At 38.1% G+C, this 67,770-nt stretch overlaps 1 protein-coding gene across 5 annotated transcripts; it reads right to left on the bottom strand.

Annotated features, from left to right (window-relative positions):
- Window positions 1-17,266: 17,266 nt before the first annotated feature.
- On the bottom strand, window positions 17,267-58,105 carry CTSC (cathepsin C). Of its 5 annotated transcripts, XM_011984896.1 has the most exons (7): window positions 57,819-58,105; window positions 54,941-55,086; window positions 32,651-32,817; window positions 29,428-29,583; window positions 24,168-24,283; window positions 19,789-19,920; window positions 17,267-18,186 (listed from the first exon to the last, which is right to left on the bottom strand). In XM_011984896.1, the coding sequence occupies exons 1-7, from the start codon at window positions 57,988-57,990 to the stop codon at window positions 17,684-17,686; spliced, it is 1,392 nt and encodes a 463-aa protein (XP_011840286.1). In that variant the 5' UTR covers window positions 57,991-58,105; the 3' UTR covers window positions 17,267-17,683. The 5 variants fall into 5 exon arrangements, with proteins under 5 accessions (XP_011840286.1, XP_011840290.1, XP_011840288.1 ...); XM_011984897.1 differs by lacking the exons at window positions 17,267-18,186; window positions 19,789-19,920; window positions 24,168-24,283; window positions 29,428-29,583; window positions 32,651-32,817 and adding exons at window positions 46,104-46,462; window positions 47,938-48,025; window positions 48,121-48,205 and having other exon boundaries at window positions 57,819-58,085; XM_011984900.1 differs by lacking the exons at window positions 17,267-18,186; window positions 19,789-19,920; window positions 24,168-24,283; window positions 29,428-29,583 and adding an exon at window positions 48,121-48,205 and having other exon boundaries at window positions 32,744-32,817; window positions 57,819-58,085.
- Window positions 58,106-67,770: the final 9,665 nt, after the last annotated feature.

Below are 67,770 nucleotides of genomic sequence, written 5' to 3'. Positions count from 1 at the left end.
CCCTTCCCTTCCCTTCCCTTCCCTTCCCATCCCATCCCTTCTCTCTGTCTACCCCTGCTACCCTCTCCACAGATTGACATCCTATATTTAAATTACTCAGGTTCATACAAAGGGACTACTCTCTCTATTGAATTGAACCGATAACACCTATTGAATAAGAATATGATTATGATGCTGATGGGAACATGAAGTACCTACTTTGGATGCCTGAAAACAGGGATAATAATGCCTATCCAATAGGATTGTTATATAAATTGGACAAAATCATATATGGAGATATCCAACAGAGTTATTGACACATAGGAAATTACAAATCAAGTAAAGACCCAACTATAAAGGGCTTGCATCCTGCGTCAATGATGAAATGATTTAGCATTCATTAAACACTTACTGTGTGCCAGGCACTTTTTGAATGGCTTTAGGTAAATTATCTCCTTTAATACTCTTAACAAGTGTATGTGGTATGTGCTATCATTTTCCTCAGTTTTCAGAACCCAGAATCTGAAATACAGATGGGTTAGTATGAAGTAGAACCTTGAAGCTAGCCAACCTGACTCAAGGGTTAGTGCTCTTAACTTCTATGTTACACTTTCTCAGGTTGAATTTTAACTTAAAGACAATAGTAGTCTCTTAAAAGTTTAAACTAATGCAGCCTTAGAAATAATTTTAGACAGACCTGGTTTTCATAAAGATCACTCAGATGATAAAATAGGGAATACTTTGTGGTATAAAGGTTATCATCTCTCAGTATTGCTAGTGAAATTAGGAGCAAAAATAATCATGTGCCAAGCAACTGGATATATACGTGACTCAGAATAACTCAGATAAGTATATAACAGCCCTGAAACCATTTGATGATTTTAAAGGGTTCAGACCAAAGTTAACCTACATGCTATTATTTTCAGAAAGCATAATTCTCCCTTTTTTCTTTTATGAGACAAAATCTAGCTTAATGGCAGGACTAAGGACTTTTGAGTTACTGACAGCATACCAAGCCTTGGGATAAAACAGCCTCCAGCTCATAAAGAGATCAGTCAGATATTCAGTATTTGCACGATCAGATTGCAAGGGATACATAAGGTCTGAGTTTAAATATCTCCAAAGCACAGGCATTCAAAAAAAGTAACCATGTGCTGCAAATTCTACATTCTAACAATTGCAACTGGAAGAAAGCCTAATCAAAAAAAAGAAAAAAAATGTTTCATCTTTATTCCAGCACAGTGCCAGTTTCCATTTGCAAGTTGATGACGAAAACTTAAATTTTTTTGTGGCGACTGGCCTTCACTTCTCAATTTCTCTTCTCTCTCTCTCACTCTTCTAAACACACACACAGACACACATATATACATATACATGTACATATACACATAAATATGTAGACACAAATATATATATACACATACATACTCATGCATTCTTTAGTGATCAAAGAAATTTTACTCTGATATGTTGTGTTTAAATAAATTCAGCTCCTGACAACATGGATATTCTTTTGAACACTTTTAAATAACTCATGTTCTCTTTGATTCCTTGTATTATTTAGTAATTTAATTTTATGTTCTGCATTTCTTCAAAGCCTCAGAGCCTGCCTCTGTAAGTAATACATTCAAAACAATAAGAAAGAGCCTGTTATTTTCTAATAGAAGTACCATTTAATCCAGCAATTCCACTACTAGCTATCTACCCAAAGGAAAACAAATCCTGGCTGGGCACGGTAGCTCACTCCTGTAGTCCCAGCACTTTGGGAGGCCAAGGTGGAGGATTGCTTAAGCCAGGAGTTCAAGACCAGCCTGGGCAACACAGTGAGACACTGTATCAACAAAAAATAAAAAAATTATCCAGGTGTGGTGGCATGGGCTTGTAGTCCCATGTACTCAGGCAGCTGAGATGGGAGAATCATTTGAGCCTGGGAGTTTGAGGCTGCAGATACGGTCATGCCATTGCACTCCAGCGTATGTGATAGTGAGCCCCTGACTCAGAGAGAGACAGAGAGAGAGAGAGAAAGAGAGAGAGAGAGAGAGAATTTACTTAATGGGTAATGGGTACAATGTACATAATTTGGGTCATGGATACAGTAAAATCCCAGACTTCACCACTGTGCAGTATATCTATGTAACAAAATTGCAGTTGTACCCTTTAATTTATATAAATAATCTCATTACTGGGTATATACCCAAAGGAATATAAATTGTTCTATTATAAAGAAACATACATACATATGTTCACTGCAGCACTATTCACAACATCAAAGATATGGAATCAACCTCAATTGCCATCAATGATAAAACAGATAAAGTAAATGTGGTACATATGCACCATGTTCTTGCTTATAAGTGGAAGATAAATGATGAGAACACATGGACACATAGAGGGGAACAACACTTGCTGGGGCCTAATGGAAGGTGGAGGGAAGAGGAGCAGGAAAAATAACTAATAGGTACTAGGCTTAATACTTGGGTGATGAAATAATCTGTACAACAAACCCCATGATACAAGTTTACCCACGTAACAAACCTGCACATGCACCCCTGCACTTAAAAGTTAGAAAAAAAAAAAAAATAGTAAAAAAAAATGTATACACATTACAAAAAAAGTCACCCATCTAATAATACTTCGCTGTAGGAATCAGTTAGCTTTCCCCTTTTTGACGTATCTATATCCCTGTATATAATATGTTATGCTTCCCTTTCTCTGCTTTTGCCATGCTTTATTTGCTCCTACTTCCTACTTTTCATTGAAAAGCATTCATGTATTTTTCTGTGTGTTTATTATGAACTTAATGCAATGAAACAACTAAAATAAAATTAATTAAATTCATCATAGTTTATAATGTCATTAGAAGAGTATGACACAGAAACAGAAAATAAATGATTTGGCAAGCGTAGTTTATCCTACAGAAATTAGGGTGAGAAAGTCTGACAAGGATGAAGGTGAGATTTGGACAGTGCTTTGAAGATACCAGTAGCTTCCTAACTGATCTCACTGTTTCCAATCTTGCTCTTCCTCTTACAATTTCCTTACCAACAGATAATAACATAATGAAAGCAAAGATCTGATCATAATATTTCTCTGCACAAATTCCTTCTCCCCACTGATTACATCCTCACCAGCATTTATTATTAAAATTCAATGTACATAGAAATAAACCCAGATGCAAAGCTGCAGACTTTCTTCCTTCCTAGAACCTTGAATATCCTCCTAGTTTGTATTCTAGTTCCCCCACAGACCCCTGCCCCATTTTCCTGGGTCTAGATACCATGCTCAGCTATTACTTTGCTGGATCATGATACACTATGCCCACCTACCTCACCCAGGCACTAACTCACTGGAAATCTTTAGCCAAAATTTAGAATCATGTTACTGCCCCTATTTGTGCCCCCAGAGACTTCTGCAGCTATGTTCTATCAACTTAGAAGATGCCCCCTTTATGTTCCTGGATCATATTACTATATTTCCCTGGAATCCATAAATTGAACTTTTACTTCCTTTTATTCTTACATCTGAAGTGGTAGATTGCTTCATATGGGTAGATTTAGAATACTGTGTTTCATTTGACTCTTCCATTTTACTTTCTCCAAGAAAAAGAATGGAAGATAATAGAAAGCAATATGTACAAGACTGAATTAAGACAGAATTATTATCAAATTGAAAGACAGTGAGTTATGTTATTGGCTTTCAACATATATCAGAGAGACCATGCCTCCTTGTCTAATAATGAAGACTCCATTTGGAGGTCCCAGAACACTAAATGATATGAAGCTATGGGTTAGGGGATGTTCAATTTACAGAGGCATGGGATCCTGGTTAACAAAAATTTTCTAGAAAGAAAAGAACATGAGTAAAGCTAATTTAGGGCACCACAATACATTTATTGACATATTTGTAAACTACTAAGACCACCCTGTTTTATAATGGACCAGTCATAGGTAGAATAATTACCTCTAAGAAGAATATAAAAGTACTAATGCTAAAGAAAGTAGAAATAATTAAGTCATTATTGGCTAAGAGTGTTATATAATTTGCAGGTGCATTTAAAGGAAGAATTACTAACTCAAGGCCTACTACATTGCATTTTAGAAAATCTACATTGAAAATAATGTGACATAATAGAAAGAGAATAGGTAAATGTCTATAGCCATGGGCTCGAATACTGATTCTTCCAAATAGCCTGAGCAAGGATCTTGGTCTACTGAACCTCAGTTTTTGTATCTGTAAAATGGGCTTTTAAAATCTGTTCTATTCATAGGTTGTTTTGAAGATCAATATAAGTAATATACTGCCATTCAAAAGGCAATTATTTTATCTATTGTCATGGCTATTTAGACAGGCACAGTGTCTCAATATCAGGTTAATATAATGTCTTATTTTTAACACGTAAATGGCCATTAAGTGTTTTAAATCCTTCTTTAACTAAACAGGAGATTTGAAGATCAGCTTTGAGTCCAGAGATTTGGGTAGAGGCCAAAATAATTCAGCTGCCAGCTACGAAGTACCACAGCAAGTGCCAAAAATGCTACTCATTTTTGAATGAGAAAAATGTCTCTGCCAAACCAAATCTTAAGGGTTTTTATAGTTCTTTCCCATATGTTCCTATAAAAAGGTCATTTTTTTACATCTCATTCTTGAATGGAGCTGTCAGAATAACAAATTTCAACGGTTTTCCAAGCCTCAAAAATTGATCCAGTTAAAATGAATTTGAGGATGGGAAGCATTTTACTTGTGCTTTGAAGTCATGACAGCACAGATTGAAATACACACAAAGGACTGACCTCTAGTTTGTACTTGGTCCATCCAGGTCTGCTTCTGGAGAGGCAGCTCCCAGACAAACATTCCAGAACTCACAGCACCACCTTCTGGGGATAGTATTTGGGGCAATATTTGAAATATTTGATAACCAGTCATGTTACAACTGACTAGAAAATATCATTTTCACTCTTATTTATACCTACTCCATGGCCAGATTAGAAAAACGAAGAGAAATTTTGTTAAAGCAGGCCACACAATCTCTAAATTCCAGATGGCTAGAATTTCATGTGGTCTGGGGAGGAATTAGTGCTCTGAACTCATTGTGCAGGTCCCTGTCTCTACCAGGAGGAAGGGGCATCATTTTCCCATTCCTATATTGGCACTCTGTGACTTAGCAGAAGCCCTTGGAGATTGAAATATTACAATAAATAAGTCTGAGTTTCTCAGAACTGCCATGAAACTTCTAATATGTGAAAATGTCTGGAAAGTTATACAATGGAATTGAAATATCTTCAAGGGATACAGCCTTCCAAATAGATAATGTTCAAAGAATAATTGATATTGGTTACTGAAAACTAATACAACTGTTTTGAGTTTATATCCCTCATATCTGAGATTCCACATTAAACCACGTATATAAGGATTTTGCATATTACTCAAATACAAATCTAGATCCCTCACAACTCTGTCACTCAACTTCACATATTCTTACCAGCTAAGAAAGATTTTCCTGAGTTTAAATTTTTGTAGCCTGTATTGTGGAAATCACAGATTTATTGAATGTGCATTTTCAGAATCACTATCCATATCCATCTTGAAATATTTCTGAACTATAGGAAACTAGATGAGCATTTTAAGCAGGAGTGTGGCATTGTCACCACTGGTGTGGTGAGGACTGGAAGACAGCAAGACTGGGAGTAGGAAGGTATGTTAGGAAGCCATAGCAATGACATAGGTTATAGATCATGATAGGTTAAGACAGACATGTGGAGAGACAGATGTAATAGGTATTTAGAAATTAGAATTAATAGGAGCTCATGATTAACTGAATGTTGGAGTAAGGAAGAATAACTGTCATAGTTCTCTGATTTTGAAAAGTTGGTGAATGGAGATGCCATTAACTAAAAAGATGGAAATGAGCTGTCTTTGGGAATAGAAAAATGATGTATTCAGACTTGTGCATGTTGCATTTACTAATAGGACTTGTGTCTTGATTTATAGGTAGAGAATGAGATACAGGATTTAGAATTACAACAGGCAGCCTTTATGAGAACCCCCAATGATCTTACCTCCTGGTACATTCAGGGCTTCATGTAACACTATCTCCTTCAGTAATGTGCTTCTGACCAATAGAATATGGAAACATTGAGGAGATGTCTCTTTCATGATTAGGCTACAAGAGATTATGAATCCTGTCTTGTGAGTACACTCTCTCTGTTGCTTTCATAGCTTGCACATTTTAATGAAGCAAACTGCTGTGTTATAGAGGCCCACATGGCAAGGTCCTGAGATCGGCATCTGGTCAACAGACACCAAGAAACTCTCAACATAAAATAATAAAAGAATTCAAAATCTGTTTTAAGAGAGTTTATTCAAGCACAAAGGTTAAAGACTGCAGTCCAGGAAACACTTCCAACTTGCCTTGGGAGTGCTCTGGAGAACAAAAGAGATGCTCAAGTTTTTAAAGAAAAAAAAGATGAATCAGGAGAAGGAACAATTACAAAAATTTTTTGTCAGGAATTCTCATTGGTTCACAGAAATAGCATTAGTTAGCAATTGGCTATACATTGTGGAACTATAGGTTGTATGGCATTTTATGGCTACTTGGGGTCAGTTAGTCTAGAGCCTGCAAAGCAAGTGGCTTCAAGAGATAGTGATATACCCCTATAGGGGTAGTGAGATGTGACTGTTGCCACATGTTAAATGCTTTTCTGGGCCTGATAATTCAAGGGAGCTCACATTCCTAGAGGAAAAGTTTAAGGAGGACCAGGAGGCTGAAAAGAATACTGCAAAGGAATAGAGATCTGAAATCTGGGAATTGCAAGGTTAAAGAAGGTGTGACCAAATAAATACCAACTGCTGAAAGACTGAAAACTGTTTTCAGCAACAAGGTGGATTTCATCTTGATGCGAACAATTTCAAATAAGTGACCTGGCAGAAGAAAGGTTTCAATAGACTGAGGAGAAAACACAAAGTAAGAAGGTAAAAGAAATTTCGTTGAAGACACTTAAATGTGAAGAAAAGTGTAATGTGATATTTACAGTAGGTGAAAAGTTGGTAGCTGATATGGTTTGACTCTGCTTCCCCACCCAAATCTCACCTTGAATTGTAATAATCCCCGCGTGTCAAGGGTGGGACCAAGTGGAGATAATTGAATCATGGGGGCAGTTTCCCCCATATTGTTCTCATGATAGTGACTTCTCATGACATCTGATGGCTTTATAAGGGGCTTCCCCCTTTGCTCTGCACTCATTCTCTTCTGCCATCCTGTGAAGAGTTGCCTTACGCCATGGTTCTAAGTTTCCTGAAGCCTCCTCAGCCATATGGAATGGTGTCAATTATACCTCTTTTCTTTAAAAATTACCCCATCTCGGGTATTTTTGCACACCAGCATGAGAACAGGCTACTATAGTGGCTTTTTGGAGGAGAGACTTGAGCTTATTTATGTGATAAGGCCTCCTTGGTCATGCAAATTTTTATTACATTTTCTGTTATTTATAGCATAGCTATTTTTCATAAGAAAAACAATAAAAGAAATAAGTATGTTTAACCATTCATAATCCTCTTGCCCTTTTGAAGGCACTAATATATCCATTTGCATTTTTCATTACAAAACACAGCATCCTTTTTCCCACATATAACATAAATACTTCTTAATGTTGTTATGTTAGTGCCATAGTTGTTTTTAATGTTGTATAATATATTGTCAAGTTTGTGTACTATAAATGATCTATTTTCTATTTGTTGGGCCTCTAGGTTGTTTCCAACTTTTTGTAACTGTAAATGATGCTGTGATTAATTGTGCAAAGTTGCTCCAAAACAAAAACAGAGAAACTTCCCATAAGAGTGTTTCCTGGATGCTTGCCAAAGTCAGTACTCTTCATGCCAAAGGGCTCTGAACTGACTTCAATAAAAGTTCATGCAAATACTGCTGGGACTATTCCTTTTTTTATTTTTTATTATCCAAAACTTCAAAAGCCCAGCAGATGGGTAGATCAAATATACAGAAAGAGATCACTGAATGCCCAGATTGACTTTAAACTTTCTGTGAAACCAAATGTATTCCTGAACTTATTCTGAGTTGGTGTTTTTCTACCAACATCATGAAGTACATTAAATACAGCAGAGAGGGTCTCAATAATATTTATTTATTTATTTATTTATTTATTTATTTTTTATACAGGAGGGAATGTTGTTGTCCTTAATACCTCCCTTGATATCGCACTTGCAAGCAAAATAATCCACTCTCCCTTGGAGGGCTGAGTGTGCTGCCAAAAAATAAAAACTAAAAAATCTTCCATTTGAGCTTATAGCATTTGTTGCAAATCTGCTAAACATTATGTTTGCCAAATTCTTCCTAAAAATTGCTATCACATTTCTGGGAAGATACTTGCTGAAAAGAAAAGCTTGTACTGCTTTAGCAGTGGTCAGCTGAAATTCAACCTGTTCAAAGTAGAGCTTGTCATCCATTGCCCACCACCTCTCTCCTGACTTAAATTATATGAGGCCACCCTTCTTTTATTTATCCTAGTTTAAGACGCTGAAGGTGTCTTCTTATTTCTCAGGATTTGTGCAATTATGATAGTTTCTTACAAAAAGATAAGGAAGAACAAAAGAGACCAGGACCTAAAAAATCAAGACTCCTGGGAAAAGCACAGGAAGACTATCCTGAGGGAAGTATAGCTAAGAGCTATGGCACTAGAACAAAGAGACCTGGATTCAAATCTCAAGAAAATGGATGAGTTCCTTAGCTTGTCTTATTCCTTATGTGTAAAACAAAATCTATACCAGGAATTCAATGAGATGTTGCATGCAAAGAGCTTACCATATCACCTAGCACAAAGTAAGATCTTGATAAATGGCAGCTATCATTATTATTACCAATAAAGGCAAAAGTAATTGGGTCAAAAATAAAGTATACACTTGGTGAAGCTGCTGCAGGGGACAGTCAAGGTAAAGAGGCAGCAGTCAGGTTCAAGGGGAGGGGCAGGGGGAAGATAATGCTTGCTCTTGGGTATAGCAGGAGCACAATGTTGGGGAATCCGGGTGCTGCACAAAATGCCCAATTAGACAACAGGTAGTGAGCATCAAAAAAAGTCTCTCCATTGGCAGAAGGAATCTGGTTCCCAGGTGGGATTTTACTCGTCACAGTCTTGTCTCTAGAGACAATGATACCATGAGTAAGACTACATCTCAACCCCAGAGAAACAGACAAAGAGCTGGGGACTGAGAGAGCCACTAAGGCTCAGGGAACAAATGGAGAGTTCAGTTTCCCAACAGGGTCTGACCCCGAGTGAGATTACGGCTCAAAGCTGAGTTATCTAACTGGTCTAGCCACCTGAATCTCACCTGCCAAGACTTTTCAATGGTTCCTCCCAGCCTATAATTGAAAGAAAAATTTAAATAGTAACAATATCGGCATTTTGGAATGGCTACTGGCTAGGGGAAGAGGCACCCATACACACAAAAGTTTACTGCCAGTACTTGGGATTATACATTTTCATGAGACTGCTGGAATTTTATGCAAATACGGAATGAAAAAGTGCACTTTTCTGGGGAAAGGATCCATAGTTTTCATCAGTTTCAAAGCGGCTCATGACCCCGCAGGCATGAAGGACCAATGCTTTAAGTAAAGATGTTACAATCTACCTCTTTCCTTCTTACCCTTATTTTGATGAACTGTTTGGTGAGTTGAATGGTCTCATCTTCTATGGCAGAATTTCCCCCACATGCTTGGGCCTTCAATTATCACAATAACTTCCCATTTGCTCCCCTCACTTTTTCTTATAAGGGTTTATCACAATTTCTGGTTCATTAAGACATTCCATTCTTACAAATTATGGCTACGTATTTAATACATTTTATACCTTTTAGAGTCATGTCAGTCAGTTCTGTTGAGTGGGGATTACTGCAGAATGGGGTCAATCTGTTACCTTGAAATTGAAGCGAAATGTCTTAATCTTCTCTCATTGCTTCTATCTTCCCACAGTCTCTTGGCCTCCCATGCCTTTTACTATGCCTCTTGCTTTTCCAAAGGTCAGCTCAAGTTCCAAATCCTCTTTGGAAGATTCTGGGATTACTTCAACCCTCAGAATTCTTTCCCTCTTCCAAAGTGTGTAACATTCATTTGGTGTTGGGAAAGTATATAAAAGAATTAGCATGTTGTAGACAGGACTTTTTCAACCTCAGGACTATTGACACTTTGGGCTGCTTAATTCTTCAAGTGGAGGTTTGTTCTGTGCACTGTAGAATATTTAGCTGTATATCTGGCCTCTACCAACTAGGTGCAGTAGTACACTCCCATCCTTGCCCAATTATGACAACCCCAAATGTCTACCAACATTAGGGGCAAAATTACCCTCTAGTTGAGAACCAGTGTTGAAGAGTGATCCACATGTATCAGGTAATATACTAGATTCTATTTTTAGTTTTTATTTCATGGGTATATCCTGCTTTCCAACCTTTATCTTCCCTTTAATTCATTTCACTCACTTATTTTTAATTTATTTTGCATTGCATCTTAACCTTCACAAAGCACTTTAAATCTTTTTTTAAAACAAGGCAAGTTATGTATAAACACTCATTGCTTCTTTTAAACCTTGGCACAACCCTTGAAAAAAGATAGTAGCATTGCTGTTTAACAGGCAAAGACACTGATTACTAGAAATTTCTGTTCAATAACTGAACAAAGTCCAAATAACAAACATTGGTGGAGCAAAGACTCAATATCAGGATTTTCTGGTTCCAAAGACCATGATATTTTTGTGCCACAATGCTATTTTTAAAAATTGATACACATTTGTGCATATTTATGGGGGTACATATGGCATTTTGATACATGCATAAAATGTGTAATAATGAAATCAGGGTATTTAGCATATACATAACCTATAACATTTATCATTTCTGTGTGTTGGGAACATTTCATATCTTCTCTCCTAGTTGTTTTGAAATACACAATATATTATTATTAACTATAGTTAGCCTACTGTGCTATCAAACACAAGAACTTATTCCTTTGAACTGAATGCTTGTACCCATTAACCAACATCTCTTTATCCTCTTCTCCCAATACCCTCCCAGCCTCTGTTAACCATTATTCTACTCTCTACTTTCATGGAATCCACTGTTTTACCTCCCACATATGAGTGAGAACATGCAATATTTGTTTTTCTGTGCCTGGCTTACTTCACTTAATATAATGACCACAGGTTCCATCAATGTGGCCGTAAATTGCAGGATTTCATTCTATTTTATGGCCCAATAGGAATCCATAGTGTGTACATATACCTTATTTTCTTTATTCATCCATTGATGGACAGTTGACTAAATTCCATATCTTGACTATTGTGAATAGTGCTTCAATAAACATGGGAATGCAGATATCCTTTTGATATACTGATCTCTTTTTCTTTGGATAAATACCCATTGGTAGAATTTCTGGATCATGTGGTAGTTCTATTTTTAGTTTTTTGAGAAACCTCCATATTGTTTTCCATAATAGCTGTGCTAATTTACATTACCACCAAGAGTGTGTAAGAGTTTCCTCTTCTCCACATTTTCACAAGTGTCTTTTCACTTTTTGTCTTTTTTTATAATAGCCGTTCTAACTGGAATGATGTCTCATTGTGATTTTCATTTCCCTAATCATTAGTGATGTTGAACATTTCTTCGTGTATCTGGTAGCCATTTGTATGTCTTCTTTTGAGAAACGTCTGTTCAGATCCTTTGCTCACATTTTAATGAGATTGTTTGGGTTTTTTGTATGTTTGTTTTTGTTTTTTGATGGTGAGTTGTCTGAGCTCCTTTTATATTCCAGATATTAGTCCCTTGTTGAATGAATCATTTGCAAATATTTTCTCACATTCTACGGGTTGTCTCTTCCCTTTGTTGGTTGCTACCTTTGCTGTGCAGAAGCTTTGTAGTTTACTATAGCTCCATTTGTATACTGTTTGTTTTTGTGTGCCTATGCTTTTGAAATATTAGCCATAAAATCTTCGCCTAAGCTAAAGTTCTTGGGCATTTCCTATGTTTTCTTCTAGTATTTGTATAGCTTCAGGTCTTACATTTAAGTCTTTAATTCATGTTGGGTTTTTGTATACGGTGAGTCATAAGGATCTAGTTTCATTCTCCTTCACATAGATATCCAGTTTCCCCAGCACCATTTATTGAAGAGAGTGTTCTTTTCCTAGTGTATGTTTTTGGTACCTTTGTCAGTTGGCTGAAAATATATGAATTTATTTCTGGGTTCTCTAGTGGCACAATGCTATTTTGTTTACTTTCTTTCCATAGGCTTATCCTTTTCACCCAACTGAATTTTAGCCTGCCAAACTAGGATTGCATCTGCCATCTCTTGAGAATAGTGCCCATTTCTTACAGTGGCATAGAAATAGTCAATCTAAAGGAAAAGCAGACTTTTAGTTCTTCAGAAGCCCCCAAAAAGAGAGAATGAGGTTTAAAAATCTGATACTGAAAGAACTTTTCTGTCATTTATCTCAAACTATAGTGAAACTATTCAATACTTTTGAAGGTCCAGAAAATAGATTACAGAAAAAAAATCATCTCAATGATTACTTTAATGCACAACCCTTAGCTTTATGGCATTTCCCTCATTTCCTGGGGGGAAAGCTATTTCTTTAACTTATTTCTTTCAATTGATTGCTAGGATTTCAATCTCTTTAAGACCTTTTGCATTAGAGGAAGAAAATGTCTGCTATTTTTTTCTCAACTTGAGGAGTCTGAAGTTTATCATATTCTTTCCGCATTTAACCACCTACAGACTTGAATTTCAAGAAGACAAATTGTCTTTAAGAACATAAAGTTCAAAATCAAAGTATTACATCAGCATCACATCCTCAAAGTTGGAAAAGAAGAGGTTAAATTTCTTCTACTAACTCTTAAAAGAAGTTTAAAAAAGGGGATATTGAAAAATGGACTTCTCAAAGGAAAAAGGAAAACACACACACACAAAAGGCATATGTTGCATTTTCTTCCTGAGTTAGTTTATATCCTGAAATTCTAGTTTGTTATTACTAGGACATAGAATGGCATGACCAGAAAGTCTGCTGAAGTTCCGATTATTTTATGTCCCAGGCAATTTCACGCAAATTTGTACTTTTAATCGGAACTAAAATTCAATGAGGTCAATACTTTACAGTTAATATTTCATGAGGCCCAGTGACTCACCCACTACCAACACACAATTTTAAGTCCATGTGCTTCCCATCAAAGAAGATTCTGATATATCTAAAGCTCCCCAAACTTGGCCAGGAAGATTCTACTTAGCTTTAAACCAAAAATAAACCTTAATTAGAGTTAAGAGATATAAATACATTAACATCACTATATTTAGAAGAAAACTGTTATATTAAACCTTCCAAACCACCACACGTGGATTGGCACTTAGAGTACCTGCCCCAAAGAAATGAGAATGAGATTTCTGGGAGGTGGTACAAACGTTGGAAATTATTTTAAAGAACAAGGTGAGGTTATTGGTCTCACAACATTTAAGAATGGATACATTATTTTGCCATTTTTCTTAATTGGAAGGCAGCAGGTACAATAGAAAGTTCTGGACATATTGGAGCATAGATTTATCTTTATTAGCTGGAAGTTCAGGCATGTTACCTCTCAAGGCCCATTTTTAGCAACAGAGGTAGACTAGATAACCTTCCAGCATTAATGTGATGTAAATCTGTTATGCTTACTTTATCTTCATGCTTTTAGAACCTGAATATGAAAATCAAATTATGACTTTACATTACCTTCAGTCTTTTTCTTTTTTTTTTTTTTCACTTTCATAAAAAATTATATTTATCTACCTTATGTCTGATATATGCTGTTAAGGTTTTGTACTATTTTTTCTGAAAACATTTTTTCCTTAATATAGGATTTCTATAACATTGCACTATTATTTGTTTATTTTTATATTTTCTTTTTTTCTTTTTTTAAATTTTTTACTTATTTATTTATTTATTATTATTATACTTTAGGTACGAGAATACCTTCAGTCTTTTTCACTTCAAAATTGCAATGTCTTTTCCCTGGCTGGGTCCTGTTACTCACTCCTGTGGTAGTCTCTCAAACTCCATCACCTCTCAGACTTGTTCTCTTCCCGCAGGCAGCAACACAAGAATGGTAGGGGTGAGGGATGTAAAAATTGTATAGTAAAAATGAAATTTAAACCATATGCCTAATTCATAAAGCTTTTTGCTTTTCTCTGTGGGTTTCCTTGTGCTAGTGTTCCTCTGTGGGTTATTTTCTCCCTTAAAAAAACAAAACAAAAAACAAACAAAAAACCCTCATAAGCCTTTCTCTATCCTCTCGTTGTAGAGCTTATTTATAGAATACATCTTAGCTGCTTCCTCATAGCAAAATATTATTTTACAATTTGAGTTCAGAAAAATACTAATATTTATTTACTCCTTACCACATGCCAAGCACTGTTCTACATACTTTGCATATATATAAAGCATTTAACCCTCAGAGAACTCTATGAAGTATGTATATATATTCCTTACTATCCAAATCTATTCAGTTCCTGAGTTCTGTGAGCAAGTTTGTATGATCAGGGAAACTGCATTATCTTTAATTATCTTTAGCACCTCCATTTGGAATGACGAAGGGCCTGAGCTTAGATAGCAAGTAATGCTATTAAAAATGCAAATACAAATACATTTAGTTCCTTTGTTGCAATAGCAACGGTTTAGAGAGGACAACTTCATTAGCCAGGTATGGTGGCATGCACCTGTAGTCCCAGGGACATGGGAGGCTGAGGTGGGAGGATGGCTTGAGCCCAAGAGGTTGAGGCTGCAGTGAGCATGAATCAAAAAAAAAAAAAGTCAAAAATTCAGTGAGAGATATCGATGCGATTTTCTCTATTTTTACAGAAAAGAAAAGAAAAAAAAGAAGGAAGGAAGGAAGGAGAAGGAAGGAAGGGAAAGGAAAGGAAGCAGGAAGGAAGGAAAGGAAGAAGGAAGAAAGGAAGGAAAGAAAGAAGAAAAGAGCAGGTAGGATAAGGAAACTGCCTAAGGTTTCATGGCTAATAAGATACACAGCCAGAACACTTATCCAGGCACTGTGGCTCCAGAATCAATATTATACTTGTGTCAGACTGCCTGGCTAAATATTATTTTTCTTCTTTGTGACCTGTGGCATCATCCATGTAGATAATCCTTGTAGATTTTCTGGGAATGTCTTTGGGGAGGTTAGCCAGAGTTCCCATCTCATTTTTTTTTCTAGAGCTCCATTTGTTAAAAGACTCTGAGTAAGTGTTCTATTAAGCATCGATATAAAAAGTTCTAGATACTGACACCAACTGCTTTTTGTACAGCTTAACAGTCTAATTGCATGGTTTGTGAAACCCTAATGTTCCATTTAGTCACTGTATTTGATGAAATCTGCAACATGGATGATATAAACGATCTTTCTGTCGTAGAGAAACAGGAAAAGCAGACTTCGACAGAAGATAAATCCAAGTTGAAATGTAGTCTATCTTAAGTTCTTATTCTGGGCTATCCCTCTCATAATCTCTGAAAACTTAGGGTCTCTTCAAATCATTGCTTGTCCTCAAGTAAACATGTTGTATGATCTGACTTCCATGACAGTTAGGTTCACACCAATATTTAGCCATTTAATATTTCCTAAAGTATTTAATGAATGACGCCAGCAATGAATTTATTTACTTAAGAGCCAGTCAGGGCCCTCATAAAATAGCGCAAAATCACAGGCACTCTACAACATGTTGAGTTGTTCCTATGTGTCAGCCGACTGCTGTCCAACTGGAAAACTAGAGAATAAATTCATGCTTACATGTTAAATAGAATTGTGTTTGTTAAACTGACAGATGAACTTCATGAATTTTAGTGAAAAAAAAATATTTATGCTTGATTTAAAAATCTGTTTATATGTTCACATAGCAGTGAGGCTGGGCACAAAATAGGATGGAAATTACATTCAATCAGTAACAATAAAAAGAAAGTGTATCTCATCTCCTTGGAAGCCTTCCAATGATTCCGACCCTGGCTGTGCCTTCCAGTGCTGTTTCTGTGCCACCATGTGGTGAAAAGATCAAAGGTATGTGGCAGCATGCCAGGAGGTCCAGGAAGCCAAACTTTAAATGGTGCATACTCCTGGAGCCCTACTGGAGTTCAAGGAGGGTAAAAACATCATTGTAGTGAATTTTAATGCAGAAAATATGTGGGTTTCGCACAAAACTCTGAAACTCAGAATGTTAAGGTGAAATTTCCAAGTATGCAGCTAGTATCCCTGGTGATTGCAGATACTCTGGTGGGAAATGCTGAGATTGAGTGCTTGAAGGTGCTCAAGGGAACTTGGTTTCGAAGATTTAGGTTTTAAGCATGACTCCATCACTTGCCAGCTATGTGACCTTAGATACATCATTTGCCCTGTAAGTTGAGTCTCTGTGCAAAGAGGTTAAATTACATGATCTTTATGGTCCTTTCCAGCTTGATAAGGCTGTGGTCCATGTTCATGTTTCAGAGCTCTGACTGCCTTATTCTCCTGTCACATAATTTCTAAGAGAAGGCATATGTTACTTAGCATAGAGGTTTCATATCCACTGTGAAATATCTCTGGGAGATTCCAAAAATCTATTTAAATCTAAGCTGCTAGTATTTCACTCATTAAGCTATTATTGCTCACCTACTGAAAACTAGCCAATACTCCCAAATATAAGATACACACCATAGAATAATTTCACCAATATCCAGATTTTTCCAAAACTCTTATTTTTTTTCTCTGAGGTCTCTGACTCATCAAATATCCAAGGATAATCTTAGGATTCACTAGGCATTATCTGAGTATATCCCCTGTCATAAAGGTTCATACTTTTGTTTTTGTTTTTGTTTTTTTTTTTTTTTTTGAGACGGAGTCTTGCTCTGTGGCCCAGGTTGGAGTGCAGTGGCCGATCTCAGCTCACTGCAAGCTCCGCCTCCCGGGTTCACGCCGTTCTCCTGCCTCAGCCTCCCGAGTAGCTGGGACTACAGGCGCCCACCACCTCACCCGGCTAGTTTTTTGTATTTTTTAGTAGAGACAGGGTTTCACGGTTTCACCGTGTTAGCCAGGATGGTCTCGATCTCCTGACCTTGTGATCCACCCGTTTCGGCCTCCCAAAGTGCTGGGATTACAGGCTTGAGTCACTGCGCCCGGCCCCCATACTTTTGTTTTTAATCGAAATATCTTCAAACGTTTTTTCTTCTTAAGTGCTTACATAGGTAACATAAGTGAATCTTACTGAGTCAATGATAAAAATTCACTGAAGTAAACATAAACTCTATAATGCAGTTATTTTTTAAACTTTATTTTAAAAATATGAGCATTTATTTTGAAAGTTTTGATAATTATTGACATTATTTTCTTGTGATTGGTACAATTAAAAAATAAGTCTATATTTTCACATTGATTTTAAAAAAATACAGCATCTGTTTGAATTACAAATGATTAAACAAACTCTATTACTTCATAGCTGACCCTCTTCCAGAATATTCCCACTTAACTGAATACTTAGAAAAAAGTGGCCAGTGGGTGATTGAAAGGTATATTAAGATTGAGGGCAGTTTTAATTCTAAAGACAAAAATCTTCATAGGAATCTATTTGTAAGCTTCTGAAATTGCTGCTGAAAGTCTCCAGTCTGTGAATATATCAATTCCCTTTTACAACTGATGCAGATCATTATGAAATACTGGGAGACATACCCTACAATTTAGGAATTGGTGTGGCTGCCACTGCTATGCTCTCAATTGCACACTCATCCGTTCCTCTGCGGATCCGGAAGTAGCCATCTTCACCCCAGCTGGTGCCCCAGCTGTTTTTAACAATCCAGTAATCCATCCCAGAGGCTGAGTCAGTGCCATAGCCCACAAGCAGAACAGCATGATTAGTCAGCTCAAAGGGGTTGAAAGGGTCTCTTAGACCAGTGTGGTGGTAGATTCCATTTTGGTAGTGGAGGAAGTCATCATAGACTTCAAAAGCAACCGACAAGGGCCCATGATAGACCAACTCAAGCTTCATCAGGGCTTCATTGCAGCCTCCATAGAAACCTCCCACATAGTGGTACTCAGAGGAATAATAACGAAAGCAGTCTTCCTTCATTTTGCATGGAGAATCAGTGCCTGTGTAAGGGAAGCAAGCTTCTTCCACCAGCCCAAAATCCTGGGCGTACTTTCCTGCAATGAGGTATGGGAAGCCGCCTTCACAGCCTGAAGATGAACAACACACATAGTTACCCCTTAGTAGAAAAAGGATTATCCCATTTTCTATTTTTTTCTTTTTTGCTCCATTATTCTTTGCATGTTACCCCGAAAGTTGTTCTTAGCTTAAGTGTCACTTCATTCATCCATCCATTTTCCAGCTAGCTAACTATCCTTTCATCCCCCTTCTACTTAACAGATATCTACTTAGCACCTAACATGGGTGTAGCAATGGCAAAGTGGTTAAGTGGGGAGGCTGTGAAGCCTACATAGGTTTAAAGCCAAAGCTGTGTGAAGAGTATAACTTTTCTGTAGCTCTGCTTACTTACCTGTAAAATCTAGATGGTAGTAGTACTTTCCTCATAGGGTTAAATTAGTTACTTCATGTAAAAATAGCAAAAGTTATGTATTATGGTCACTGCTAAGCAGCCAGACCCCACACCTCCGCTCTTTCTCAAGCAAGTCTTTTCCCTGACAACCTCTGGCTGAAATGTCTTTCCTACCTTCCTCCTGTAGTCCTGACCCTATTATATATATCCATAACTCTGTACTTTTTCTTCACTGTTCTTCACACTGTTATAATTATTTAATCTCTATCTCTCACCTAACTGTAAGCTTCATGAGGATAAAGACTGTCTTATATACTATAGCCCCTATAGCCTACAAGTCACAACTAGTATTACGTATTTTAGAAAGAATGAAAGGCTCACTGGCAAATAATCACTCATCAGCAGTTTCAGTGGTGAGCTGGGAAATTCCTAGTGGCCAAATCTGGGCTTGACAGCATAAATCTTTAAAATGGTAATGTTTCTCCCTCAATCAATTATAGCTGTGTTTTTGACATACATCACATACAGCCTGATCTGAAAGCCTAAGTACAGATTTTTTTTTTTTTTTTTTTTTTTTCCATAACAGGGCCTCACTCCAATTGCCCAGGCTGGAGTGCAGTGGCATGATATCAGCTCACTGCAGCCTTGACCTCCCGGGCTCAAGTGATTCTCAAGCGCACGCCACCAAGCCCAGCTAATTTTTTGTATTTTTAATACAGATGGGGTTTTGCCATGTTGCCCAGGCTGGTCTCAAACTCCAGGACTCAAGAGATTCACCCATCTCAGTCTCCCAAAGTGCTGGGGTTATAGGCATGAGCCACTGCGCCCAGCCCTAAGTACAGAATTTTAAAATTCTCCCAGAGAGAAACCAGTGTTAGCACGGTTTTTTAAAAAGTTGGGTTTTAGAGACGATAATTAGAAGTGAAACTCCAATGCTAAAAGCTGTGAGACCTTCAAATTATTAGAAAAATTTCTTTGTTCCTGTTCCCTGTCCATAAATAGGGATTATACTTACTACTTCTCAGAGTTTTGACCATTGTTAGGCAATATATGTAAGAGGCAGAGCTTACTCAATATATAGTAACTATTGACATTTTGGTAGATGCTACAGTGAATTCCATGAGAAACCATCCATTAATAAGCTATAGGGCCAGACTTGCACCCAGGTTTTCTGACTATAGACACTGTGCTCTCTACTGCACCATCCTTTTGCCTTTGCCAACAACAGCCAGCTCCACACAGGTAAATAGCTCATAAACGGTGTCTGAAATGCAACACTTACCTTGAGCATACTGGCTGCAAGACACGACCTCCTGAGGACTCAGGATTGGGGTCTGAGAATTGTTGGTTAGTATACGGATTCTCGCTTCTAGCATACCCACAGAAGCAAATGAGTAGCAGCTGCCACAGGATGCTGGAGATGGAAAAAAGATACATAATCCAGGAGCCATCTAAAGCCTCACAGAAAATCATACAGAAACCTTAGTGAATCACATACATTAATGTTTATACTGAATGTTGTTATTTATAAGAATCAGCACAATAAGAAGACTCAACTAACAAGCATTGTTGAGCTTATGAAGGCAATCATTAAGATTTCATCCTTTTTCATCAAAAGGCAAACATTAGTACATGGGATTTTCTTTGAGAATATTTTAGAAACTAAAAAATCCCCTCATAATTTCTGAGAAGCTTTTGGCAATATTCTTGATAATGATGAAAGGATTTATGTCTGCAACATTAAAAGCCATCAGGTTGGGAGAAAACTGTGGAGGAATACATGTGAGCTGAGCTTTCAAATACCTCTAATGCAATGAGATGAAGGTTTATGTTCCTCCAAAATCATGTTAAAACCCCAATCCCCAAAGTGATGGTCTTAGGAGGTGGGGCCTTTGGGATTAGTGACCTAATACAAAAAGCTCCAGAGAGAACTCTCATCCCTTCTACCACGTGAAGTTATAGACAGAAGTCAGTCTGAGCCCTGTTTCCTTTTAACTACTGCCATTTCTGATGTTCCCTAAAATTCTCCCCCTAAAAATCTCAGATTGACCATATTATACACTGTTTTCCTACTGAGAGATTATCTAAATTATGAAGATTAGAAAAGCCCTTGGAAGAAGGCCCTGTGAATTCATCTAGTGTACAATCTGCTCACTTGATAACATGTAAAGGTGGCTCAGAAAGAAGCAATGAGCTGTCCAAAGACACACAGCTAATAGATAGCAGGGACAAGTGCCTTACTGTCTCCTAAGGCAGGATTAGTGTCCTTTTCAATTTATGGGTCCATGTCTACTTTAACCAATGTTCAGATTTTCTCTCCCTGTGTCGTAGTCACTAGACAGAGCAAAATTAGCTTATATCTTTTGTTTTCAAAACCATGCAGATGATACTATCTATAGGACCCATCCTTTAAATGATAGAATGTCAACATTGTACATTGCACACTGAACATATAACTATGTTCAGCAGTACCTTCCAACAGTGAAGAACACACTGAACTAGGAGTGAGGATTCTTGTTTTATTTTGTTTTTTTTTTCCTGCTTTCTTGTTTTGCCCCTCATTAGTTGTGCAATACTGGACAACTTACAAATACACCTTGGCACCTCATGAAAGGAAACCAATGTCAAAGAAATAACACATCCCAGGAGAGTCTGGAAAGGGTCCCTTTCTGACCGTCCAGCTTTCTCGGCCCATAGCAGCCATGGAAATAATCTCTCTCAGTACTGGTCATTAAATTCGCATTATCTAACCATCGATCACTGTGGGAGGGACAGGCCACAAGTGCATTCAAGGGCTCCGAATGTGTTCTATTTACAGAGTAATCACAGGAACAAGGGAAAAAGATAACCTTCATCAGGCCCCTGACTTGTAAGAATGTGTCAGCTACCAAGGGAATTAATGCCTCATTTCAACAGCCAAGGCCAGTCTGATTCTAAAAGAACCATTTATCTCTTAAGAATACTGCAATGCAATAAAGAATAAGAAGTGATTCTAGCCCAGCCAGAGCTCTGCAGTAATCAAATTTCTACAATCTCAAATAGATAGTGTTATTTTCATATGGTATAACTATATTCAGCAGTACCTTCCACCAGTGAAGAACATGCTGCACTAGGAGTCAGGAGTCAGGATTCTTTTTTTTTTTTTTTCCCCTCTTCTCTTATTTTGCCTCTCATTGGTTGTGCAACACTGTGCGCTTGACCTTTTGACACTGTTTTTTTTTTTTTAATCTTTTGTGTAAAATGAATTGGGTGGAGCAGTTTAAGGTCTCTGCCTTCCTGCTCAAATAGTATAAACAGCATTTTGAAACAAGACTTAAATGGACTAGACTTCATGCATTATGAAAACACTGTATTTCCTAGTTAATGTGACCCAGGAGAGACACTTCCCTTCTCTCTTAAAAATATAAAAATAAATAAAAACAGTATAGCTGGGAGAAGAACAAAGAAAGCCCATTCTGCCCTATTTCTAAGCTTCTCTCCCCTCTCATACCTCAAAGTATTAATAAATCTAGCTATAAGGCTTGTTCTTAAATCTGTTTCCAAGTGTAAAGGTAAGACCTCATTTGTCCTCCCACTATTTCTTTTTTCTTTAATTTCAATTTGCTCTCTGACTAGAGAAAAGCTGTGAATTCCCTTAATTGCAGCTAATTCTGAAATCTGGGTTATACAGAACACTGGTATTGGCAAAGTTGGTGGGAATTTTCAAGTAGCCCAATTAGCAGGAAGAGAAAATACTTTTTTCCCCAACTTACAGTATAGAATACCAAAAGAAAGTCAAAAGAGGAACCTCTAAGTACATTATTTTCTCAAGTACCTGACAAGATACTGTAGATGAGGGATCAATTCAAAAGCAATTAATCCATCAAAGCCCTCTGTTTTGAAATTGCCATTTCTCTGTACAAATCTTATTTATAACAGTCAGAGAATAAAGAACATTGGAGAAAATAATAGCTTTTACCAAGGTATATGAAAACCAATGTCAAATAATTTGGCTTTAGAAAGTCTAATTTCCTTTACCTGAATTATTATCTCATATAACTTGTCAATCATATCTTTTGGGAAGGGTTTGCTAAACTTTTCTACCGTCTCTTATGTTGCCAGTGAATTTAAAAAATGCTTTATTAAAGTAGTTATCATATTTTAATGTTTTGCTTGTATGTCTTGCTAAACTGTAAATCACCAGAACAAGGACTATGTCATATTAGTCCTTATTTTCTCTGCCATTAAAAAAAAATCCTGACACATTTTAGATGTTCCGGTAACAACACCAGAAGCAACACTATAATATCAGTAGCTCACATTATAGCAATGCTAACCATGTGCCAGGACCTCAGTGATCAAGTCAACACATGATATGCACTATTAATTAATCCTCTCAAATAGACATAACAAATCTAGTTGGTGATAGCGTAACTTGCAATCTCTTAACATGGACCCTTCAATTTCACTTTGCATTCATTTCTCAATTATGTTCAAATTTATCTTATTTCCAATCCCACTTTCCAAGGAAGCCTTCCCAGGAAACTGAGAAGGTAGGGAAAGATTTCAGGACCTATACTTTCTTTAGAGCTGAAGAGCCCAGAATAACTGGTAGAAAAGCAAAGAGATGAGACCCTTGGTGTCTGATGAAGAAGAGAAATGTTGCTCACTGGCTGTTATAAGACCTACTTGGGACTCTCAACATTCAGAACACTGCAAGAATTCAGTGAGATAGGAGCTTGAAGGGCAAGTGATGAAAATAAGACATGGCAGAGACTGATTATCACTAGAATTTTACGAAAGGGAAACAACAGTTTATCTTTGGGTACTATAAATTTATAATCCTCCCAGGAGACGCTAATCAGAATGTTTCCAGATAGCAAATACTAAATCTATTTTATAGTAACAAATCAGTCATGGGTAGTATTATCTTCAAAATGAGCTTAGAAGTAATACACTTGAGTATTGCATAGATTCTCCAAGTCATTGTGGGCCTCAACTCAGGATAAAAAGATAATTTGCTATCAAGTGCAGTTAGAGGACATGTTATGAAATCAAATGTTATCAAATTTCTGAAAATAACTGGTAAAATTCAATGATAGGAATATTTTCATGAACCTGAGCTCTGCCCTCACGCCATCACTCAGGAAGCTGGGTTAATACTTACCATCACATGTCATATTTTAATGTAAAGTGAATTGAAAGGTCCTTACACAGCTCAAAAAGTCTACCAGGAGAATAATTTAAGGATTTATTTTATGGGTTCATGTAGTAATTAATGACTAAATTAATGGGGGTGGGGGAATAGAGGGACAGATAGCAAACAAAGATTCCAACAAACCACTTGCAGAATGGCATACAATTCTTTGCTTCTACTAGAATCTTTCCTACTAGGAGGGAAAATGAGTTTGTCTTACATATCACTCTGATTGTCACTAGCTACCTGGAAAATATATTGAGAAAAGCACTGAGGAAATGCTAAGCTCAGTTGAAAAGAAAATTTTTAACCAAAGTCTGCTATGGATATAAAAGGAAAGAATAATTCATAGGCCATCTATTTTCTATTTCTGTAATAAGGGGATCATGCCCATTCCATCTAGGTATCCCCAAAATCCATCACAGAGCAAATGTTCAATAAATAGTTCAGAACAAATTAATTAAAAACTTAGAATTCTTTTTTACCTTGGTTTCGAACAGGACTGACAAAATTGATACCGTGAACATTTCTCCAGTCCCAAGATGTTGGCAAATGCAAAATCTTTTGCTGTATTTCAGCAGTAAGTGGGGCAGGTTTGGGCCTAGAAAGGAAATACACATTTGATATCAACATATAATCTTTCATTTGAGGATGATTTTCTAAACTCTATTACAATTCTGTGATTTCAGCTACCAGACTAGCTAGGATCTAGATTCAGACCCAAAGAGCACTTGTTCTGTGAGTGATTCAATTATACAACAGAGTTGTGTAAATGGCTTTCATTCACTGTTTCTTTTTCAGTATCTAGTATTGATAATTTTCCCTTGTGAAATCACACTGGTTTTGTGTATCACTATGATGTTATTTTTAGTTTGCCTGAATAGCTGCATTCTTACTCACTTTTGAAAGATTTTTGACCAAGAAAGAGATGAGAAGTAGAAGACATAAGAAGGGTTTAGAAAAAACAGAGGAATCACTGATGTTTGACTTAGGAGACAGACACATTGGTAGTGGGGTGGCTGTAAAAGAAGTGAAGTTGGCAAAGGAAAAACAAGGCCTATGTGAGGCAGGAGAATAGGGTCTGGAGGCAGGGAACATAAGGCCAATTCATGCTGACTTCCTAGAACTAAATAAAATGGCAACACTTCAGCAGTGGCAGGAATGTGAACCGCTTTGTAACTTCACTTCATCCTCTGCATTTACACAGGCCACAACCCCCAGGAGTAACATCCTCTCCATTAACACAGGGCCCATACCTAGTAAATGACTTTGTAAGTATACTCCACCCTCTCACTTACATAGGGCATATACCAGGTAACCAATGGAAAACCTCTAGAGGGTATTGAAACCCCAGAAAATTCTGTAATGAGGGCCTTGAGTCATTTACTTAGGCCCACTCCCATCCTGTGGAGTGTGCTTTCATTTTCAACAAATCTCTGCTTTTGTTGCTTCATTCTTTCCTTGCTTCATTTGTACATTTTGTCCAATTCTTTGTTCAAAACGCCAAGAACCTGGACACCCTCAACCAGTAATATAAGCATAACATAGGCTGACTAGCTCCGTAAGCAACAGATAAAACTGTTTCATTATAGAACCACACCTTATATGATAGTGTTGGGCTGTAAGACACACAAAGGAGAGTTGCCTAGGCCCATGAATGAACAGACATTTTTGGGAAGTGAGAAAATTGTTCTAACAGCTTCTCTATATTAGCGATTTCACACATACAGAGACAGAGACAGAGAGAGAGAGAGAGAGAAACACACCACAGCGTTAGACACATTCGACTTCTCGGAGTTTCCCGAAGACTGCCAAATGGCCTCTCTGTTCTATGTCTTTATGCTGCTGCTCCTGTAACCTCAAGCGCCTGTTACTCACCACTTAAAACTCCCCTAAGAGTTTTTCCCTAACTTCTAATTTTAAAAACTGCTCATAAAGTAGCCTCCCCTCACCAGCCCCCAGCAAAAACTCACTTCCTCTCTCTCTCTGCTCCTTCAAATTTTTTGTGAGGGCACTACAGTCACAATGTGGTAACAATTATTTTTTGTTACTACAAACTACTTGAATTTCTTATTCAACTGGGCATTGTCATATCACACTGTTCTAGTTTTTCAGTGGTTATCAGATGTTTTTTACTAGGCTAAAATTTAGTCAATGGCAAACATTCTTTCTGGGCTACTTCATACCCTCTGCATCTATTCACAACTGGTCCTGTCTCACAACTTCTCTTATATATAACACAGGTTAAGAATACATGACAAAATGGAACTGAGAGGAAACAAAGAGAAAAACAACAATGATTTCTTCAAGAATAGCAACTGTAACCCTGACAATTGTATAGACTAGAGAAATGCTAGTTAATTGTTCACTAATTTTTTTTTCTCCTAAACCAGTCACATTGGTTGAAGATATACATGATACAGAGACAAATATGAGATGGTCATTAACAATATGGAAGACAATGTTAAGAGAAATAATGCATACAAAAATTACTATAACAAATAGAAAGAAGTTACAGTAATGCTATAAAACATACAACCTGGACAAAGTCTAAATAATCAAGGATCATAAAAATCTATGCCTCATAGGTAACTTTATATATGGGGTGAGAGAAAAAACAAAGCTTGGACATTTCCTCTAAGATATATAACTAAAAACTAAGATGCAAACTATTTCCATCTTTGAATAGAAATAGATTCTGTGGTTTCACATTGAGAGAGTATGTTGAAGAAGAAACTCAGTTGTTTTTTTTTTAATCTCTCACTGAACACTATCAACTATCAACACAAAACAATTCTGTGATCAAATGCATGTGGGTTTCTCCCCACACATCAAGCAAGCAACCATTTTCACAGTGGCTACTAGCTGGGTGTCCCCCAATCCAGTTTTGACCCTGTGTACCTGGAGATGGCATCAGATCTCACAGGTTGAGGGCTCCGTCCCACAAAACAGCCCCCTACTTCCAATGCCAATTGAAAGCCCTAGGTTGTTTACCTGTGCTTCTGACCAACCAGCTATAATGTGGGGATGCTATGACACCCTTCTTGGGTTCAATTACTTTGCTAGAGTGGCTCACAGAACTCAGAGAAATACTAACTAATGTTTATTGGTTTATTATAAAAGATACTACAAATGAAACAGATGAAGAAATGAGTAGGGCAAGGTATGAGGGAAGGGGCACACAGCTTCCATGCCCTCCCTGAGCACAGCACCCTCCAGGAACTTCCACGTGTTCAGTTATCTGGAAACTCTCTGCACCCTGTCTTTGTGAGCCTTATATGGAGACTACACTGAATAGGCACAATTGACAACCATGTAGAGATATGATTGGACAAAAAGGGTATGATGTAAACACAGCCAGACCTGTCTGTTCAGATTCTTCTTAGCCTCTCTCTGCAGCGTTCTTTCCTTTAGGGTATGACACAGGACATCTTTGGAAATGAAAGTCCTATGACCCAAGATCAGAAAGGCAGGGGAAGATTAGAGTGCTGCCCTGGGCAGGTGAGAGAAGGGCGGAAGAAGAGAGAGAGAGAGAGTCTGTTTTCTGAGGCCTAATGTGCCCCCACATTAAAAGAAAGTAACAAGGCCTATGGGAGTTATGAGCCAGGAACTGTGGACAAAATCCAGTATGTGTTAACTAGTTGCCTTGTTTAAACCTAAGAATATAAAGGATAAAAAAGAAATTTAAGTTTGGCAGTGCAATGTAATTTCAGGGCATATGATTTTATCACTTACTATCTGTGTAACATTTGGCAAAGAACCTAACAATACGAAACTACAGTTAACTTCTATTTAAGTGGTTATAATCATGCTTACCTCAAAGAGTTGTTAACGAAAATTCAATGTAATGATGGGTAACAAGTGCTCAGAACAGTGCCTTTTTCTGGTAAGTCCTTAATAAAATGGCAGCTGTTATGAAGATAACATCCATGTCATCAACAGGACTAAATAAGATGCTGATACAGTTTAAAGCAATTATCTGGCACAGAACAGTCATTTCAATATTAAGTTCCTTTTTTCTACCATCCCATAAGGTGGAGATCTGCCCATCATTGCACACACAAACAAAACAAAAACAATGTGAAAACTAAGGCTTAATGTTGTTGTCAAAGGTGTTTGAACCAGAGCAACTCCATCCTGAATAGGAGCTGGGTAAGATGAGGCTGATACCTACTGGGCTGCATTCCCAGACAGTTAAGGTATTCTAAGTCATAGAATGAGATAGAAGGTCAGCACAAGATATAGGTCATAAAGACCTTGCTGATAGAACAGGTTGCAGTAAAGAAGCCAGCTAAAACCCACCAACACCAAGAGGGCGATGAGAGTGACCTCTGGTCTTCCTCACTGCTACACTCCCACCAGTGCTAGACAGCTTAAGAATGCCATGACAGACCAGGCGTGGTGGCTCGCATCTGTAATCTCAGCACTTTGGGAGGCCGAGGTGGGTGGAGTGAGGAACTCCTGAGGTCAGGAGTTTGAGATCAGCCTGGTCAACATGGCAAAACTCTGTCTCAACTAAAAATACAAACATTGGTTGATCACGCCTGTGATCCCAGCTACTTGGGAGGCTGAGGCAAGAGAATGATTTAAACCCAGGAGGCGGAGGTTGGAGTGAGCCGAGACTGCTCCACTGCACTCCAGCCTGGGCAACACAGTGAGACTCTGGAAAAAAAAAAAAAGAATGCCATGACAATGTCAGGAAGTTATCCTATATGGTCTCAAAAGGGGAGGCATGAATAATCCATCCCTTGCTTAGCATATAATCAAGAAATAACCATAAAAATGGACAACCAGCTATCCTCAGGGCTGCTCTATGGAGTAGCCATTCTTTTATTCCTTTACTTTCTTAATAAACTTGCTTTCACTTTGCACTGAAGACTCGCCCTAAATTCTTTCCTACACAAGATCCAACAGCCCTTTCTTGGGGTCTGGATCAGGACCCCTTTCCAGTAACACTGTGAAAATGAAGAGAGAGAAAAAGGAGTTTGGGGGATAAAAAGGTGAGAATTACAAACATTTTGAGTAAAAGACACATGATTGGCTCTTAATCTTTTGGCCCACATTCTTTACAAATCTAGTGAAAGCTCTAGATTCAGAAATGCTCATAAACAATAAATGTTGTCTGTAATTTCAGCAGTTTCACAGACTCCCTATATCACAAGCTAAGAATCTTTGAGAGTTTCTATTATGTCACTGGATTCTTAGAACAGAACTAATTTATATACAAAACCGCTAGTGAAAATCAGGCAGCCAGACTATAATATCTGCTTTAATATTTCCTACTTCACTCAATTCCATCTCCTACCTATGAGCTTTGGACAAGACAATTTGAATATGAACTCCATCCCCCATGTGGCGTGGCCAGCCTAGTATCTCTCAAGCTCTTTCTCTACTACATTGCCATGGTCTTTCCTTATGCGGCAAGCAGGAAGAACCCCTCAGGCGGTTACAGGCAGGAGGCTAATCCACAGCATGGGGGAAACAGGACAAAGCTCCATGCCAGAGTGTAGAAAATGGAAAGGGGGCAATGGAAACAACAGACATGTGAAAGAAAAACTCATAAATAGGACTTGGAAAGTGACAGAACATGTATCAATAGGAGAGAAAGATTGTTAACAGATCACATAAAAAGTTACAACTGGGACGACCAATAAAATGGCGAGCAACACCAGTAGGACTGGTTAGGAGGGAGGGTGGTATTCAGCATTCATATTTTTATTAATGATAAAATGTGTGCTTTATTACCTTGGGATTTTTCGACTGTGGCCACCACTTCTCTTAATCATATCTCCCAGGGTAAGAGTCTCATATTCCATGTATGTAGTTGCAGTCCAAGACTTCTGAATGGCATTGATAGCTTTCACAAAGTTGTGGTCATATTTGTAGAGCCTATTAGAATACCTGTCCCCCAAAATGAGATCATTTCAGATATAGTCTTTACTGATGTAAATAGAGTAATTAAAACAGGCATCACACTCTGTGCTTAAGGGGAAAGTGGTACAATCTTTCAGGAAGGTAATTGGCAATATGTATCAATAGCTTAGAAGAGCCTGTCATGTCTTCTCTAAAAATGAAAGTTCAAGTTAACTAAGATGCATGTATAAGGATTTTCCATGAAGTACTTTTAAACTACTAATAGATTGTAAATAACTGAAATAAATATTCTAGGATAAGGAACCGATTAATATTTCATTTTCTATATAATATATTCATTAAAAATGTCTAGAAAGTTATTTAATGATATGGAAGAGTGCTCACAACTATATTAAATATAAGAAGAAACCAAAGTTTATACATAATCATAATCAATTTATCAACTTTTGGACAGTAATATATGTATATATGCATATTAATGTGTATGCATAATATATACATACATATGTATGTGCGCACACACACACACACATACACGCGCACACACACTATAAATGCATTTTTTAAAATGTCAAACATGGTTACCGCTGAGTGGTGGCATGAGATGCCAAGCTTTCCCCTATCCCCTACAGTTTCTACAGTGTACCTTTATAACCTTTTTAATATGAAAAAAGAGAACAGCAAAACCTGTATGCAACATATATACAACATGCAAGCATTATAACCATATGATGCAAAAATAAATTATACTTTATGGACGTTTGGCTTATACTTGTTACTCAGAATTTAGTTCTTGAACGAGTATCAGCAGCAACACCTGGAAGTTTGTTAGAAATGCATACTTTAGGTGCTCAGTGCAGATCACCTGAATCAGAATCTGCATTTCTTCTTTTAACAAGATCCCCAGGTGATTCACAATAACATTAAAATCTGAGCCACATTGGTTTACCTTGTGCCAAATGCTTGGATACTTATGTAAATAGACATAACACACAAAGAGTATATTTACAAAGCAGAAAAATTCAGGGAGTTGATTATTCACTTAATTCAAACATTTATCATACCTGTGTGCTAGATGCTATGAATTACAGAACTCACCATATTATTATTATTAAAAAAGAGTCTGTGGTTTCAGAGTGACTCACTATCTGAGACTTCTATAAGCATTCAACTATGCAAAGCAAGATATAATTAACCTGAGTAACATTTTAGGCATACTGCAAACTTTCCTTTCTGTTATAAATCATGTGTGTAGAGAGAGAATTTTGATATGGTCTAAGAACCTGAGAGTACTAAAAATAATCAGAAAAACGTGCAACCAGGTTGATAATGTTTTAATGTTTTTGTCTTTCCCACTTGTTGCAAACAAGTTCTTTCCCACTTGTTGCAAAGTGTGAAAAAACCAGAGAGGTACCTTCATCAAGCAGATTATAAAACTGTATCATATGTATGACTACACTAACACAATAACAAAAACAAGTTATTGTTGTTTCATTGTTTCTTTAGGCAAAAGAATATATTTTAAATTGTAAATAAAATACTTTTAAGATATTTTCCCACAATGAGAGTCAATACTTCATTGACTGTTTGAGGAGCAGTAGCCTGCTGTTTCCCTTGCTTTATCGTAACATCTAGCAAAACCTCGTGTGTTGATATGTGCATTAAAGTAATGACAAAATAGCATCCTCCATCTTAAATAATATTATTTTTGGTGTTTAAGATCAACGAGATTAAAAATAATGTATCTTACTATGGGATAACAGATCATTAAGAGCTGAAAGAGACCTCAAAGGCAATTCAGTCCCACATGCTCATTTCACAGGTGAGGCAATGTAGGTGCTGAGCACTCTGGTTAGGAGCTTCTTCATTAAATGAGACAATGTTTGGAAAATCAAATAGAGTACAATAGTACATAGCATATCCTAAATGGTAGGGTGCAAAGTAAACAAGTTAAAAGGAAATGCATAGCTCTAGGACCAAGCCAAACAACGCTATTTAAAACCTAAACTCAAAATGAAGGGGATGAATTAATCTAGATCTTGTTCAGCACTTTTGCAGACAATTCATTCTCCTTTAAATCATCTCTCTTACCTCTGTGCTGCAGTCATTCATTGCTAGTGTTGCCTGGCTTGGGATGATTTGTACATGTACATTTTTAGTGGCTTTTACAACTACATAAAACAGAAAAGGTAACATTTCATCTCTTCCTTCCACAACTAATAAAGTCTTATTTGAAATCTCCTGTTTGTGTGGTTCACAGTTAGTTATAGATTTCATTTAACAGTAAACATTAACTGCAGGTTATAGTCTGAATTGTGTCCCCGCAAAAGTCGTATGTTGAAATTCTAACCCCCTGTATTGCAGCCATATGACTGTATTTGGAGACAGAGTTTTACAGAGGTAATTAAAGCAAAATTAGGTCATATGGGTAGCTCCCAATCCAATATGACCAATGTCCTTATAAGAAGAGGAGATTAGGACAGTCAGAAAAGACTGTTTAGGGACCCGGTAAGCAGGCAGACATCTGCAAGCCAAGGAGTGTGGCCTTGGAAGAAACCAAACCTGACAACACCTCGATCTTGGACTTCTAGCCTCCAAAACTGTGAGAAAACAACCTTCCTTAAGCCACCCAGTCTGTGGTACTTTGTTATGGCAGCCCTAGCGAACCAACAGGCTGCATAAATACTAAGAACTTTGATTCCAGTTATTTATGGTCTTGTTTAAAAGTTGCCCAGTTAGTATCACCCATACTTGTTGCAGCATAAATATATGTATCTATATGTATTATGCGACATGCCCTTATTACATGGCAACAAGTAAAATGGCTTTTCTTTATTAGTAATTTGCAATTCTGTGGTCCATTACATGATTTCACTTAAATAAATCATTGGTCCATTACTTTTGGAATACTTTGAAAAAATACTCTCAATTATATTGGTTAATTTATTTTTTCAGTAAGGTTTTATATAGCATGGCAAATATTTCTAAGCCAAAGACATTTTGTATAATCAAATTAAAATTCCAAAAATGTACACACATATTCACACATACTATAAAACAAAACTAAACATATATCTCACTTGTAGCAACTCACTTTTCCTGAGAATTCTTAAGGTGTGCTGTGTTCACATACACATTCTCAGAGGCAGTTCCCACCTTCTTTCCGGTGAAACAAGCCCAGTTCCGGCCCAGCACATCATGCACCCACCCAGTCATTGTCTCATTGCAGTAAATGGTCACCTTGATGCCCTCTTCTTTATACTGCAAACAAATAAGGGAAAAGGAAACCAAGTAAAATCTGTTTTCAAATTTCAGGTCCATTTTCCATGGCTCTCATTCACAGGAAATGTGCCCCTTTTCACCCTGTGCCAATCAAAACAAAAACCTCACCCTGAGAGGTTACACTGTAAGAATTATTCTAGAAAAAGAAGAGATACAAACTTTTCTGTAGTTAGCATTTTTGGCCACCAAACAAAAGGTGTATAACAAAACACTTCCAGGAAAGAAGGCCAAGGAAAAACAAAAACAACAAAAACAAAAATGAACAACAACAACAAAAACACAGCATCTGGCACATTCAAGGCATTTTTCAAAAGTGACTTCACATTATCCTTACAAGAAGGCTATGAGGATGCAGATGATAGTAACCACATTTTACCAAGGACAAAAGGAGTTCAGCTCAGAGATAAGGAGCTCTTACCAAGGCAACAGGGCTGTTAAGTGGCAGAAATAGAATTCTCCTCAGTCTATCACACTACATTTTTCCACTGAGACAAGGTCCACACCAGAAAACTACAAGAACAAATGATGAACTTTTTTCCCCCCCGCCCAGCAGTGGAGTCTTGCTGTGTCGCCCAGGCTGGAGTGCAGTGGCGTGATCTTGGCTCACTGCAACTTGCGCCTCCCAGGTTCAAGTGATTCTCTTGCCTCAACCTCCCAAGTAGCTGGGATTAAAGGCACGTGCCACCACGCCTGGCTAATTTTTGTATTTTTTTTAGTAGAGACGCGGTTTAGCCATGTTGGCCAGACTGGTCTTGAAATCCAGACAAGTGATCCACCGGCCTCGGCCTCCCAAAGTGCTGGGATTACAGGTGTGAGCCACAGTGAAACAGAATCCTTTTTTTTCTGTGAATCTCTCAATTTATTAGCATATTCTGATCATGAGGGAGCTAAAGTAACCTAAGTGTTAAATATATTCTTTACACTTTATTTCACTCATATGGCCCTTTGTCTTATTTCAGTGTTGGAGCTGAAAAATAACTATTATTTTTAACAGATCCAGGATTTGAACTAAGATGCTTTGGCTCCAGAGCCTAGTCACCCTCATGTTAGAACATCTCCTCATGGAGGCGGGGCACATAATCCAGAATGGCTGTGTAGCATGTGGGAGACAGAAAGGGAAAATGCTGTGCTAAATTTCTGAGGAGAGACTTGGGCACAGACAATTTCAGGCTCTGACTCACTATGTTTCTATAAAACGTTTATTTACAAAAACAGGCAGTAGGGTGGTTTTGGCTCCAGAGGTGGTAGTTTGTGGACTCCTGCTCTACTCTGATACCCATTATTTCGCTTGTTTGCAGAGGTTGGCAAATTTCTTTTTGAAGGACTAGATAGTAAACATTTTAGGCTTGCAGGCTAGAAGACTTCAGTCACAACTACTCAACCTAAAAGGTGCAAAGGGAATACATAAATGAATGAGCTAGGCTGTGTTCCAATAAAACTTTACTTACAAAAAGAGGCTTATAGTGTGCCAACACCCAGTTTAGAGAAATGTGTGGACTAAACTACACTTAAAGTTAAAATTACCTTATTGCATCTGACTCTCTGAATTCAAATCATACTTAGGGGAAAGAGTTAAAAATGTATGGCTTTCGAATCCAGAAAATCTGGACTTGAATCCTGGGAATCACCACTCAGTATGTTACATAGCACAGGAAAAGTTACTCTGGGCTACTCATATCCACATCTTCCTTTTATCTTTGGTGATATTCATGATATTCTCTTTTTTTGAGACAGTCTCACTCTGTTGCCCAGGCGAGATCTTGGCTCACTGCAACCTCCGCCTCCTGGGTTCAAGCGATTCTCCTGCCTCAGTCTCCCGAGTAGCTGGGACTACAGGCGTGTGCTACCAGGCCTGGCTAATATTTGTATTTTTAGTAGAGATGGGGTTTTACCATGTTGGCCAGGCTGGTCTCAAACTCCTTACCTCAGATGATCTGCTTCCTTCAGCCTGCCAAAGTGCTAGGATTACAGGTGTGAGCCACTGTGCCTGGCTGGTCATTCACGATATTCTGAGGCCCAAATGTCTACTTCTGGTGAAGAATGACTTCACTAGCATGAGTTCAGTTCCCAACTACTCACGTCCCTATTAAAATCCTACTCAAGACAAAGACCATGGAAACAAAGGCCAAGGACATTGTTGGGCAGCAATATGAGAGGGTGTGTTGTATAAAAAGGTTAATAAAATTAATTTTACACTAACTTATGTAAAACTTCTATTTTGGTAGATCAAAAACAGTCTAACATGGTAACTTTATAGCAAGCAGCCTAAACTCCATATTATGTATTTCTCTCTGGCACTGGCTCTTGATCCTGTTCTCTTCTCCTTGGTTGCATGTTGGTAAGGCAGGCCAGGTAGGGTTAGGCCGATGCTCCCTCCTACCTCTGCTGTTTGAGGCAGTCGCCTGATAATGTTTCCAGAGTTCTTAAGAGCTACTTTATAGAAACTGTCACACATACACAAACAAAATGCTACACACAGGAAGACATTCACTGTAGTATAAGAAAAGTTAAAAACAAAAACAATAGAATGTCCTAGAAAATGTCCAAATTTAAAAAGTATTACGTAAACAATTTATTCAAAGGAATAATGTGTAACATTTTATATGATAAACCTGAGTTCTATAGGAAAGGGGTGAGCAAACTAAAATTGGAGAAGGCTGCCTATTTCTATAAATATAGTTTTACTGGAGAACAGCATGCCCATTCATTTATACATTGTCTATGACTGCTTTTGTGCCTCGATGGGAGAGATTTCATACTTTATAAATATTGTACAGATTACTCATAAATCTTACAGGTTCAAGAGAACACAGAAATGATATAGTCTTGGGGGACGAAAAAAGACCTAAGGAGGTGGTGGAACTAGAACTAAGCATTCTACCCAACGCCATCCACGACTTCTTCCTACAATTTGTCTTCTCACAAAGAGCCAGAGAGGTGAACAATTACTAAAATCATTGACAGGAGATACCCAGAAATGACAGAAAAGGCTTTTTTAAAACCCAAAGGGCTTGCACCTATATTATTTAAGCCTCATGATAATCTCTTTGGGATAAAATTTCTTTCTAATGAAGGTGACTCTGCAAAATTAAATGGAGAGGAAAGGATTCAAATACAGGTTCACATGTTACAAAGGTCATTGTTTTACCCATTGTATTCTTTAAAAAAAACAAAAAACAACAACAACAACAAAAACAGTTGCAGAGCATTCACTGACTTGAGTCAGGTTCAAATTGTTGCCCAAGGTCTTTTAAGGGCTGCCTAAAATTTCTAGCAGTCCTCATGGGTGTTTTCCCACTATTCAGGTACCTATGTTGCCTTGGCTCTTTCAGTCATTTTGGCTTTTTCAGTCTTTTTGGCTTTCAGTCTTTTTACCATTTACCTAGGGTTTTCCATGCAGAACAGAAAGAAAGAATAATGCCTTCAGGCCTAGACAGCCTAGACTGCTCTGCCACTCATTGGCTGTGTGATCCTGAGCAAGTCACTTTCCTCTCTGTACTTTCAGTTTCCTCATCTTTAAAACAGGGGCAATGGCCAGGTACAGTGGCTCAAGCCTTTAATCCTAGCACTTTGGAAGCCCAAGGTTGGGGGAATCACTTGAGGCCAGGTGTTTTGAGGTTACAGTGAGCAATGATCCAGCCACTGAACTCCAGTCTGGATGACAGAATCAGATCCATTCTCTAAATAAATAAATAAAGCAAGGATGACAATTACAGACTCCATCTTACAGGCTGTGTTTTATGTATACTAACTCATTTATTTTTCACGATAGTCTACTAGGATGTTCTTTCCACAAAAACATAACTGTGACAACAGGATTTTTGTTTATTCAGTACCTAGAAAACTGTCTGGCAATAAGAAGTAATTAATTACTGAATGAGTGAATAAATGAATAACAGAAAAGGAAGAACAACACATGTCAAGTCCCATTTCAACAATTAACAAGGCACTGAGAATAGTTAAGTTTATAATTAACAGAGGTGTGGTGATGCCAATATATCACAATGCCTGACAGTCCAAATCACAGTATTACTTCAGAAGTGCAAATGTTCGTCTCCAAAGCTGCTTCCCTATCTGTAAATTTAGGTTGACCCAGAAGTTCCAAAAATTTCCCTTCAAGCTTTCTAATTGCAAATCCTTACATCTGTGGTTTTCTTAAAATTTTTTTTTTTTTTTTCCCAAGATGGAGTATTGCTCTGTCACCCAGGCTGGAGTGCAGTGGCGTGATTTCAGCTCACCGCAACCTCCATCTCCTAGGTTCAAGCAATTCTCCTGCCTCAGCCTCCTGAGTAGCTGGGATTACAGGCATGCATCACCACACCCAGCTAATTTTTGTATTTCTAGTACAGACAGGGTTTCCCCATGTTGGCCAGGTTGGTCTTGAACTCCTGACCTCAGGTGATCCGTCTGCCTCGGCCTCCCAAAGCGCTGGGATTACAGGCATGATCCACCATGCCCAGTCTTCTTATTTAATATTCATAAAGCCAGTAATTCTTAATATAGACACACTCTGTATTTACATGAGTAATCCTAAAAAACAACTTCGTTTTTGTTGTTATAACTTAAACCCTACACATTCCATTAAATTGATGGAGTTATTTTCCCTTTTAAAATTTTATTTTATACTATTCTGTAGTCTTCATAACCTGAAATTATGTATCATTTTTAGAACCTGAAATTATTCTGTAAAAGGACAGAGCTGCAATGCCACTCTGCACGCCAACAATTTAGTAGAAGAGAGGCATTTACCAGTGGGGAAGCCAAGTGTACAGTACCTTAAGGAGGACCATCCACTGTACCCCTGTGATTTTCTTGATTTGAATGTTTTTGGGTATGTCATTTTTCCAGTGAAATACTTTTGTGATTTCTGATGTTGTATCACCAATTAAGAAGTTGAAGTTTTGACCCCGCTATCTAGCTTGAAATGCAGCCAAAAATTTTTTGAGGGTTTTCACTTATATAAACATCAGTCTCTGAAAACTGCCTTGCACAGATGAGATAATTTAAGTTTCCATTCATTTATGCCAATTTCTACTGCAACAGATAGATAATTTCCTAAAATCTGAAGAACTATCAAGCCCCAGTATTTAAGTTTAGAAAACTATTATGATTCAATAACTATCCATTTGCTTCTTCAAAATTACCATTAAGTTGCCACACATTCTCAAAATACCCCTTCTTCAATTTCCCACTCATTTTATCAGCTGTCCAATTAGATCTACGTAGTCATAGGGAAATTTTGGAATTGAAGTTATTTTTGGGAACTGAAGTTATTTATCTTGGATCTTTTACTTGACTGCTTTTTGACACTGAGGAGAATGAAAAAATTGCTTAAACCTGTTCTGTTGTTTTCTTGATTAATAATATACTTGGCCAGTGTTTGAATACTTACTTTACATAACACACTTGGCTAGAAGACAGAGGTGGTTTAGTAAAGCAGACACTTCCCTTTAAATCTGGTTCTGTCACTTATCATTTATGTAACCTTGAGCAAGTCACAACTAGTGAGCCTCAATTACTTCATCTGAAAGTAGGAATGATATCTATAACTGATACTACTTTACTGGACTGCTATGAAAGATACAGATGAAATTGAAGTTGGAAGAGTTAAAAAGTTATAAAACATTAAACAAGTGACTATACTAATATTACCATAGTTTCCATGAAGGATACTTCATCCATGCCTTCATAGAGCTTATATTCTATCCAAAACTGCCAACTGGGCAGCTGACACTGGGACCTATCCTTTCAACCAGTGGTTTCCATCGGAACATTGGAAAGAAAGTATTGTAACTCCCATATATATTTCTAATATAAAATTACAATTGGCCGTGCACAGAGGCTCATGCCTCTAATCCCAACACTTTAGGAGGCTGAGGCGGGTAGGTCACCTGAAGTTGGGATTTTGAGACCAGCCTCGCCAACATGGTGGAACCTTGTCTCTACTACTAATACGAAAATTAGCCTAGCATGGTGGCACATGCTTGTAATCTCAGCTACTTGGGAGGATGAGGCAGAAGAATCATTTGAACTCAGGAGGTGGACGTTGCAGTCAGCTGCAACTACGCGCCATTGCACTCCAGACTTGGCAAAAAGAGCGAAACTCGCTCAAAAAAAAAATAATAATAATTAATTTAAATTGAAAATTTCCACTATTATTTAACATACAAAACAACATTGGTGTGCCCATCAGATCCGCTATCAGATGTTCATCTGTTATGTACAGTGTGCTAGTAAGTCCCTACAAGATGGTTAAGGCACAGCATATTCCCTTTTCACATCTGCCTGCTTAAATTGACTTGAGCATCTTACCTGAATTAATCAGGCTAACACTCATAAAATGAATAAGTAGTTTAAAATATACTTGCAAAGAAACAAGGATTTGCAAATACTAATGATGCAAACATAAGAAAATGGCAAAGCTTATAATTACCCTATTCTGACTTCTGTCAAACATGTTAAGTTTTTAAAAACAGATGTTTTGAAATGGTTCCACCACTATAATATTCTTTTTAGTCCTAGTCATCAATAAAGCAAATGTTTCAGTTAAAATTTGTCTATTAAAATTATCATCCCTAATACCAATCGGTAATTATTCCCAATTCTTCTAAAGCTGTGACACTTTCATACTTTTAACAAAAATGTGTCAAAATCTACTGAAATTCTTTAAGATTTTAAAACACATCAGAAAATTTTGTCTCCAAATGTTGAAAATTTAAGTCATAAAAATTATCAGTAACAGGGACTCTAACATTACTTTTGGCAATAAAATCATAATCATGAAGAATATTTTACATTATTTTAAAACGATATCTTCTTGAAATATATTTTGGGTAGGGCACAATTTTATGACATTAATAAATAAGATATTTAATCACTTAATATTTCACATTTTATAACAGACATACTAGTATAGTGATAAATGTATAATTTTCAAAGTGTACCTATAGATAATTTAGAATATGTAATAAAAAATGTAGACATCTAAGTCTAATCCATCAAGACGATTATTTCAGAAAAGAGTACTCTGCATGGAGTTGAATGATTTGATGATTAACCAAATATGGAAATCTTATATTCCAGCAACATTAAAAAACAAAGAATGCATATTCCATATTTTTCCTTTGTTTACTGTAGAAATCTACATATGTACAAATTAACTACCTCCATTTGCTGTCTGAAAGGAACCAGGCAAATTTTACTGAAACTGGTATTTTGGCATATCCATCAGAGAGTGTCACGTCTTTCCTCAGAAAGAAACCAACTTCCCTATGTCAGTTCCAAGGAATAGCTAGAGTTTTCTGCCTATTAACTGGACTGAACCATTGATCTGAAAAGTTGAATTGTAATAAAATGCAAAACTGCCAGGAAATTGTTACAGTGTTACAGCCAAGCAAATTCCAGCATTTTACTAAAGGAACTGGAAGTTTACATGTGAAAATGTAGGGTCATAAATCTGTTTATTTCCAGTGCTGAAAAGACATTACATTAAAACCAAAATATACATTCCAGAAAAGCTAAGAAAACAGCAATTTACTGCTCAGCAAAGTAGTCAAAGTCCTTGGGCTCATTCCTCACTTACTCGCTCATAAATTCAAACCGTAAAATTGGAAAAAATCTTAAGAGTTCATCTAATCCACTCCTTAGCTCATGTTCCTCACTATACTCAACAGAGGTGAGGCACACTGGGCAGCATTTCAAAGCTTCGGTCCTTCAGGCTTTGAGGAACCACTGCAATGAAAACACTCAGGATTTCCCTTGATAGCTAATTCGTTTTTAGTAGTTCTGAAAGTTAGAACACTACTGTTTTTAACTCTGAGCCCTATCTTGGCCTCTATAGGCTCACACAAGATTAAAACATAAATAAATAAATGAATAAAATATAAAAGTCTAACCTCTTTTCCACTAAATCATCCAACATAAATGGCCTGAGGGTCCACCATAGCCTCTAAGGACACAAAGGTAACAACACTTCAAAGAACACATCAATAAAATAATACCACATGATATATTACACAATATTCTTTATTTTACAAATATTTATTGAAGGCTTATTATTTGTCATATATAGTGTAATACATAGGGAATCAAATGGTTAGTAAGACGGAGTTGATCCTTTCCCTAATGAAGTTTAAAGACCAGAGAGGAATACAAACAGGCAATTATGACACAGAATGCTAAGCCTTATTATATTGAGGGATCTTCTGACACATCTATCTGTGGTTTTGTACTCATTGAATCTTCTCTTCCATAATAAAAGCATGTTGACACAAAATTACTCAGATAAAATAACTCATTAGTAATTTTTAAAATTCCATATTAAATATATATACATATATATTTTAAATGTTTTAAGTTCCAGGGTACATGTGTAGGATGTGCAGGTTTCTTACATAGGTAAACATGTGCCATGGTGGTTTCCTGCACCTATCAACTCATCACCTAGGTATTAACCCATTTATGCCAGAGGTTGCAATTTGTTGAATGTGAAAAATCAGACCTTGGTGATGACCTTGAGCAGGATATAAATAACTTCCACATGCTTAGCATCCCAGAAACGGAACACTAGGCATAAATGGGTTAAGCCCAGAATGCATTAGCTATTTTTCCTAATGCTCTCCTTCAGCTTGCCCCCCAACCCTCTGACTGGCCCCAGTGTGTATTAGTCCCCTCCCTGTGCCCATGTGTTCTCATTGTTCAGCTCCCACTTACAAGTGAGAACATGTGGTGGTTGGTTTTCTGTTCCTGAATTAGTTTTCTGAGGATAATAGCTTGCAGCTTCATCCACGTCCCTGAAGAGGACATGATCTCATTCCTTTTTATGGCTGAAGAGTATTCCATGGTGTTTATGTTCCACATTCTCTTTTTCCAGTCTATCACTGATGAGCATTTAGGTTGATTCCATGTCTTTGCTATTGTGAATAGTGCTGTAATAAACATACGTGTGCATATATAACAGAATGACTTATATTCCTTTGGGTCTATACACAGTAATGATCTTTGAGGAATCACCACATCATCTTCCACAATGGTTGAATTAATTTACATTCCCACCAACAGTGTAAAAGCATTCCTATTTCTCTGCAACCTCGCCAGCATGTTGTTTCTTGACTTTTTAATAATCACCATTGTGACATGAGATGGTATCTCACTGTGATTTTGATATGCATTTCTCTAACGGTCAGTGATGTTGAGCTTTTCTTCATGTTTATTGGCCACATGAATATCTTCTGGGAAGTGTCTGTTCATGTTCTTTGCCCACTTTTTAATGGGATTCCTTTCTTCTTGTAAATTTGTCTAAGTTCCTTGTAGATTCTGGATATTAGATCTTTGTTATATGGATAGATTGAAAAAATTTTCTCCCATTCGGTAGGTTGCCTGTTCACTCTGACGGTAGTTTCTTTCGCTGTGCAGAAGCTCTTTAGTTTAATTAGATCTCATTTGCCAATTTTTGCTTTTGTTGCAATTGCTTTTGGTGTCTTTCTCATAAAATCTTTGCCCATTCCTGTGTCCAGAATGATATTGCCTATATTGTATTATGGGGTTTTTATAATTTTGGGTTTTCCATTTAAGTCTTTAATTGACTTTTGTATATGGATTAAAAAACAGGAACAGTTTCAATTTTCTGCATATGGCTAGCCAGATATACCGTACCATTAATTGAATATAGAGTTCTTTCCCTACTGCTTCTTTTTGTCAGCTTTGTCAAAAATAAAGAGAAGAATCAAACAGACAAAATAAAAAATGATAAAGAGGATACCACCCTGACCTCACAGAAGTACAAACAACCATCAGAGAATACTACAAACACCTCTATGCAAATAAACTAGAAAATCTAAAAGAAATGGATAAATTCCTGAACTCATACACACTCCCAAGACTGAATCAGGAAGAAGCTGGATCCCCGAATAGACCAATAACAAGCTCTGAAAGTGAGGCAGTAATAAATAGCCTATCAATAAAAAAAAGCCCAGGACCAGATGGATTTACAGCTTAATTCTACCCTAGGTACAAAGAGCAGCTGATACCCTTCTGAAACTATTCCAAACAATTGAAAAGGAGGGACTCCTCCCTAACTCATTTTATGAGGCCAGCATCATCCTGATGCCAAAACCTGGCAGAGATACAACAACCAAAAGAAAACTTCAGTCCAATATCCCTGATGAACTTCGATGCAAAAAAATCTCAATAAAATACTGACAAACCAAATCCAGCAGAACATCCAAAAGCTTATCTACCACAATCAAGTTGGCTTCATCCCCAGGATGCAAAGCTGGTTAAACATATGCAAATCAATAAATGTCATTCATCACATAGACAAAACTAAAGACAAAAACCACATGATTATCTCAATACAGGAAAGGCCTTAGATACAATTCAACATCCCTTCATATTAAAAACTCTCAATAAACTAGGTATTGAAGGAACATATCTCAAAATAATAGAAGCTTTTTATGAGAAACCCACCGATAATATCATACTGAATAGGAAAAAGCTGGAAGCATTCCCCGTGAAAACTGGCACAAGACAAGGATGCCCTCTCTCACCATTCTTATTCAATATAGTATTGGGAGTTCTGGCCAGGGCAATCAGGCAAGAGAAAGAAATAAAAGGTATTCAAATAGGAAGACAGGAAGTGAAATTGTCTTTGTTTGAAGATAACATGATCCTACATCTAGAAAACTCCATCATCTCATCCCAAAAGCTTCTTAGGCTGATAAGCAACTTCAGTAAAGTCTCAGGATACAAAATCAATGTGCAGAAGTAACCAGGATCCCTATATACCAACAAAAGGCAAGCAGACAGCCAAATCATGAATGAACTCCCATTCACAATTGCTACAGAGAGAATAAAATACCTAGGAATACAGGTAACAAGGGAAGTGAAGGATCTCTTCTAGGAGAACTACAAACCACTACTCAAGGAAATGGGAGAGGACACAAACAAAGGGAAAAACATCACATGCTCATGGATAGGAAGAATCAATATCGTGAAAATGGCGATACTGCCCAAAGTAATTCACAGATTCAATGCTATTCCCATTAAACTACCATTAACGTTCTTCACAGAATTAGAAAAAACTATTTTAAAATTCATATAGAACCAAAGAAGAGCACGTATAGCCAAGACAATCCTAAGCAGAAAGAACAAAGCTGGAGGCATCACGCTATCTGACTTCAAACTATACTACAAGGCTACAGTAACCAAAACAGCATGGTACTGGTACAAAAACAGACCCATAGACCAATGGAACAGAATGGAGATTTCAGAAGTAAGACCACACATCTACAACCATCTGATCTTTGACAAACCTTACAAAAACAAACAATGGGGAAAGGATTCCCTATTTAATAAACGGTACTGGGAGAACTGGGTAGCCACATACAGAAAATTTAAACTGGACCCATTACTTACACCTTATATAAAAATTAACTCAAGATGGATTAAAGACTTAAATGTAAAACCCAAAACAATAAAACACCCTAGAAGAAAATCTAGGAACGTCATTGAATATATTTTTTGCATATCAGTTGCTTTGGTTATATTTACATCCTGAAAGTCAGCTTGAAATATGCAATTTTTTTAAAACTCTGCAGGAAGGTAACCTGATAATATTCTTTAGAACAGGGAATCAAAAAAGAAGTATATAGCACCATTCCTGATGTGTGTTTCTAAAACCCTACAAAATTAATTCTTTTTAAGTTGGTATTACTTGTGAATAGTCTGCAAAAAGAAAAGAGAACTGTAGTGCATTTTCCAAGTAACTAAAAAGTTCTATGTGCATTAGGTGTTGAAGATATATAGGGAAAAATACAGATTTTCAATCTGGAAAGAGATGAAAATATGCTACCAAATCACTCCATTACAGCAGAGCATGAAAGCAGAGGTACCTGCAATATGCAATGGGAACCAAAGTTCTGATGTTTCTCGCGGTAATGGAGAGAGCTGGGGAGAGTTTCACAGAGAGGTGGCAACAAGGTCCTGAGTGATAAAGAATTTATCAGGTCCAGAGGTGAGATGGATAAAAGTTTCCAGGTGGAAGCAGTCCACTGTACTCTTAATTCATCTTTATGAAACATTTCTTCTCAGAATAGCAGAACAGTATACCTCTCAGATGGTACAAAGAGTCATCTGAATCAACAGAGTAAGGATGACAAACTACTCTCTAGAGAAAAATTCTTCTATTCAAGCAGAAATGCAAGAGGAAAGTCCACCCAGACAATATGAATTAAACATAACCCCATAATTTCAGGCTTACCAAAGCTGAAAGAAGTCAGATCTAAACCAACAAGCAGAAAACAAGTCCATTATTTGGCAGAAGAGAGCTAGAAGATAGTAATCAGTGTGAACAATAGTGTAATCAAGATGAGTAAATTTGACTAGGACACTTAGTTTGTACTTAATTTGAAGTTTACAAAGCTCTTCCACCAATTTACAAAACTACAAAGGGAAGGAGAAGATAAGTTTTGGTCTTCAATGAAAAAAACCCTGGTTTAGGCAACAAAGTCAGTAGCCTAATAGCTAAGGAAACCTAAGCTTCAAGGCAATTCTTCTCTTAAACATGAGCCCCTGCAACATTAAACTAATCTTCATGATGCTCACAGACTGGGATTTACCAGGAAATTCAAATATGCCTCTAAATACCATTAACTTATTTGTGAAATGGCTTTTTTCACTATTTAGCCCCAAGGAAGTCTTTAGACGTGAAAGACAAGCTCCAGCATTTTACAGTTAGAAATTTTGTGAGCTTAGCACTGTAAGAGATTTTCTCTATCTATAAAACGGAATTAGTAGTATCTACTTTACATAATTTTTATAGCTTATAGTATGTCAACTTCTTAGCACAAAGCTTGTACCTAATGAAAAAAGAAAAGAAAAAAAAAAAAAAAAGGTGTTTACAATACCATCTTTCTGGCCAGAGGTACTGGAGGTCTATAATCTGTAGAAGTATACTCTAGCAGTCTGACCTATCTGAGAAAGCCTCTTTTTTCCCTTCTTTAAATATGTCCTCCATAGGACCATCTTCCCTTCAATAACTTATATCTGTGAATCTCAAGAGATCCAAGGGCCTTATTTTCTCCTTAAAATAGGCTCTTGGGTTCCTCCGGGTAATTAGAGAAAGGAAAGACACCCAGGCAGAGACAGTTAAACTGTGAATAAAATGTACGCTGTGAATAAAACAAAACATACATTTCAAATCCTGACAATCTTAGAAAAAAATCACTGTAATAGAAGGAATTTCAAAAGAGAAAAAGAACAATGTGTTGTATATTGTTCCTTTTATTAAAAAGCTGAAAGGTGAAGCCACCCAAGATTTTGTATCTTCCGGAATTTTTTTTTTTCCTTTCTCCTGTGTAGTCTCTGGTTGTTCACATTCCGAAATGATGTTTACTGTTTTCCAAGGGAATGTTCAGGAGGGCAGCTGCCTTGGAGGTAGGTCATCAGGACTCCTTTGCATTTTACATGCAAATAAAGACTCCAGAAGGGACTGTAGCTGCTAGAGGCCTTTGCTAGCTGCTACAGGTAGGTCCACACTGTCGCAAGTTGCTGTGTCTCTTAGCCCCAACGTCTGTTCATGGCTGTGGTTTTAAAAGAGTCCCTCAACAGATGCTCTATTTAATAACTACAAGACAATAAAAACTAGGGTTATAAGCCAACAAGGATCATATTGTCTCTTAATAATATTTAATCATATCAATTTCTTTAAGAAAAAAAAAATACCAGCACTAATATTTGAGATCCTGGTATTTTTTTGTAAATGTTAAGACATTCACGAGAAAGATGCCATTCTGAAGCTAAATGCTTAAGCGACATGTATTACACATGCAACCAACATGATTTAGAAGCACATGCATTTGAAGGTAACTGCCACTGAAAAAAACAAATACGTTTTTGAAATATACTTAAGAAACAGGCTAAATATAGTAACTTAGATACATTAACATGCATACCTTACAAACTTTAATTTAGGCTCAGTGCTGCCTGAATGCATATGACTAGGTACTAGACTATCCCATTTACATAACAAATTACCAGGGTTTATCTTTTCTACTGGTGGAGCTGTCTCCCTAACTAGGAAAAAGAGTGAAGAGTTAAGGATAAAATTTTGTAAACTGCATTTTGAGAACAGCTTTTGTGTGTGTGTGTGTGTGTGTGGGGAAAAAAAAAAAAAAAAAGGTGAACTTATCTGGGAAAAGTTTCCTATTGTATCTTCGTCCTAAGCTACTACCATACAATATATTACAGATTCTGAGAAGTTGTGAAACAAAGAAAACTAATACATTCTACATTTATTCAACTACCGGAAAGAACTAAGAAGAAACAGCTTATTAATTTCAACTCTAATGCTCACTTTGATCGTTATTAGTGGCTGTATGGAACATTGCTGAAGTTTAACAAGATAATGCGAAACAACTGATGAGCAATTCCTACCTGGCTGGTCCATTACAACGTTTGGAAAATGCTGATATAAGATAAACCTATGGTGGTTTCAATACTTGTCCCCAGTTCCCTTTTTCATATCTCACTTCCAGCATTTAAGAGCCAAGTAACAGAGGAAGGAAAAGGGGAAAGAATATTATGTTAAAATGCAAGGAAGGGCAAGTCTCCATTGATTTTATTCTCTAATCCCCTATTTTTCATCAGAATTTTAGATATTTATGGATCCAGTGTGAGCAATGATTAAACATCTATTCTGAAAATGTGAAGAGAATGTAAAGAGTGAATAAGATTCTCTTCTCCTCAGTGAATAGTCTACATTCTTAATAGAAGCCAGTTTTTAAAAAGCTGGGTCACGTCTCTCAGAGGTAAGTGATGAGTATGTCAATTTCTCTGTAAAAGCCACCTTCTCTGTGGAAGACAGATCTACGCTGCTGTGGCCTCACATGTTTCTCTCTTGAGGGATTCTTTTCAAGAAAAGAATAAGCAACCTAAGGCAGCATAACTACTTTACAAATGTGAACTGAACTTGAGTTAACCTTTTTCTTAGCTGGGTCTTTACCCTTTTCAGTTCATGACTACTTATGTTACAAGTATTATTCTTGGGAGAGCTGATTTGACATGTGAAAACAGAACATAATAAAGCAGAAAATTACTCACATAAAACAGTGTAGACAAGTTAGAAATAGCAGACAAGCAGGCTCAAGCAAGAAATTCATAAGAAAACCATAATCTCTCCAGTCTCCCTCTGATGAATAAATAGGCATTAATTTGCATAAGCCACCAGGAAGTGGGGAAGCTTGCTTTTAATAAGAAAGTTAGAAATTTTTCAATGGAGCTCACCCAGTTTGTTCCTCAGATGTGGCAAATCATATATCCCCACAGTTCCCAGCTGCATGAACAAATGACTGATAAAATCAGTGACATCCTACGAAGAGTTTACAATGGTAAACTGAGTCATTATGTTGCAATGAAGCATCATCATGAAAGAAGACATAAAATAGTTAGGCATGCACTCAGTGCTAAACTTCTGATACTCTCCCTCCATTGAAATACTCTTACAAGTAAACCCAAAGTTGCTTAAGAAAAAAAAAAAAAGACAAAATGCTGAGCTTGATATATTGAATCTATATTTTAAAAAGTATATCTATCTCAACAAGTCTTCTAAAATTGTTGTATCTTAATAATGAACCCAGAAGGCTCAATGAAAAAATGGCACAATATTCCCAAATTCTTTATTGTAGAAACACAGGCGATATTTCTGGCTATGTGATAAGTTTGAAATTTATTAATCATTAGCACACAAAGTAAGGAATTAAATCCTCTAGTATGGATTTCTCAACATAGAGTTCTTGTTTCTGTTTGTTTAGTTTTGTTTTTGAGACAGAGCCTTACTCTGTCACCCAGGCTGAAATGCAGTGGCACAATGTCGGATCACTGCAACCTCCGCCTCCCAGGTTCTAGCGATTCTTCTGCCCCAGCCTCCTGAGTAGCTGAGACTATAGGTGTGCACCACCACACCCAGCTACTTTTTGTATTTTTAGTAGAGGGGTTTCACCATGTGGAGGCTGGTCTCCAACTTCTGACCACAGGTGACCCACCAGCCCCAGCCTCCCAAAGTGTTCTTGTTTTGAGTAGCAACTTGCTTTAGATAAAGCCCTGATGGTCATATGTTTTAGCTTATGGTTCTATTAAGATTGGAGGGCTCCAAACAAGAGCTCAATTAGAAAGCACTAAGATTTACTTCACTATCACCAAATAAAATTTCCAGCCATAATGAGTCTAGTTCCCCTGTACGTATTTCCTCAGCCCTTGAGTAGCTTAATCTTCAAAATAAAATCTGAGTTCCTTCTCTACTGCTCCCTTTTACAGTCAGTTTCTTTTACTGCCTCAGAAAAAGTAAAATGAGAAACAGTAAAAGGTTAGAAAGCCTATTCAGGCTGGGGGGGGGGCGTGGCTCACACCTGTAATCCCAGCACTTTGGGAGGTCCAGGCAGGTGGATCACCTGAGTCAGGAGTTCAAGACCAGCCCGGTCAACATGGTGAAACCCCGTCTCTACTAAAAATACAAAAATTAGCTGGGCATGATGGCGGGCACCTGTAATCCAATCTACTCTGGAGGCTGAGGAAGGAGAATCTCTTAAACCCAGGAGGTGGAAGGAGTGAGGGCCTGGGCAACAGACCTAGACTCCGTTTTAAAAAAAGGCCTATTCAACAGGTCATTTTTTGAAGCTTAGTTTGTTTTATAGGACTTCTTGTTTCTGGGCAATTTGGTGGAGAGGATGCTATACAGAGGAGCTTTACACATAATCATCATTAAAAATGAACAAAGTACATGAGAGCATAAAGAAGAAAATATAATCACATTATCCACCCACCATGTAAAGTCAGACATAATTAAGCATTTTCACAGTATTCTGTTTTGTGTTGTTACATTGTGTGTGTGTATGTTTTGTTTTGTTTAGAAACAGAGTCTCACGCTGTCGCCCAGGATGGAGAGCAGTGGTGCAATCTCAGCTCACTGCAAGCTCTGTCTCCAGCGTTCAAACGATTCTACTGCCTCAGATCCCAAGTAACTGGCTCTACAGGTGTGCACCGCTATGCCTGGCTAATTTTTGTATTTTTAGTGGAGATGAGGTTTCACCATGTTGGCCAGGCTAGTCTCCAACTTCTCAGCCACCCAACATGCTGGAATTACAGGCACGAGACAAGCCAGCCTGCACTGTGTTTTTATACAGGTTACCTGCAGGTACTTTTAAGAAGTGCAAATTTGCTAAAGTGTGCCAAGTACTATGAAATGGTAAATGCTACTAAAATCTGATAATCTTAGAAACTGGCCTGTAGATAGTGTTGTCCCTTTGGCCAGCCCAGTGTTTTAAAGGAAATTTGAATTTGAACGCCTCTAAGAATGTTTCCATCTTGCCACAGGCCTAATTACTTATTAGTTTACATAAGGTTATTTCAAATGCTTAGATATCCACCTGACTGGGCCCTAAATGTAATATGTAACTCACATAAAGTGCTATAATAAAATGCCTGGAGGATGCTGAGTAAGAAAAAATCTTTCATTTTTTTTTTTTAATTATTATTATTTTGAGCCAGAGTCTCGCTCTGTCACCCAGGCTGGAGTGCAATGGTGTGATCTCGGCTCACTGCAACCTCTGCCTCCTGGGTTCAAGCAATTCTCCTACCTCAACCTCCTGAGTAGCTGGGATTACAGGTGTGTGTCACCACACTCAGCTAATTTTTGTATTTTTAGTAGAGATGGGGTTTCTTTATGTTGGCCAGACTGGTCTCGAACTCCTGACCTTAGGTGATCGCCTGCCTCAGCCTCCCAAAGTGCTGGGATTACAGGCATGAGTCACCGTGCCCAGCTGAAAAAAATATTTTAAAAACATACCTAGAGCCTCCTGCTCAACTCAAACTATGCAAAAACTTTAGTTGTCAAAGTTGTATTCCTTCCAAACTTTTATCTAGCCTAAAGTTACAAGCAAATATACATATCTCCATCCCTACTCTACCCCCAATTTCTCAAGCTGTTAAAACCAAGTTTTAAACTGGCTTAGAAATCTCAAATCATAAAAAATGTTTCTCTTTCAGATGAGCCCTGAATAAGGAGAACTTAATAAAGCAAGTTTCTAGCAATAGGAGCTACTGGTATCACGATTGATTCCGAAGTGGAATGCCGAGAACTAGGAAGAAGCTGTGTCTCTCCTGGTGAGATGCAGGATGCTGAGGGAAGCAGAAGGTAAAAGCAGGAGCCTAAAAGAATGCTGTGGTGTGGAAAAACTACTCAACGTGCTTTTTCCTATTCTCTCAGTCGGCAACAACAATCAATACAAAAGACTTCAGTGACCCCAAAATATGTAGGAAGTTCTCCCCACCAGCAAGCAAGCAATCAATTCTGCAGCAGACACCAGCTCAGTGCCCTCCAGTTCAACTCCAATGCTACCCACCAGGAGACAGTTTCAGACCTCATAGGTTGAGGGCTTAGTCCCCAAGACTGCCTGCCCACTTCAGACACCAGTCTCAAGTGCAGGCCTCCAGAACTTCTGACAGACTGGCTTCAAATTAGGGTTCCCATAACCCCTTCTTTGGGTTCCATTAATTTGACAGAGTGACATACAAAACTCAGGGAAACACATTTATGATTTATTACAAAGGATATTTGAAAGGACATAAATACACAGACACTTGAAGAGATACATAGGGCAAGGTCTGGAAGGGTCCCAGGCACAGGAGCTTCTGTCCCCGTGGAGTTGGGGGGGACCACCCTTCTAGCATGTTGAGTTCTTCTTCACCTTCCTGTCAGACCCGACGTGTTTAGCACTCCAGAATTCCCTCAAATCTGTTCTTGGGCTTTTATGGAGCATGCATTGAATACACATGATTAAAGCATGGATAACCATGTTGAAATGTAATTAGATTAAAAGGGCATGACCTAATCCCAACAAGGCCTGTCTGTTCAGATTCTTCTTGGTATCTCTGTGCAGTGTTCCTTCTGCTATAGTATGGGGCAGAATAGTCTCTGGTATGAGGGTTTTAGAACCCATAATCAGATTAGAGTCCTGCAGTGGGCAGATGAAAGGAGGCTAGGAGAAGATCAGAGAGAGAGAGAGATTCTGGTTTTCTGAAAGAAGGGTATTGGGAGTGAATTATGAGCCAGGAACCATGGACAAAACCTATATATATCATAACATACAAATACTCTGCATGTACCAACTACTCAACAAACTCGAGCAGCGAGAACAATAAGAAACAATCTACTTCAAGCATATCTGAAGCATATATAAAGAAGGTAAAACAAAACAAGTGGTAGGGTTCCATGAGTCAGTGGAGAGGTATGAAAATCCAATTGATTTGTAGGATAACAACAATGATGGCAGGTAAGCACGGCAAAAATTTGTCAAATATTTCTGTAATGGCAGTAGGTTGAGTATGTTTTCGTTTATGTAAGACTCTTAAAATTGAATAGCAAACACTACTCAAGTTTTGATGTTTTCTCCTTTTACAAAAATAAATTTTAATGTAAAAGATGCTTTCTAATTCTGTAGGAACAATTCTTACATGCATTACTTATTAAATGGGCTTGTGTTTTTCTTGATTTACGTGTCCTTTCAAGCACAGTTTCCCCAGCTGCAGGAAATACCCTGACGCTTGTGGTAAAATCTGTAAATTTTCTGTATTAATAAATGTCACCCACCAACAGTGGATGACTTTATTATTCAAAGTCAACTCCATCTTAATATCTTAAGTTTTTAAACTCTGCTTCCTATCACTCTTGCAGTTGGATTTCCTAAAATAATGTGGTATTTTATTACTTTGCAAACTACATTTATCTGGAACTATCTGATTATATCAAGTTTCAAAAACAAGTACCTATTATATTCTGCTCTGCCAAAGGAAATTATGGTCCCTGTCATAAGATCTAACTATTGACCAGAGTGGTTGATTACTCTGTAGAAAAACAAAACACAGCCTTGATAATGGTTCTGTCAAATGGGCACTTCAAAACATACATATCCTGAAATCAGTAGGGCAGGAGTATTTTTCCTATTGTTATTCCTAATGAAAGAATAAGGATTTGACCAATGCCATCCAGAATCATAGGATTAGGCAGGGTGCTAACCTCCAACAACATATATATTAACTCTTTCCAACTTATGGTTGGGAATACACATAACTTTATTTGGCTTTAAAAAGTGATTTTCTATTGACCTAATGTGACTAATGTTCTGAGGCTATGGCAAAACACCAAATGTGCTTACACCATGATTCACAAGAAATACGTAAAGTGATACAATTCCTCATTCAGTCACCAGCTAATTCCCTCTGTCCCTACCAGCTTTGGACTATTATTTAAGCTAAGAACAAACTGATAAAAATATAATAGAAGAAAACTGCTTTTGTCTATATCTATTACATCTCTGGTAATTAAATAATGATTTTAGAAGTTTCCCCACCAGTTTCTCCAATTCTGCAGAATTTAAGAATGAAAAGTTTCCTAAGTCAAAAGAATAAACTATGTACTTGTCTATTTATATCTGCTCATCTCCTAAATAATTTATTTAACCTATTTCCCAACTGAATTCCACTTCATTCATTCCTTTTGTAATAAATTGACTGTCTATTGTGTGTCAAACAAGAAGAGATACAGAGGAAAAGAAAATGACAGAAAATTATGGACAAGGTTTATGGTACATGGTAACAATTGCCTTGAATATCTCTTTCTTTGCACATGAATTCCACAGGCAATTGATTCTTAATCTGAAGTCAAATAACTTTTGAAGGGCTGTGACAGAGTAACTGTAAGAGGTCTGCAAAGGCCTAGGCTCATCAACATATATACCAAAGATTAGTTTCAGGTTAAATATACCACATATACATTACAATTTTTAAAATTTATACAGATACTAAGTATGTTTTTACAAAAAAATGCATAGCATCTGGAAATGATACTAAAAATAGTTAACAACTGGTTAACCATGGGTTTCCACTAATTCAGTGGACTGTTGGCCATCAACAGCCAGTATGGACAAATTGGTTTCCACCAGCTGCATATCATACCAGCAAATCCAGTTGAGGAGAGGCAGCCTCTTCCCCTCTATTTCCTTTTATCTTTTTTTTTTTTTTTTCCATATTAAAGAAAGGTCCTTATTTTAAAAATATTTCTGGGAGTTATTATTCTAAAAAATATGGTAAACTTGCTTGGACCGCCATAACCTCGTGACAAACCACAACTCCCACGAGAAATTATAACAAGTTTAGAACCAGGCCTTTGTTGGTGCTTTGTCTTTTATCATACTTAACAGTCATTCCCTACTTTCCCACTTCTTTCCAGATGTTTTAAGAGCTGTAAACCTTTCGCCATGAAAAAGTCTGTCTTTATTTATACTCTATGTATAATGAGAAACGCCTAGTTTCAAGCTTATGTTTCCAATTTACTTGAACCATTTAATATTTAGCTTACAAGAAAAGTTCCAGCTTGAGAAGAACAAATGAAATGGGCTGCAATTTGTGCTAAACTATTTTAACCCTGAGTATGTTTGCAATTGGAACAGTGTGTTATGAGAATGAACAGCAGTTCTTTCCTAGTGAGAGAAGTAAACAAGCTGGATTGACCTGGCTACCTTTTACTTTAACCAGCCTAAGGGAGTAACTCCTGGGTTCTCTCTCTTAGTTCAGAAGAAAAAAATTACTCAATATATGTAGTATATTTAGGATAACGAATCATTTAGGCCAATCTCTCGTAGCCAACAGGTAGTGATAAGAAGGATGAGCATAATAACTGCAAGAAAACAAAATGTGTAATCTCTATATCTTTCCTATAGATTCAGAACAAAGCCAAATGACTATGGCAACATTTAGAAATAAAGTGGTAGTAATAATGAAAATAAATTAAGAATTTAGTCATACTTACGAAAATGTAAATTTTACACGTAATTTATACATATTCAAATGTAGAGCTGGCATTTCTTAAACCTACTAAAATCATAATTTTAAATAAAGTGGCAAAATTATACCAGCCACTACTCTTGGGAAGAGTGGTGTCAATTCCGGTTATCTTCTTAATCTAAAATTAAAATTCTGAGGGTCTACTAATGAGAAGAGGTTTCAGATATCACATCATTGAAAACGTAAATCCAACTTCCAACAAACTAACCTTAAAAAAGGCAAACCACTTGTAGTCATTCAACACAATCTCAAAGCCTTGATTGTAAATGATGGTGAAATGGCCAGAATTGCCAAGGTCATCATAGGCTGTATCCAGCTTCTGAAGGTGCACCACTACTTTTTTTTCTGGTGGTCCTAAAGAAAAAAAAAAAAAGGCACAATAAAGGAAAATGATTTGGATTTCAATAGGGGAGAGAATCCCCCAATTTCAATTATAACTGTGCTGCTTTCCTTTCATGCTACCCAGTTTGAGCACAGTGTGCCTAGTGAAGAAACCAGAGGATCCATTTTGTTGCCTCAAACAGTTCCTGCTCCCAGGCAAGACTGTGACACAGTTAGGCTCTCAAAATTTGAGATAATGCAGGCAGGAGCAGTGGCTCACGGCTGTAATCCTAGCACTTTGGGGGGCTGAGGTCAGGACTTCAAGACCAGTTTGGACAACATAGTGAGACCCTGTCTCTACAAAAATACTTTTTAAAAATTAGCTGGTTATGGCGGTGCAAGCCTGTAGTCCCAGCTATTTGAGAGGCTGAGGCTGAGGTGGGAGGATTGTGAGCCCAGGAGTTGGAGGCTGCAGTGAGCTATGACTGCACAACTGCACTCCAACCTGGGCAACACAGTGAGACCTTGTCTCAAAAAGGAGAGATACGCTATGCAGCCCAGCAGGCAAGGATACCCCAAAAAGTACAGTACCTTTCCAGAGCATCCCAACACTGAAGAAATTTTTCCACTGAAGAAAAGGAGAAATGGGGAATGTTGAAAATTACAGGCTTCCAGAAATGGAGAGAAGGCAAAATGCTAGTCAAAAGTGGGAAATGCAAGAATAAAAGGTATGACAATAAAAAGATAAATAAACAGACTAGCTATCAGATTCTAAGGAGGACAATGTACTAAGCCCAGGAGAAGACACAAAATGATCTATTCACAGAAGAAATGGGGTACCTTTCTCCTCAAAGACTCTACAGTTTAGAACTTCATAATCTGAATCTTTCCAAAGTTTATTCGGCAAACTAGAGGTCTGTGTCCTATAAAACTAATTTGTGCTGTTAGGAATGAAACGTTTAACCTTCATAGATGAGGGCTCAGACCAGTAGGTGCCTTTAATTACTGGATTAAGGCCAAAGGTAATTTTATAGGCAGAGTCTGCCTGAAAATGGTTCAGCTGTGTCAATCTGGAGCGTTCTACATTTTAAACAGTTTTTCCATGTTTCAGATTAATGTTCTGACATGGGAGATTGCATGTGACGGGGCAGTGCAAACCCCGATCTCTTTCTGCCCCAACCTTCAAACCCAAATTTTTTTTTTTTTTTTTTGAGACGGAGTCTCGCGCTGTGTCACCCAGGCTGGAGTGCAGTGGCCTGATCTCGGCTCACTGCAAGCTCCGCCTCCCGGGTTCCCGCCATTCTCCTGCCTCAGCCTCTCGAGTAGCTGGGACTACAGGCGCCCGCCACCACACCCGGCTAATTTTTTGTATTTTAGTAGAGACGGGGTTTCACTGGGTTAGCCAGGATGGTCTCGATCTCCTGACCTCGTGATCCGCCCGTCTCGGCCTCCCAAAGTGCTGGGATTACAGGCTTGAGCCACCGCGCCCGGCCAAATTTTTTTTTTAAAAAAAAAAAAGGCTCGGCGTGGTGGCTCCCGCCTGTAATCCCAGCACTTTGGGAGGTCGAGGCGGGCGGATCACGAGGTCAGGAGATAGAGACCATCCTGGCTAACACAGTGAAACATGTCTCTACTAAAAATACAAAAAATTAGCTGGGCGTCGTGGCGGTGCCTGTAATCCCAGCTACTCGGAAGGCTGAGGCAGGAGAATCGCTTGAACCTGGGAGGTGGAGGTTGCAGTGAGCCGAGATCGCGCCACTGCACTCCAGCCTGGGTGACAGCGAGATGCTGTTCTAACAAAAAAAAAAAAAAAAAGTTATAATGCTCAGGATTATGAAATGCTATATAGTCAGTTAAAAAGGTCTTTCTTTAGTAACAAATGACTTAACAATCTTTGTTCTGCTGACAAGAAAATTATAGCTGATTTTTTACTGACTCTGCAAAAGTAACAGGCTGTAAGAGGATTTGGGTAGACCACAGTGTGACTCTTCTGACCAGTGATTGTCTTTGTCTTTTTTCCACCCCACCCCCTTCTTTTTTCTAGGGGCAACCACGTTATCCGAAGGCATATGGAATATCTCCAGTATGTTCAAACCCTAGGTATTTATTGAGAGACTTCCATGAGCCAGGCATTGTGCATGACTCTGGGCATTTCTAATTAGTAGGCTCAGAGTTAAATTTTCTGTTATTACTATTTTTTAAATTTTAACCTCCTTGCAATGCATGAAACAATTCAGAGTGGTACTAGACGTTTTCTAGTACTCATCAACACACGCTCAAACCAAAATCGCCGGGCAGAAAGTCCCTTTCCAACCAACTAACAAAAAGAGAAAACTTCCTGCTATATCCTCGAGAGTCTCTGAGCTCACCTGTCTTCACTGGTACAATAGCAATAAAAAATGAAAATAAAAATAAATTTTAAAAATAGCGCTGCCAGATCGGACTGGAGAATCAAAAGATTGCAGTTCCCAAGTCTCTCTCAAACCAAACAAAATTAAGCGGGAGAGATTTAAAAAAGTTCTTGATAAAAGTATTGAGTCCCCAAGATAACCAAGAAAGTGTGGAGTTAGAAGTTCTCAGCAGATGGAACTTTAACTTCGCGGGCCTAGCGGGGAAGAAGGTCACCAAGGGTCCCCGAATCCAGTCAAGATGCTCTGGCCACCCACAAGCGTCTGCCTGGGGGCAAGCGGTAGTTAGCATGGCGCTGCGTTAGGGGCTCAAGGGCAGAAAGGACGACCCGGAGGACTGCCGAGCCGGCGGCTTACCCATAACCGAGCAGTTGACATCGCGCTGGGAACCGCTGGAGCCCACCTGGAAGACCCAGGTGCCCAGCAGGTCAAGATAGGTGCAGTTGGCAGGTGTGTCGCAGCGCACGGCGCGGTCGCCGGAGAGAAGCAGCAGGAGGGCGGCGAGCAGCGAGGCTGGCCCAACACCCATGCTGCCGGGAGCTGAGAGAGGAGGTGAAGAGTTAGCAGGAAGCCGAGCGCTACGGGCTAGCGGTGAGTCCACCGCGGGGCGCGCGCCTTGAAATAGCTACGCCGGCGCGGAAACCCGGGGGCGGGGACACTGAGCAGCCGGGAATTGGGGGTTGGGCGCCAGGCGCGTGCCCGCCCCTGAAGCGGGGACTTGGGAGCGCGCGTCGCCCGTCACTTGACTGCAACTGGACCCAGAACTAGGAAAGGGCCCAGGGACAGATTTTTTTTTTTTTTTTTTTTTTTGCCGAGGGACGTTTCAGAATTTTGCACGGCCAGGGTGACAAAAAGAGGGCTTAAGAGCCACAAGCGGTCCGCACACGACCCAGACTTCGTTCTTGTGTAGTAACGTAGGGAGAGAAGGGAAAGGTGTGGGGGGTATAAGGGAATGGGTCAGGTGAAAGAGCGCGACAGAAGGAGAAATCTAGCAAGTGGAGTTCTGTTTTACTTGCTATTCTTCCCCTTTAGTCTTTTTTCTCAGCTCCAGTTGCCTCATAACCAACTTTTTTTTTTCCTCTGAAAAACTTCACTAGCTAAAATCAACTATTCCAGCTGTTTGAGAACTTATCTTCCTTCCGTTTTCCAACTCTTCCTACCTTTTTATGTGCTTGATTTTGTTTTGTTTCCTGGTAAATGCTGTTTGCCTATTCTCATTCAGCAGAATTCAGTTGTGCAAACCAGCAGTTTTGGTGTATTAGCGTTGTGGGGGTTTTCCCTCTGGCGCGCACACACACGGCGCTCTCAGAGATGATATTGCTCAACCCCTTCTATGTTACAGAGGAAAAGCAGGAGGCCCAGAGAGAGGAAGCGGCTTGCCCAAGGTGAGAAGGGTGAGGAAGGAAGCTAGCCGATGGGAGAAGGCTGGTCTTATGAACCGTTCTAGTGTGCCAATCTGATTGCCAAAAATTATTAGGTAGCACTATTTCCAGGTGCCTCCTTTCTGAGTTTAAATATCACCCTTTTCTGTAAGAGGCTCCCGTTCTTTCCTAGCTTTTGTTGGTAATCGGGGCTCCTTTCTCCCACTGAGCCTACTAGGTGTCAGGCCCTGTCGACACAGTGATGAACAAGACAGACCTGATGTGTCCCCATTTTCTTTGGCATATGAATTTTTGCCCCCTTTGCACTGGTCACAAATCAATATTCATATGTCCATTTTTTTCACCAGATTATAAACATTCAAAGAGAGCAGGTCCACATTGTTCACTTATATCTCCCTAGATTCTGGTTTATTCAGAAAGTGTCCTTGAGTGTTAAAATAAGTGTACTTAATATTCTTATCTTGGTTGCCAAGCCTGAAAGCCAGTTTCAATGAGGCAAAAGGAGTTGCCCTTGAAAGCTCAGAGGTGAAAATACTCCTCAGTGGGGGCACAAACTTCAAAACCCTGGGGCGGGGTTGGTGGTGGAGTTGGGGAACACCTTACTTTTAGGTTTTATATACCTTCTTAGAATTAAAAGCTGACTCTGTATAATTAAGCTAACACACTACTTATTTAAAGATACCCTGACAGATTAAGTTTCCCTTCTTGAATCTCTGGGAAAGTGTGTTACTGATTGTTAAAACATTAAAATTTGTATTAGGTCATCAATATTGAAGAACCAGTTTAGGTGGACATTTATTTGACGAACGTAATCAAAGTAACACACTTAATTGTAAAAAAAAGTTTAAAACAGTCTTTATTCAATGATTGAATAATAGAAAAAGATCTTGGAGACCTCTTAGTCTAATGGATTCATTTTAAAATTGGGAAATGGAGTTTCAGAGAGTTAAATCACTTGCTGAATGTCATATTGCCACTTAATGAGATTTAAGAATGAACCTCAGGCACATTGATTTTCAGTTTAGTTTATTTCTACTAATGTAGTAATTCCCATACTGTTGTCTCTCAAAAATAACTACTAACTCTCCATTCCACACACACACAAAATTGATTCTTAAACTGATCATACCCCAAATCCCTTACTATTCTGAAATGAAATTAATATATAAACCACTTACACACTTAATAAAATAAATGTAATGCCAAATGTAATAAAAGAAGAAATCAGATATTTTAAATACATTTCTAATATAATAAGATATATCCCATCATGTAAAATGTTCAAGTATGAATATGTTGGAAAACATAATGAGACACTCAGATACTTGCTCTTCACACTTCTGTAACCACCCAGTGGATTCACCTGGCCTGCTGCCTAGACAGCCAATTTATCAAGACAGGGGAATTACAATGGAGGAAGAGTAATTCACGAAGAGCCAGCTGTAGGGGAGATGGGAGTTTTATCATCACTCAAATCAGTCTCCCTGAGCATTCAGGGATCAGCGTTTTCAAAGATAAATTGGTGGGTAGTGGCTTGAGAAGTGGGGAGTGCTGATTGGTCAGGTTGGAGATGGACCCATAGGGGGTCTAAGTGAGCTTTTCTTGCTGTCTTCTGTTCCTGGGTGGGATGGCGGAAATGGTTGAGCCAGATTGCTGGTCTCGGTGGTGTCAGCTGATCTATGGAGTGCAGGGTCTGTAAAATATCTCAAGCACTGATCTTAGATTTTACAATAGAGATATTATCCCCAGGAGCAACTTGTGGGGGGCAGGAGGGTGCAGACTTTTGGAGCCAGAGGCTGCATGACCCCTAAACTGTAATTTCTAATCTTGTAGCTAATTTGTTAGTCCTGCAAAGGCAGACTGGTCCCCAGGCAAGAAGGGAGTCTTTTCGGGAAAGGCTATTATCAATTTTGTTTCAGAGTCAAACCATGAACTGAATTACTTCCCAAAGTTTGTTTCACCTATGCCCAGGAATGTAAAAGGACAGCTTAAAGGTAAGAAGCAAGATGGAGTCGATTACGTCTGATTTCTTTCACTGTCATAATTTCCTCAGTTATAATTTTCACAAAGGTGGTTTCACTTCTATGTAAAATTCTAGAATCGTGGTAAATGTGATAGGAACTTTTTTCTGAGAACAGAAATGATTTCTGATGAGTTATAACTCAAATACCTTATCAAATAATCGCTCAAACACCATACCAGAGTTGTTGATGTTAGACAATTCTTGGTCCAGTTCCCCAGGAGAACAAAGTAGAATTTTCTGTTGAAGGTTTATCGAGAAGTTGCATTCCCAAAAATTCAGTATATGTTAAAATTGTGTAAAGCAAAAGTGAGTTTATATACAAAACACAGTCTGTCACTAGGTTCCCATAATTAAAAGCAGGTTTACAGAAAGGCAGCATTACTTAGCAGTGGTTCTCAAAGTGTAGCCTAGGACCAGGGGCATCAGCATCTGTCTTAGTCTGTTTTCTGTTGCTAGAACTGAATACCTGAGACTCGGTAATTTAAAACAAAGAAACTTATTTTTTATAGTTCTAGGGACAGGTAAATCCAAGGTCAAGAGGTCACATCGAATGGGGCCCTTCTTGCTGATTGAGACTCTTTGCAGAGTCCCAAGGCGGTACAGGGTGTCACATGGCAAAGGGGGTCATGAGAGATGGCCAAACAAGTGCTTATTACATACCCACCCTCATGATAACTAATCCTGGATAACTCCATAATCCATTAATCTATTAATCCATGATAGATTAATCCATTCATGAGGGTACTGCCAATCACTTCTCAAAGGTCCCACCTCTCAGCACATGACTTTTGGGGGACAACCTATATTCAAACCGTAGCATTCTGTCCCTGGCCCCCAGAATTCATGGCCTTCTCACAATTCAAAATATAGTCATTCCATCCTAGTAGTCCCAAAAGACTTAACTTGTTCCAGCACCAACTCAAAAGTCTAATGTCTCATCTGTGAGTTTGTGAAATCAAAACAAGTTATCTACTTCCAAGAGACAATGGTGGGACAAGTATAGGGTATACACTCCCTTCCCAAACAGGACAAATAGGCCAGAAGAAAGAAGTAACAGGCCCAAGCAAGTCAAAAACCCGGCAGAGTAGACTTAAATTTTGAGACTGGAGAATAATTTTTCTTGATTCCATGTCCAGCATCTTGTGTACACTGGGGAATGGGATATTCTGGGAGGCCTCAAGGCACCATGGTGCCCTCAGCTTTCCCAGGCAGGTATTGCATGCTGCTGGTGGCTCTACTGTTCTGGGGTCTTGGTGGCGGTCTGGCTCTTACAGCTGCATTAGGCATTGCCCCCAGCGGTGCTCTCTGCAGCAGCCCCAGTTCCACTGTTCCACTTGGTATTGCCCTAGTGGAAACTCTCTGCAGTAGCTCTACCCCTAGACAGTCCAACACATTCTTCAAAATCTAGATGCCAGGCCTGCACAGCTCTTGCATTCTATGCACCTGCAGAATTAGTACCACATGGATACTTCCATGGTTTACCACTTGTACATCCTAGAGCTGCAGGTTAATCTGCACCTGTGGCTGCTTGAACTACAGCTGAGGGCACTGAAGAGCAGTGTGATGGAATGCATGGAGTAGAGACCCAAAGCAGCCCTGGGCAGCAGTCCATCCCCCAGAATCATTCTGCCGTCTTAGAGCTCAGGGCCTATGAGGAAGGGGCAGCCTCAAAGATCCCTGAAATGCCTCCGGGGTTTTTAATTTCATTGTCATGGATAGCCTTTGGCTTCATTCTATCCATGGTGACCTCTTTAGCAATCTCTTGAACATACCCAAACACCCCTTTCACTCTCAAGATGGCCAGGCTTCAAATTTTCTATTTTTTTTCTATTCTGTTTTTTCTTTTATCTTACTATAAGTGGTTAAAAGTAGCTCATTTAGCAGCCTAAATGCTTTTCTGCTTAGATATTCCTTCCTCCAGATATCCTAGCTTATCACTGTTGAGTTCTGCATTTCATGAAGTCCTAGGACATGGGCACCATTTAGCCAAGGTCTTACCCAGTTTAGAGCGGCAATGGCCTTTACTCCAGTTTCCAATACCTTGTTCCTCATTTCCATCTGGGACCTTATCAGAATGGTCTTTTCTGTTCATATTTCTGTCAGCATTCTGATCATGACCACTTAAATAATCTCTAAGAAGTTTCAGACTTTCTCTAGCTTTTTGTTTTTCTAAACCCTCGCCAGAATCAGCCTTAATGCTCCATTCACAGTGATACAAGCTTTTTCTAGCCTGCTCCTCCAAATTCTTCCAGACTATTCATTACCTAGTTTCAAAGCCATGTTTGTATTTTCAGGTATTCACTATTAGCAACAGCCCTACTTCTTTGTACCAATTTTCTGTGTTAGTCGATTTTCTCTTGTTATAACTGAATAACTGAGACTGAGTAATTATAAAGAAAAGACCTTTATTTCTTACAGTTCTGGAGGCTAGGAAGTCCAAAGTCAAGGGGATACAACTGGTGAGGGTCTCCTTGCTGGTGGGGACTCTGCAGAGTCCTGAGATGGTGCAAGGCATCACACGGTGAGGAAGCTCATGAGAAACAGAGAAACTGGCTTTTATAACACATTCACTTTCATGATAATTAACTCACTTCCTTCATAGCCCATAATCCATTAATCCATGATTGGATTAATTCATTGATGAAGGCAGAGCTCTTATGACCCAATCACCTCTGAAAGGCCCCACCTCTCAACACTGTTGCATTGGTAACCGAATTTCTAACACGTGAATTTAACACATACATTTTAGTGGACAAACTATATTCAAACCGCAGTAGCATGCCCTTGGAATTTGTTAGAAATGCAAATTCCTGAGTCCCGTATCTACCAAATAAGAAAATGTCTGTTAAATCCCAGCAATTTATGTTTTAACAATTACCTTTGAGACATCCTGATATAAACTAAAATTTGAGAATCACTGGCTTACATATTAACGGCAAGGACTCCATCCAGCTAGACTACCTCTATTTGAAGTCTGGTTCTGACACTCAGCAGCTGTTTAATTTTGAGAAAGTTGTTTACTTCTTTTTGTGCCTTGGTTTTCTCATCTATAAAATATTTGTAATTATATTCCCAATGACTACTACCTCACCTGGCTTCGAGAAAACTAAATAAGATAATACAGATCTCTGTGGAGATTTGACTACATACATGTATTACTATGTATATTTCTATTGGAAAATTTTCCTTAGTAATTAAACAGTAGGTTCCAAATCCAGTTCAGTGTAATCCTAGCAATCTGAATAACTCCTAGCACAAAATAAATGTTCAAATATTTGTTGAATAAATGAATATTATGATTGATATAAATGTATCTATAATTCATAATATTTGGCAAAGAACAGTATGATTTCTATGTTCTCTGCCTCATGAATAAATTGGAAAAACTATGCTAGAACACATATCAAAACTAAGATCTTAGAGGAAGAATTTGATATATTAATATTTTGCCATGTGTTTGCTATTGTATACACTTCTGTAATTAGTAGTAATGATAATAATCATCATAATTTTATTTACCACTTTACATTTTACCAAAATAACAAACATATGTTAATATTATCCCATTTAATCATCTCACAAAAGTATTACCTGATTTCTATTTTATTTCTGATTAAATTGAGGTTCAAATAATTTGTTAGAGAGCAATGCCTGTGAAAGAAAAAGGAGGGAAGAAACAGGAATAAGAAGAGAAACTCTCAGGTGACAAGGTAGTTCTCTGACACCTGCGGAAGAAGGCAGGAAAGAGGACTGGAGAGAAATAGACTTAGAGATACACCTCTGGGATAGCTTCGGCCAGCCTAGCAGGGAACTCTGGTGCAAAGACTGCCCGTAAGGGAACTTGGCTTAAGCCCAAATGGCCAGGCCTGATACCTGTGCTGCACTTAGCAGTTGGCCTTGATTGAAAAGCTGAGGTGAATCCTGAAGTCACGATGGCTGGAAGCTGTCAGCAAAGGATACCCCTATGGCAGGTGCTCTCTGGAAAAGAAATGGGAGCAGAGCGCCACCATGACAGCCACAGTGGGGAAACTTCTGTTTGAAATTGTGGGTTGATTCAAAGCATAAAAAGGAGGCTGGACCATTTGTTCAGGCCTTATAATGTCCTGGGTACTGTACTCTGTTTCTGTCCTCCTGATCTTCTAGGTAGATGTCAAAACTCTCTTTCCTATGACCTCATGCTCCTGCATTCATCATTCATTATAATTACCTGAGTGAATGACTATCTTTTCCACAAGGCTCCATGCTCCTTGATAGCAGGACTATATTATTTTTGTATATCAAGGTTCATCACAGAACCTGGTCAATGTTTACTCATTTATTCACTCAATAAACTGAGTAAAAGAAAGGAAAACATATAGGAAGCTAAGCAGGAAGAAAGGCAGAAGGAGAGAATAATGAAATTTCTGTGCAAGAAAACTCGGCTAATTAGACCTTACTATTATGGTGGAAGAAAAGAAATAATAGGTTTGCTTTGGTAATGCTGCCCAGCTTGGTTGATTGCACTATACCAATGTTTCTCAAAGTTTTGTTCTCAGGACTCCTTTGCATTCTTAAAGGATATACAGACCCCAAAGAGCTTTTGCTTATATAGTCAATATCTGATAATATTTACCCTATTAGAAATGAAACGTAAAAAAAATAGAGTATTGACGTATTCATTTAACAATTAAAAAATGAAAGTAACACTCTTGAAGATACAGCTATAGTTCCAAAACAAACAAAAATTAATGGGAAGAGCAACATTATCTTATAGATTTGCAAAATCTTCAATATCTGACTTAATGAAAGAGTGCTATCTTATCTACTTCTGCATTCCGTCTATTGAGATATGTTGCTTTAGTTGAATATGAAAAAACCAGCATTATACAGATATATAATTGAAAGTGAGTAATGTAGAGAACTCCTGCAAGGATCCCCATAGGTCCTTGGAGCACATTCGGAAAACCTCTTCACTAGAATAATTTTCCACTCTGAGAGCTCTCACTGACAGTTGTCTCAAAAATATGTGCCCTTTGTCATAAGGTAAAGAGGGATGGGCAGAGAGTGTGGTTGGATGACTTTGGCACAATTGCAAGAATGGAAAAACCACAGAAAGCATAGCCCTTACAAATTGTGGCTCACTAGTGTTACTTTTGTATATCAGGCATCTGAATATTCTAGATTTATTAGTTAAGATATGTAAAAAAAAAAAAAATAGGGGAACATTTTTTAATGTGATGGAATAAGAGTTTATGACATTAGAAAAATAATAATCATGCTTTCTATTTGAATAGTTTATTTTCAGCTGCATAGTACATTCACATTTTATGTCAACCTGAGAGTCATCTTCCCATTTTACAAATAAGGAAACTGAGGCTCAGAAAAGATAAGTGACTTTTTAATAAAAATACTACTGGTGAATAGAAAGCTGATAACCAACAAGACTTCTGGCTTTAAGTCTAATTGTTAGAATGGAGTTAAGAGAGTGAGATTTTGTCTAATTATTGATGCAGTCAAATATAAAATCAAGAAAAACAAAGATTTTACAAGTGAGCTATACATATGATGCATGTTGAGTCACCTGTGGAACTGTGAATTACTGAGATAGTCTCTACTGTGCGATCCCATTCTCACTTCACTATTTCTGTTAAATAAACCAAGTTTTGAAATGAAAATTTTGAGAAGCATTATTGTTTGCTAATAGATGAGGATTATCCCATAGACCACATGGGTAAGAGGAACGCTGAAGAGACAAGGACAAACTTCATGAATGTGTCCACTTTGCTCTGTTACCACCAATACCACTCTGGTCCAATATGCCATCATTTTTTGCTGGACTATAGCAATTACCTTCTAATTTCATTTTCTTTTCATTGAATTTAATGCACAAGCCAGGAACCTAAGTGCCTTCCTTGGTTCTTGTCTCTCCTGTCTCCCACCCCGTGTCTGATCAGTGGGTTTGACTGAGTCTACCATCACCACTTTGATTTTTTTAATTTAAATGTGAATCATTAATTCCTTTGCTTAATACTCCTCAGTAGGTTACCTTTTTATCATGTTTCAATAAAATCACAAGACCTTACATCATTGGCCCCATCTATCCCTTTGATCCTCTAGTTGTTCACTATCCCAGGAATCTGCTTTCTATTTGATCCTCAAACCGTCTAGACTTCTCTCTTCATTAGCTTTTTACTTTGTTATTTTTCTCTGCCTGAAATAATTCATGTCATTTTTCCAAAAACTGCTCATTCTGTTTGTCAGCTTCTCACTGATAAATATTTTACCTTCTCAGAAAGGCCTCCACTAACCATAATGTTTATCGTGGCCTTTTCCAGCTGTTCAATTTTATCACTGTCAGCTGAAGAATGAGGAAGTTAATAAATACAGAAAAGAGAGCTTTGTTTCTCATAAAGGGTTGCAGCCTGCAGGGTGGCCATTCTGACAGGCTGGGAACTGTAGTCTCTGGCCAGAAACCGGAAACAAATACTTTGAGAGTGGAAAGAATAAGACATGGATTTATACTGAATTAGGTGGGCAAATATACATATTCAATAAGCTATAGGACGAGTCATGAATATTTATGAAAGGAGAAAGATGTGCATGTGCAATTTTGCTCCATGCTTCTCTGTGGGACCCATGTGCAAAAACCGGGGCATTAGCACCATCTGAGGGTGGAGTTTTTGGCCTTCTCATATCAAAAGGTGAAGCAGAAGACACAAAACCCCTCACTACTCATCTTCCTGTAGACTTCCAGAGCCGCTCCATGGTTAGGTGGTCTCTCATCAGGAAGGAATGCTGGTTGGTTGTCTTGTTGAAACTGCAAAAAGAAGGGGCAGCATCGGGCATTGGTTGATATCAGTGATGGAGTGAGTATTTTCAAAGGGCTGGTTTCTGTTTAACCCAGGGTTATCCAATCTTTTGGCTT

The sequence above is a fragment of the Mandrillus leucophaeus genome, unplaced genomic scaffold, assembly GCF_000951045.1.
Source record: "Mandrillus leucophaeus isolate KB7577 unplaced genomic scaffold, Mleu.le_1.0 Scaffold276, whole genome shotgun sequence".
In the NCBI taxonomy this organism is placed as follows: Eukaryota; Metazoa; Chordata; class Mammalia; order Primates; family Cercopithecidae; genus Mandrillus; species Mandrillus leucophaeus.
This window is presented reverse-complemented; position numbering and strand designations above follow the sequence as displayed.

Coding starts and splice junctions, on each gene's coding strand:
- CTSC (XM_011984896.1), bottom strand. CDS start 57,990: ATGGGTGTTGGGCCAGCCTCGCTGCTCGCCGCCCTCCTGCTGCTTCTC. Junction 29,584..32,650: donor CTTAAGAATTCTCAGGAAAA/GTGAGTTGCTAC, acceptor TTTGGGGGACAG/GTATTCTAATAGGCTCTACA. Junction 24,284..29,427: donor CACAGTCGAAAAATCCCAAG/GTAATAAAGCAC, acceptor TTTCCTTTCTAG/GCCCAAACCTGCCCCACTTA.